The sequence below is a fragment of the Apium graveolens genome, chromosome 2 (genome assembly GCF_009905375.1).
Source record: "Apium graveolens cultivar Ventura chromosome 2, ASM990537v1, whole genome shotgun sequence".
Classification (NCBI taxonomy): domain Eukaryota; kingdom Viridiplantae; phylum Streptophyta; class Magnoliopsida; order Apiales; family Apiaceae; genus Apium; species Apium graveolens.
The window spans coordinates 318,835,601-318,907,689 of NC_133648.1; the positions used below are offsets into that span (position 1 = coordinate 318,835,601).

The 72,089-nt window shown below is 33.8% G+C and overlaps 5 protein-coding genes across 7 annotated transcripts; 2 read left to right on the forward strand and 3 right to left on the reverse strand.

The window, feature by feature from the left end:
- The first annotated feature begins 10,220 nt into the window (after positions 1-10,220).
- On the forward strand, positions 10,221-13,849 carry LOC141708954 (mitochondrial import inner membrane translocase subunit TIM14-1-like). The gene is made up of 3 exons (XM_074512816.1): positions 10,221-10,383; positions 11,787-11,965; positions 13,360-13,849. The coding sequence occupies exons 1-3, from the start codon at positions 10,381-10,383 to the stop codon at positions 13,514-13,516; spliced, it is 339 nt and encodes a 112-aa protein (XP_074368917.1). The 5' UTR covers positions 10,221-10,380; the 3' UTR covers positions 13,517-13,849.
- An 878-nt stretch (positions 13,850-14,727) lies between these two features.
- Positions 14,728-16,448, forward strand: LOC141708955 (small ribosomal subunit protein uS12). Its single transcript, XM_074512817.1, has 4 exons — positions 14,728-14,862; positions 15,692-15,847; positions 15,934-16,060; positions 16,141-16,448. The coding sequence occupies exons 1-4, from the start codon at positions 14,858-14,860 to the stop codon at positions 16,279-16,281; spliced, it is 429 nt and encodes a 142-aa protein (XP_074368918.1). The 5' UTR covers positions 14,728-14,857; the 3' UTR covers positions 16,282-16,448.
- Positions 16,449-17,628: 1,180 nt separating this feature from the next.
- Positions 17,629-23,367, reverse strand: LOC141708956 (uncharacterized). 3 transcript variants are annotated; one of them, XM_074512819.1, is made up of 9 exons: positions 23,102-23,367; positions 22,389-22,553; positions 21,852-22,016; positions 21,483-21,749; positions 19,907-19,941; positions 19,731-19,826; positions 19,286-19,430; positions 18,489-19,207; positions 17,629-18,258 (listed from the first exon to the last, which is right to left on the reverse strand). In XM_074512819.1, the coding sequence occupies exons 1-9, from the start codon at positions 23,211-23,213 to the stop codon at positions 17,722-17,724; spliced, it is 2,241 nt and encodes a 746-aa protein (XP_074368920.1). In that variant the 5' UTR covers positions 23,214-23,367; the 3' UTR covers positions 17,629-17,721. The 3 variants fall into 3 exon arrangements, with proteins under 3 accessions (XP_074368920.1, XP_074368921.1, XP_074368919.1); XM_074512820.1 differs by having other exon boundaries at positions 18,489-19,213; positions 22,446-22,553; positions 23,102-23,366; XM_074512818.1 differs by having other exon boundaries at positions 18,489-19,213; positions 23,102-23,366.
- Positions 23,368-26,381: 3,014 nt separating this feature from the next.
- Positions 26,382-37,983, reverse strand: LOC141708957 (E3 ubiquitin-protein ligase UPL4). Its single transcript, XM_074512821.1, has 18 exons — positions 37,852-37,983; positions 36,055-36,691; positions 35,832-35,942; positions 35,592-35,708; positions 35,343-35,501; positions 35,078-35,236; positions 33,493-33,645; positions 33,288-33,409; positions 32,072-33,176; positions 31,843-31,917; positions 29,333-30,556; positions 29,026-29,253; positions 28,826-28,930; positions 27,456-27,536; positions 27,301-27,369; positions 27,023-27,151; positions 26,834-26,917; positions 26,382-26,737 (listed from the first exon to the last, which is right to left on the reverse strand). The coding sequence occupies exons 2-18, from the start codon at positions 36,676-36,678 to the stop codon at positions 26,672-26,674; spliced, it is 4,611 nt and encodes a 1,536-aa protein (XP_074368922.1). The 5' UTR covers positions 36,679-36,691; positions 37,852-37,983; the 3' UTR covers positions 26,382-26,671.
- Positions 37,984-39,478: 1,495 nt separating this feature from the next.
- On the reverse strand, positions 39,479-45,018 carry LOC141708958 (nuclear transcription factor Y subunit B-1-like). Its single transcript, XM_074512822.1, has 7 exons — positions 44,860-45,018; positions 44,253-44,497; positions 42,905-43,034; positions 42,780-42,785; positions 42,599-42,676; positions 42,382-42,432; positions 39,479-39,979 (listed from the first exon to the last, which is right to left on the reverse strand). Exons 2-7 carry the CDS (start codon positions 44,489-44,491, stop codon positions 39,935-39,937), a joined length of 549 nt encoding a protein of 182 aa, XP_074368923.1. The 5' UTR covers positions 44,492-44,497; positions 44,860-45,018; the 3' UTR covers positions 39,479-39,934.
- Positions 45,019-72,089: the final 27,071 nt, after the last annotated feature.

Here is a 72,089-nt window from a genome sequence, read left to right on the forward strand (position 1 = left end):
AGAGACATCCGTTGAAGCTTTGTTTCTTATCCGTTGAAGGTCTTCAATATCCGTTGATACTTCTTCACTTATACAAAATTATAAGGCATGAAATATTTACAATTAGCCCTCCTATTTGCATATCCACTAGTAGTCAACATGACTGATAATTTCCTACAACATCTAAGAATTACAACTTGAGTCCAGAGAATGAAATGTGCTACAATACTAAACTTATTGCTAAGTAAAGCTACTCCTTCAACGGATAGCCAAGATGGTCTTATCCGTTGAGGCTACAAACACTAGATTTCTACTTAAGTGTTTTGTTTAACTTATCATCAAAGTAATACACATATTCCTAACAAGAATAATGAATGTTCTATCCTTAGAGATAATGTTCTTTTTGGACGTGGCATTTTAAATAATGGTCTGTATGTATGTGACGTAGAGCATGATTTACTTCAGATTGAACAAACTAATAAAAGAAAATGAGATGATGAAAATCTGACCTATTTATGGCACTGTAGGCTAGGTCATATTAGTGAAAATAGACTACGGACATTGCATAAGGAAGGGTTACTTGACCCCTTTGATTTTAAATTATATCCTACATGCGAGTCTTGTCTATTGGGTAAAATGACCAAATCTCCATTTAGTGGACATGGAGAGAGGGCTGCAGATTTGCTAGGATTGGTACACACAGATGTATGTGGACCAATGTCTACGCAAGCCATGGGTGGATTTCGTACTTCATTACTTTCATAGATGATAGATCTAGATTCGGATATGTTTATTTGATGAAACACAAGTCTGAAGCCTTTGAAAAGTTCAAAGAATATAAACATGAAGTGGAGAAACAAACCAAACACAGTATTATAACTCTTCGATCAGATCGAGGTGGTGAATACTTGAATGGAGAGTTTCTAGATTATCTCAAAGAAAATGGTATAGTCTCCCAGTGGACTCCTCCATATACTTCACAGTTAAATGGGGTATCTGAAAGGAGAAATCGAACTTTGTTAGACATGGTTCGGTCCATGATGAGTTATGCGAATCTTCCAGTATTCCTATGGGGTTATGCATTGGAAACCTCAGCATATTTACTGAATAAGGTGCCTTCCAAATCTGTTCCTCAAACACCATATGAGATATGGAAAGAAAGGAAACCGAGTCTTAAACACGTTAAGATTTGGGGATGTCCAACTTATGTCAAGAAAGTTGACCCAGATAAGCTGGAATCTCGATCCGTAAAATGTAATTTTGTGGGATATCCTAAAGAGACTTTGGGGTATTACTTTTACACCGATCATCGGGTGTTTGTCTCCAGACATGCTACCTTCTTGGAAAAGGAGTTTATCCTTGAAGGAAACAGTGGAAGCAAAATTGAACTTGATGAAGTTCAAGAAGCACAAACTACTACGGATCAAGTGGAAACACCTGTTCAGACTGAACAACCTTCTGTGGAACAGCCCATTCGTAGGTCAGGGAGAGTGTCTAGCCAACCTGAGAGGTATTATGGCCTTGTCATTGAGAATGACAATGAGTTGTCAATCATTGATGATGACGACCCTGTGACCTATAATGAGGCTATGAGTAGTGTTGACTCAGAGAAATGGCATAGTGCCATGAAATCCGAAATGGAATCTATGTATACCAACCAAGTATGGACTCTGGTTGAGGCGCCTGAAGGTGTTAAGCCTATTGGGTGCAAGTGGGTATACAAAAGAAAGATTGGAACAGATGGGCAGGTGGAGACCTATAAGTCCAGGCTCATGGCAAAAGGATTCAGACAAAGGTAAGGGATTGACTTTGATGAAACTTTTTTGCCTGTAGCCCTGTTAAAATCAATTCGGATTTTGCTTGCGATTGCTGCTTACTACGACTATGAGATATGGCAAATGGACGTGAAAACGGCCTTCCTCAATGGGAAACTTGAAGAGGAAGTGTATATGACACAGCCATAGGGTTTTCTTTCCAAAGGAAATGAACACCTAGTGTGTAAGATGCTGCGAACCATATATGGTTTAAAGCAAGCTTCTCGTAGATGGAACATCCGTTTTGATGAGACAATCAAAGAAGTTTGGTTTTATCAAAAACATAGATGAACCACGTGTCTACAAAAAGGTTAGCAGGAGCGCGGTAACATTTCTTGTATTATATGTGGATGACATACTTCTTATAGGAAATGATATACCGATGCTACAATCAGTCAAAGTATGGCTATCAAAGAACTTCACCATGAAGGACTTGGGAGAAGCATCCTACATTCTCGGTATGAAGATCTATAGAGATAGATCTAGAAGAATGATAGGTCTTACCCAGGGTACATACATCCAGAAAGTGCTTAAAAGGTTTAGCATGGAAACTCCAAAAGAGATCTCATACCGATGAGCCATGGAGTGTCCCTTTCCGAAAAAATATCTCCTAAGACACCTGAGGAAAGAGAGCGTATGAGTAAGATTCTTTATGCTTCAGCAATAGGATCTATCATGTATGTGATATTGTGTACAAGGCCTGATGTTGCTTATTCAATTAGTGTGATGAGCAGATATCAATCCAATCCAGATGAAGACCACTGGAAAGCAGTGAAAAACATCCTTAAGTACTTGCGAAGGACTCATGACATTTTTCTTGTTTTTGGTGGTGAATCTGAGTTGAAAATAGAGGAGATGTCAACGTCAAGAGAGTTGACACACATAACAACGTTGCAGACCCACTCACAAAGCCACTTTCTCAAAGTCACTTTGATCTTCATAAAGACAAGATGGGTATTAGATACCAGAGTGATTGGCTTTAGTACAAGTGGGAGATTGGAAGAGATGTGTCCTAAGTCCAATCATGTATGATGATTTAGGAATAACTTTTATGTAATCTGTTTTGATTTCATTGATATTAATAAAAGACTTGTTTTGGTTTTATTACGGGCTTTATCTATTTAAGTGTTTAAATAAGATATACCACAGTTTAGAGTAAAGCTTTTGATGGATTGTGATGAGATCATAATAATGAGACCTAAAAGATGATAACTCTAAACTTAAATAGTTCCTGGTCGTAGGATTACTAACTGGTAATTAGTAATCCGCAAAGATCGGTACATACTATGCTTGCTTCATTATGAAGGATGTCTGTTCTAGCTAGTATGTAGGTGCTTATTATAGAATAAGTTCACTGAACATGACTCACACAGCTGAACAACTGATGGAGTTCACTCACGTGTTAGCAGTTGTTCACATAGTGATAGTTGTACAAGTATCCTTAGACTTGAGGTCATCATAGTCATCTTGTGTACACTGAACTATGCTTTGGTTTAGTTCTTAGTCTCAAGGGACAATTATAAGGGCTCTACTGGGTATAGGAATTTGTACACAAAGATAGTGTATGATCAATAAAGGATCTACCCCTTCCAGTGTAGGAAGAGAATGTTTAATGCTGATCCACTTATGTTAGTTCAGGAATCTCTGGCCAGAGTGAATGAAATTAGAAAGGAGTTTCTAATTTACATTAAATAGAACTAAGCATAGTGAATGGGAAAGCAAGTGATTAAATAAGATAGGCTTGACACAAGTTTTATGCCTTGTATTTAATCGTGACATTACAGGGTAGAAGGAATTAATTGCACGGTAACTACTCACTGAATAGGTTCTTGGTATTCTAAGCAGTGAATTCGTATTATCCGGATAGTCGCGATATGCTGAGAAGTATCCCTCACGATGTAGAATAAATATGATTAATTAATTAATCATATTTAATGAATTAGAGAATTTATATAAATAATGATAAAATAGTTTTATTATTATTTATTTCTACTACCGGCTTAATATTGAACCTACAGGGTCACACCATAAAAGAGAATGATTTAATGGTGTAGGAATTAATTAATAATGGCTGGTAATTATTTATTTATGAAATAAATAATTAATTAGCAGATTTAATAATTGATTAAATGAGATTTAATTAATTCTTAATATTATTAATTCAGAATTTAATTTTGAAAATTAAATCAAGTGAGAGAATTATTTTTCTAAAGTGTTTAGAAAGGGGATTAATGATTAAAAGGTGTTTTAATTATTAGTTAATTGGTTAATAAGAATAATCAATTAAAGGGTTAATAATAATATTTTATGGAAAATTTTCAGCTAAAAATTTTGCCTATAAATATACTATTATAAACCCTATTTGCCTCAACCCAAATAATTAACCCTAATTCTAAAGTAGAACAAGAGGGAGGCAACTAATTCTCTCAACCTCTTCTCCTCCTTCATTACATCGTTTTCTTGGTGGATACCGGTGGAGTGCTTCACACTTGAGGAGCAGCTGCTAGGGATTTCCGTTCATCATTCTTGGATCGCTATTAAAGACCTCCATCTTTCCAGTAATGTAAAGCTTTTTAAGGTAAACATACTGAACTACGAATTAAATATTATTTTTCGCATGGATCCTGCGGAGGGTTTCGATTTTCTTTAAGATTTAAATTTACGTTTTCATTGCGTTTATGTGCTAAAAACCCTTCAATATACATCTTAAAACTAAAGAGTTAGAGTACGCGAATAACATGCTCGAATATGAATAAGTACCTCAATCTGAACAGGATGAGAGACATGTACAGGGATAGCCGCAGCGTTAGGGACTACAGTCTCATCCTACATTAGATATCAATAACTCGATCAAACTACATATAATTCGGTGTAGTAGACTACTCGAATAACTTACTCGAGTAAGTACCTGACGAGGACGTTTACTGGTTGCCTGTGTAGGTGAATCATGAGAATCAGAAGCAAACTCCTGCAATAACACGATAAGATAACGATGATACACACATTCACATTCAATATAGTAGACTGGATTTTGGAATGACATAAATGAAACGCACCTCACGTGTACGTTTATGCGGTGAAGGAGGAGCACTTAGATCAATATGCATATCCTGTGCACGTGAGGGTCTATCAAAACTGGGTCTACTGAATGCAGGACCCCTCCACTCAGTGTTGACTCGATCATAACAAATCAGAAACTCAGGAATGCACTCATAGAACCAGTCTGGGGGATCATGGCTGTGAATAGCATGCAATGTCCTCATCCCACAGTCAAGCTACACAAATCATTTACGATTAATCATCTACCTAAACACCCTATAAAAATGCAACAATGAAATAAATGAATACAGGATTCAAATATTAAACTAAACTCTAAAACATACCGCATCAACCATGTCCTGCTGAGAGTACCAGTCATGCGGCACTATCTTGCATGGATCAACACCCACAAAATGAGCAATCCTCAGCTTACTATGGGTCCTATACCAGTACATATACTGGTCAATGCTCACGTACTGCCCCTCTCCAACGGGCTCTATCTGGCCATCAAGATAAGCATACCACTCATCCCGATACTGTCTCAGAGTAGTCATATGTTGGTCCCTCTGCCAACGAGATAACCTGTCCCTCCGCAGAGAAGACATATCAATAGGATCATCTGGAATATGCTACAGCATACCGAACTGTCTCAAGACTCTGTCCGGCATGACATACTCGACAATCTCGAAGCAAATAAGTGGAATACGGCCGAGATTCATATACGAAGCATCAATCAGCTCGACATCATACTGCTCCTCAGAATAGTCCACCGCATCAAAGAATAACCGATAAGGCTCCCATGTCAGCCAACTCATCTCAAATCGGTCAAAATCCCCTCGGTACTGACCTATAAGCAAAACAATAAGGGAACATATGAAATTGGATAGTTCAAAAGCATGCAAATGTTTGGTCGAAGGAGAGTTCAAATAGTAAATATGCAAAAAAGAACAGTACATGTATGGTGGTGAGGGTTCTCCCTCCGATCAGGGTTCGTCTCAGCCCATGCCAAAGCCCTCGGCCAAACAAGTTCCACCCCAGGTGTAATCTTAGGAGCACCAGGTAACAACCTCTCGTGTGCCCACAACATCAGTAGCATCGTGCATCCATTAAGTGTTGTTGCACTCTTATGAGCAGCCTTGGTCAAACCTCTAAATAAATAGCTCAATACAGCAGCTCCCCATACATACGATTTAATCCGAGGTGAATCCTGGATGAGCTGTAAGTACCTGCGACAAAGGAAATACAGAGTAAGTAAGAATACAGGGCAAAATATGGGCATGATAATAAATGAGAATACAAGAATTATAGTGTCAAATTGAAAATAAATGAGAAAATAGGGCTTCATATACAAAATCAACAAAAAAGGACAAGTGAAGGACTAAGATGCTATAAACTACAATTTAAAAACTAAAATGCAACAAATACAAGTAAATACCTCGGATGCACGGTATATCGACTCGACGAAGGAAACAATATGCCCCCAATGATGTATAAAAGATAAGCTCGTGTGTAAACCACAAGATCCTGTTCTAGCCCCCCCTCTGGTAGCTCCGCATATCGTTCCCTTAATTTGTAAAGCTTGACCCCGTCCCTATACATATCTTTACGCCCCGCCTCATCCAATCTTGCATCCTGCCATTCCCTCATCCAATACGCCTTCGGAGCGTCAAGCTCCCTATGAGTAACTGGACGACCCTTAACAGGGAGGCCCATAATCATGTATACATCCTCGAGGGTGATGGTCAACTCACCAAATGGAAAGTGAAAGGTGTTAGTCTCTGGCCTCCACCTGCAATTGCATTCATACACAAACATCACAAACATTGCCAATGACGATTCAAATAAATGAGAAAATTGATTACAAATTAGTACCTTCCCACTAAGGCCGTTATCAAACGAATATCGTTCTGAGGAACTGAACGATTGTTCGTGAAAGCCGAGAAACCCCATTGGCTCAGCAACTCACGATGGGGATCCGAAAGTATCCACTACTGATGATTAGCTGTGTACTGCCGTACATCCAGCTTATCCCGCACACCTCCCGCCCATATGGCAGTTTAATATGATCATCTTGCATCGTCAGGAGTGATCTAATAATAGGCACGCACTCATTCTCCATATTAACTGCAAAGTGCACAATAAAAAATACTATATAATCAGGAAGCTACTTATACCCAACTTAAACACGAAACATTTATAAAACCGTTATTTTCTATTTTTTAGTCCTACCGAAAATTCGGCATGACTCATTCGTTTATAAGCTAGCCACAACCAATCAATCAATCAACAAGCATTCCATCCACTGTCTAATCACAACATATCTCAACTTACTATGCCAAACTATTACTAGTACATTTCGAACCATAAGTTATATTATTTCTTTTTTCCATGAATGGTTGTGATGGCAAAAATCTTGTTGCTGACACATAAGGCAAGCTAAATGTTAACATAATTTGATTTCAATTTTCCTTTGTACAATACCTAAATCTTTGGCTTTTTCCATTCTCTGTAGTTTCTCGAGAATTGGCTGATCATTAGAAACGATAGCCAAGCATTACTAGTGAGGTTTATATAGATGATTTTTGCCAGTATATGACAAGTAGATATCTGGATGTTTTCTAATGCAACAATATTCTTGCGTAGCTTGTGGCATGGATGTGGATTTATAAATTATGATTGTAACCCATTATTGTTATTCAAATCTGTTGAATCCACCATATCACAGGCGCTGGACACAATAAAAAAATCTGCTCCAAAGAAAAAGGGTAAAGAGAAAATGAGTTCCTCTATTTCAACATCGAGTAATCAACACCAAAACAGACACCTAGGACTCATTGTGGAAGCAGCAATGGGTCATTGCGGTAGTATGTAACTATGTGTATGTATACGTGTATGTATACGTGTGTGTAGATGATGAGAATCATACCTGAGTAGCTGAATCGCCGGAGTAGATGTTGAAATCGCTCGAAATCGTCTGAAATCACCCGCTGCCGCTGAATTAGGTTTTTGTTATTATGAAATTAGGGATTTCAGGAAGAAACGGGTTAAACCCGGGTCTCGTATGCCGCAATGACTCATTGCGGGGGTTGCAATGGGTCATTGCGGAGGCCGGGGTTGTTCTGTAATTTCGCGAATTTTAAGTAATAGTTTGTTAAAATAAAGAATTTATTAATAGAAATATATAAATACAAAATAAAAATATAACAACCAAATAATAAATATATTAGAAATTTATACATCAATTAAAATTATTTATATATTTATTATCTATTATTTGACAATTATTTAAAAATAAAACTAAATAATTTGCAGCAATGAAGCATTGCGGTAGGCGCATTGAGTCAAAGCGGATATACTTCCGCAATATAACATTGCGTGTCCCGCATTGAAGCAAAGCGGCTCTACTCCCACAATATAACAATGCGGCATGTGGTTATTAGAACCACATGTGCCTGTGGAAGGGCACCCTACTTTAAATTAGCAAATTCATTGATTTTAAGAAACAAAATTAAATTTTATTCTATAGACCACTGTTTTTCTTAAATTGGAATTATGACACTAAATTTTGAAAATTAACATAATATTTGTTTTGACAATTTATACATAGTATGTGTGATATAGTGCAGGTATGAAAATGTTAAAATAAGTAATTTATTACTTAAAATATATATAAGTTACATAAAAGTGATAAGTAGATGAAAACTTATAAGTTATATGAGTGTTTGGATGATTTGTTTATAAGTCGAAATATTTTTTTACTTAAATGAATTATAATAAATAATTTTTAAATATAATTATCTAAATTTGTGAATTTAAAATTCAAATAATATTTACGAACATATTTTTAAAACTATAATAAAAAAATAAATAACAAAAAATTAAAATATTTTAAGAAAAAGTACGTTATTACTAATATTTAACTTATAAACTTATAAGTTATAAATCTAACTTATAAATTGAGTCGACAACCATTAAAGCTAATAAGCTATCGTAATGTTTGAAAAAGTAAATTTTACATTTTGAGGTTTTAAGTTGTTCAAGGGAAATTGATCGATTTAGCTCAATATAATATTGTTGGCGGTGATTTCATTTTAAAGTTCATGTAATACATACAATAATATTAAGGGAGAATTCACACTCCTGTAATTTTAATGAAGTAAAAGACATATCGAGATTATCATTTGAAACCGGTTAAATTTGAAGTCATGTTCACTTTAATTTTGTAATGTAAAAAAAAGTTTTTTATCTTAACTATACATTTACAACATTTGCATTATATTAAATCTTGTCGGCAACATAACAAATGAAAAAATATGAAAAGACAAAATTACCCATCACATTGTTTTTTCTTTAGCTATTATTGTGTATGCACGCGGTAATTTTGTCTTTTCATGCTTTGTTTGCTCTGAAAATTAAAAATCAGCTTTGGAAATAGCATTTCCCTATGAGAAATACTCTCTCCGTTTTTTATTATATGATATTTGACTTTTGTGCACACATTTCTAAGCGTTTTGACTACATAGCTAGAATAATAATTTTTAATTTTTTTTGTAAATAAAAATATATAACTAAAACTTTAATTTACAAAAAAAAATATTATTTTATCTATGCGGTCAAAACACTTAGAAATGTGTATAAGAAATTCAAACGACATATAAACTAAAAATTATATATTAAAGTAGATTAAATCTACTTTCCGATTATGCAATTTTTTTAGTATATTCAATTATAAAATATTAATAAATTTCGATCAAAGTTTATTCAATTTGACTGACTCGGAATCAAATGTGACATTTAAAATGAGATGGAGAGAATATTAACCAAAGGTATAACATAAATTAGTTAAACCATGCATATATAAGTGAAGTGAGTTGAGTTTCATAAAGACCATCTTTTTTGTTGAATATCTTGAATATCACTTATATTTTATAACTAAAATATTGAATAAAAATATTACAAGACGTACTATTTTATGAATTATGTTCTACGAACATCATTATTTTATTCAAAATCTTTAATATCGTATTTTTATCTACATTTTAAATATTATAAAATATTTTATTCTACGAAATATGTTGAGTTTGCAGAACATTTATACATATGTTACTTATTTATTTATTTTTGTCACATACATTTTACTTATTAAATTTAAAGGATCTTCGATAATTTTAATGAATTAATGATATTCTAGAAAATATAAATCATATATTTTATAATGTTTTGATTGCATAATATATGTGTTCTCCCACTTTTCCCACATATAAGTTGATATTAAATTTTGATCAAATAAATTTAAAAAATATTCTATTTAAATTTATATATATAAATGAAAAAGGGAAAATAAAATAGAAACGGGGTTTAACAAATAATTGACCTGGAAATTTGTAAAACCTTGGCTTAGGTTGTGTAACTTTGTAACATCCTATGTACTTGTAAGAACCAGAACACCCCCTTGTACTTTCTTGTTCCCGAAGTTAAAGCGCGGCTTTAATACAAGAATATACACACAGCACACAAATACATATACATCTTCTGAGGTACAATATACATGGTAAGATTCTTTAATTGATTTGAATTTTTATTTTTGCATTTTATTTTGTTCTTGATATGTTTAATTTGAATTAGGGTTTATTTGGGTGTTTTTGTTTGTTTTTTATTAATCTTTATTTTGATTTTGAGTTGGGTTTTTTTAGATGTTCTTGTATTATGTTGTTCTTGGACATAATTTAGTAAAGATCGGATTTTTATGTAATTTGATTTGTTATTTCTTCTTGTGATTGATAATATAGTTGATTAGAGAAGATATTTACCTTGATATTAAGTTATGAAATGATTAGCTTTCGAGATCAGGAATGAAAGAATTAATTATGTTCCGTAGCTATGTGAGAATTTGGTTAAAGCTTGCTCTTTTGTGTATCTGATGTTGAGGTTAGCAAGTAAATGTATTGAATTGTCTGAAATTTTTGATTGTTTTAAAGATGGGATTTTTAATATGTGCAGCTAAACGGTTTACTCAAATATGTAATTTTGCATTTGAATTTTGTTCTTGCTATGTTTATTTGAATTAGCGTTTGTTTGGGTTTTTTAATTAATCTTTATGTTGATTTTGAGTTGGGTTTTGTTAGATGTTTGTTTATTGTGTTGTTCTTGGACATAATTCAGTAAAGATTGGATTTTTATGTATTTTGGTTTGTTATTTCTTTTAGTGATGGATTATGTATCTGATTAGAGAAGGTTTACATCTTGATTCTAGTTGAGAAATGATTAGAGGTTGTGATTAGGGATGAAAGAATTAATTGGGTTCTGTAGCTACATGAAAATTTGGTTAAAGCTTGCTCTTTTGTATTTCTGATGTTGAGGTCAGCAGATAAATGTAATAACTTGTCTGAATTTTTTGTTTGTTTTTGAAGATGGGATTTTAATATGTGTCACTAAACGGTTTACTCAAATATGTGATTTGGCGATTATGTTGAATATGAGCTAGTAGAATGTCTTTAAAAAATTTAGTATAGGGAAGCTTTTGGCTTGAAATGTGATGCATTCCTCTTCATATTTGCTCATTACAAATGGCTTTAACTACAATCACTGCGAAGAAGAGAAGACTGAGCTGCACATAAACTTGATGAAGCCACTTCTTGACGCCTTGGCACAAGCTTATCAATAAAGGAATCAACTTTTTAGTTCTTTTTGCATAAAACTTCTTTGGAGGGCGCATTAAATATCTACAGAAATGACTAACTTTGGGTTATTTTTATAATTACTTACCATTGCATCATCTAAGTTCTTTTTAAACATTATATATCATGTTTGTTTACGCATCACGGTCTCAGATATGCGACAAATGGACAGAAACATAAAATCAACTTTTCATAGAGCATCTTATGTACTTATGTTTGTTTTGTGCACCATTACTATTTTTTGAAAATCTTGTTCTTGATCTAAAACTTGCATCAGGCTACACCATTGGTAGCAGGTCTTGCAGTTGCCACTGTTGCGTATGCTGGAAAATACAGCATTCAGGCGTGGAATGCTTTTAAAGCAAGACCGCCCACAGTTAGAATGCGCAAATTTTATGAGGGAGGTTTCCAGCCTACAATGACAAGAAGAGAAGCTGCTCTTATCTTAGGAGTCAGGTACCCTCATAATATTTTAGCTGTCTTCTTCGATTTGATGTATGGAAAACTAGAACATGGTGTTACCGTGTTCCAGTGTTTTATCATATATGTTTGAATTTGGGAGGCAGAAGAATCATAGATATAGATATCTACATATTTTCTGACGCTAAACTTTGAATTTTGGAAATTGAACATAAGTTTTGTAAATGTAACATGAACCTTCTTTTTCTATCAAGTTACTTCAAATTTAACATGGTTAATTTAACGGCAATTTTGCTTATCAGAACAATCAACTACTCATATGGTATTGTTGGACACGGATATGAGGTCAAAGTTTAGTCCTTTTATCTTGTATATCCTGCGTAACTCGAATTATTTTGTAAATCATGCGTAATCCGAAGCAAGTTTTAGTTCAAGTGTGAGATTAAGTTAAGTTGTCAGCCAGTCAAGAGCCAATACTTCAAAGTAAAAGGCAGAATCAATTGTTAGAGCTTTATGTTCTCTAGATCAAAAATGACTATTTTCTGATGGTTTATGAAAAGAAAAAATATAGTTCATGTGTATATGTTAGATTGTCTAGTATATCATTAGGCTTGCTTATTGGATTGCGCGGTAAAACTCTTTTTCAGAAGTAGTTGAACACCACCATTTTTTATGGACAAAGTGTTGTCTTGTTCATCTTTCAATACATGTGGACCTGAATTCTGTTCGGTAGGTTAGTGTCTTTCAATCCTCTGGGTAATCCAAATGTCATCTAAGTTAGTAAGTCAAATTTTAACTCTGGACGGTTTAGGTGGAGAAGTTGTGCCCTGTCAGTTCAGTTGTAGCATCCTTTGAATATTGAAATAAGATCCGCAAATGTGGATAAGAGAATCGGAAGCTGATACCTTGATATTGTTACAGTTACTGGTAGATTGATAATCTTTGTCTATGTATCATAACAAAAGATAGTCATGTACAGGACTTTCTAATGTACTTTGGAGGCCCAGTTCAGAAACGAAAGAAATTTCCCCCAACTTTTTTGTAATAACTATATTATTTTTAATGTAAACAATTTGGTCTAAATAAAAGTTACGTTAACAACATAAAGAAAACATTATGTATATGCGTATTACTATATTTAGGCTTTCTTAAAAGTATTTAATGTGGGTCAGAAATTTACAAATATATATATTAGTATAACAAATCTGCCAAAATTTTGGATCCCTCTAAATTGGTGCCCTGTACAATTGCTCTACTTGCACATGTGGAAAGCCGGCACTGGTCATGTAGAACAAACAAGTGTTTCTAATATTTTTCCAGTATTCGATTCTTAAATACTTTAGCATTTCATCTTTCCCCTTGTCATATATTCTTATTTTGCTCCTTTTATTAGAGGACTTAATTATAATATTCTATGGTTGAACCGACAGAGAAAGTACTGCACTGGAAAAGGTCAGGGAAGCTCATAGAAGGGTGATGGTTGCAAATCATCCCGATGCAGGTGGTAGCCATTATCTTGCTTCTAAAATCAATGAAGCAAAAGATATGATGCTTAGAAAAACCAAGGGCGGTGGATCTGCATTTTGATGCCGGGAAGGGTGCATTAGATTATTCGGGCTTGTGTGCTGTGAAATATTATTGAAATTCTTTTTCGGGAAAAAGCTGAGTTCCAAGAGTCAGAGAGGCTGTTTAAGTCGAAGAAAATTGGCTTGAGTTGCAACAATTCGTACGGATAGTATAAAAGAAGTTCTACTTATATTTATTTTTTGAATATTCCGGAAAAAATCCTTTGGAACCCTTTTACTGTATCAACCTAAGAAGCACATTTGTTTTTTGGCTTCGGTACAAAGGGAGTGTACTCTTCTAATTACAATTATTTGCTAGCGATTTATGAATAATATATTCATTAAAGAGTTAAAAGTTATAGTTTGAGCCGCCCGACTCGAACTCGTTTAAGTTGGCTCGACTCGGCTCGTTTAGTTAAACGAGATTAAACGAACCGAGTTCGGGAAGAGGTTCAGGTTCGTTTAATTACTCGAGCCGGTTCTATTCAACTCGTGAAATTAAACGAGCCGAGTTCGGGTAGAGTTTTAGGTTCGATTAAGTGTAAAATTAAATAATTAAATGAGCCGTGTCGATTTGACTCGTGAAATTAAACGAGTCGAGTTTGGGTAGAGGTTTAGGCTCGTTTAACTAAACGAGCCGGCTCGACTCGATTAATCTCGGCTCCAATTATGTCCGGATCGCTCGGCCCGAATTACAGCCCTAATTACATCCGTGCGATTTTAGCTCGATTAATCGGACTGAGTTATGCTGAAGGATGTAACTTATTAACTAAATGGATGTTTTGATCATGAAATTTCAATCTAGTTAACATTAATGCAAATGAGGTTTCGGTTAAGAAATTCAAAAAAAAATCTATCATGGAACACCAACTTAAAGGGACTTTTACACGAATTTTATCCGAACAATTTTCTAATATGTAACACAATACAAAGGTAAAAAGGGTATTTACAGGATATTTACATGACGGAAACACATTACTGTAAAAAAAATTGCAAAGGTAAGGGAGAAGTTAACACAATATGGACACAATATTTTTTAGTATACGAAGTTGAATCCATCATTATTTGGTGAGAAAAAGGAGTTCTATTTATATAATTCCCGAAATAAATATATTTTAAAAATAGCAAATTCTCTTTCCAATTTTAACTTATCAGCCCAAAAAGCCCATTGTATATTTATCAGGCCCATTAAATATTTATCTATTACTTGCAAAATGGACCTATTTAAGCCCAAGAAGTTTCACAACCCACCTCTCTTCTCCTATATACCTTGCGTTAGGGTTTTCGTTCTGCGGCTGCATCTTCAATAACCCTAATCTCTCTCTCTCTCTCTCTCTCTCTCCCTCATCTCTCTCGCTGAATCATGGGGTAAGCGCATCTTCTCCTATACATGTTTTACATACATATATTTGTTTGTATTTACACACTGTTTCTATCTATTGCTCAAATGTCACTTTAATTGTTAATTTATATGTTAATTATGTTTATGTGTTTGTGTGTTAATTGATGTTTAATTTGCGTCATAATGATTTGTAGATCACTTGATGTAATTCTTATAGAATTGGATTAATTATCAGCTGTAATTGAATGTTTAGTTTTTTTAATTTTAGATTAATTTGTAATGTAAGTTTTATTGGAAGTTCAGCTGAAAATTTGGAACCCGCATTTCGTAACAGTTCTTTAAGAAATAAAATTACTGAACTAATATTCTGATTTTTGCAATGGGATAGAATGTTGTTGGACTAAATTATTGTGTTTATGATGAATGGTTAAGATGGCAATTAAGTTACCTGTTCCGTTTATTTGTTCTTGTATATATATTGTTTGAGTTTCACCGTTTTGATGGAAAATGTGGATATTATTTATTGTTTTATTTCACTTCGATGTTACAAATGTATCGTTGATATATTGATAGAGTATAAGGAATTAAGGATGCAAGTTAAGAACACAAATGATCATTGTTGTTGGACTTTGCACGTTTTTTTGACCGTGTTGCATTATTTTTGTAAGTAGATTTTAAAATACTTATTCGGGATCATGATAGTGACAAGTATTGATAGAGTATTAGTATGCAAGATAAGAACACACTTGATCATAGTTGTTGGACTTTGCATGTGTTTTTTTGGCCATGTTGCTTTAGTTCAGTAAGTATTGATACTTATTTGGGGTAATGATAGTTACAAGTGTTGTGTTACAGGAAGACAAGAGGAATGGGAGCTGGGCGCAAGCTCAAGTCCCACCGTAGAAGACAAAGATGGGCTGATAAGTCATATAAGAAGTCCCATCTTGGTAACGAATGGAAGAAGCCATTTGCTGGTTCTTCTCATGCTAAGGGCATTGTCCTTGAGAAAATGTGAGGATTATTCTGCGAAGAATTCTGTTATTATGTTATTATGTATTATAATAATTATTCTGATACACTACAATTGATGTATACAGTGGAATAGAAGCCAAACAGCCCAATTCTGCTATCAGAAAGTGTGCCAGAGTTCAACTCATTAAGAACGGAAAGAAGATTGCTGCCTTTGTCCCCAATGACGGTTGCTTAAACTACATTGAAGAAAATGTATGTATCCACAGGCCCTCCTAGAATCTAGTTGCTTGCTTGTCTTACCCCTAACCTTGTTTTCAAACTTCAATATACAGGACGAAGTGCTTATTGCTGGATTCGGACGTAAAGGTCATGCTGTTGGAGATATTCCCGGAGTTAGGTTCAAGGTTGTGAAGGTTTCTGGTGTTTCCCTTTTGGCTCTCTTTAAGGAGAAGAAAGAGAAACCAAGGTCTTAATTTGGCCAAGGAGTTCATCTTCTACTTGTACGGCAGTCTATTGGTTGTTTTATCAAAGTACCAGACAATGTACCTGTTTTAAGTGAATTTTTTAGTCATCTATTTATTTTCCTAGTGATTGAGCTACAATTTTGGTTACTAATATAATACATTTGATTCTAGCTTTATGTTGTTTTGCATCTTTGGACCATTAGTACTTTGTCACTTGCATTACAGTCCAACCCCCTTAGCTCGTATGAGTACGGCTGTTCGGGATCTTTTAAAAAAGGCGGAGGTTTTTAAGGGGTGATCTCGTAGTTCTTGGTCTGTGAAGAGTTAGAAATATCAACTTACCTTCTGGTTATTAGTTTTTGCCAATGTTCTAGTTTTAGGTGGATATTTTCTTACATCTGTAGATATTTACAATTGTTATGAATTAGATAGTTAGATACAGTTCTGATTAAGGTAGAAAATGGATGGTAACTTTTAACTACATGGTGTATATAGGAAGGAGTGTTAGCATAATCGGATTCTTCTGGTGTTGCTTTGTTAGCTATGGTATTGGCCTCCCAAAAAAGCTCAAGTTCTTCGATGACATTAGGACAAATTTTACAATTATGTCATTTTGAGCTGCAATCAAAGCCTAGATCATTATATCTGGTCACTATGAATATCGAATCGATTGTCTGAAAAGAGGTGTGCAGCAAGGGTGGTTCGGACAGCTAGTGGTGGATATGGTGATTGTTTCCTAGCTCTGAAGATTGCTGAGACGTTTAATCTTGGAAATACTCTTGAAGAATGTGAACTTTTTTTTGAGGGTTTGCATAATGTGAACTTAATATTGTGTAGTTTGAGTTTAACTTTTCAAGTGAGCTACTAGAAGATCCAATTACAGTTAAACCTCGATGAGTTAATAATCGATAAAGTAATAACCTCGTTAAAATAATATTTTTCTCCGTACCTAACATAATGGATATAGTGTATTTTTACTTCCGGTAAAGTAATAAACTTGCTAAAATAATATACCTAACATAATGGAAATAGTGTATTTTTACTTCCGGTAAAATAATAAATTTGCTAAAATAATATTTTTTTTTTAGTCTCGACTAGGGTTTAACTGTAAGCACTTCAGCAAAGGAAAACTGTATGCCGTGCACTTTTGCGACTACTGGTAGTAAATGTTCCTGGTGTAATACTAGTAAAGGAACCACCTGAATCTTGATTGAATCGTCCGAGTTAACCGATTTTTAGAATACTGATTATAGCACACTGGTTTGTGAGTGTGCACAGCGAAATACATGATTTTGGTCTTCCTCAGTGAAATATTTCTATTTCAACTTTTAATATTTAAATAGCTTGCAAGTTAAATTTACTTGAAAAGTGTAAGCTCACACTATCTATTTGTCCAGATTAAGTTTTATCTCTAAGTTAAATGTACAATTGTTCCTTTTAAATTAATATTCAGACCGAGGCAAAATTAAAAATAAAATCACTTGCACTAGCTGTGGCGTGTTTCGCACTTTCAGGTTTTCCAAATTTCACATCCTCGGTTTTGAGACGACAGTCTGATCCATCCTTTTCATGGTGAACTTCTGGAGAAACACCAGGAACACAATCTTGAGATTGTTTCCGAGAAGCGGAGTTCAAACCTTCAAGCTCAATGTTTGTACTAGCCACTTCAGACTGTTGCCTACCAGTTGTGTTGTTTGAACGCTTCACCTCAGAAGATATGAAGGGACTTAATGCACTCCTACGAGCAATGTGGCCATTCATAGAAGCCCTTGATGGTTCTTGAGATAATTTTGGAGAAGCGAATTTCAAAGTATCCAGCGCCGTGTTTGAACCTGCTGCTGCCTTTCTTCCAGTTGGAATCTTTTCTTCAGCTTTCTTCAAGCTCCCATCTGGGCTACGGAAAGCAGCTCCGATTTTCGGCAAACCAGTTGGTAAACACGATTGAGATTGCCGACAACCACTGGGAGTACGAACTACAGATTTGGCCTGCATAACATGAAAAACAGGTTAGCTTAATTGTGCAAGAAACCTTCCTCCAGACGGATGTTCTGCCATATAAAGATGAACTTCTATGATTTTGTGAAAGCAGTGTTTAGGTCAGAAGCTAAGCTTAAAAATGAAAAAAAAATTCTATGTTTCTTCAGTTAAAACTCTAGTAAATGATCAATAAATATTTTCAGTACTGCTCTAGAATACATAAAGCCAAGTAAACTTACTCCATCAAAGAACCCTATTTTAGGAGATGGCATCCGAAGCCCTGAGGGTTTTGCCAAAGCAGATCGAGAAGGCACACTGCTTTGCCCAGGAGTTCTCTTTGCATCCTGAGGTATCACTGGTTCATTACACTGGTGCATATTCCCATCTGACATATTTCCATTTAACTGGACATCAGAACTCAGAATAGAAGGGGTATCACTGTCCATGGATCTGTAGGTATCAAAGCTCGTCCTTGTAGAAAACCTTTTATCATCAGTGGAGCACAGAGTGTTGGTATCAATGCTTGTCCTTGACGTAAGCCTTTGATTAGCTGTAGAGGTTGATGACGATACCGAAGACCATTCACTTATAGAACTTGAAGGTGATATGCTAGAAGAGATCTTAGACGACATCAAGGAAGAGGGTGGACCAGATGTACCAGTTGGCTTTTTCCTTAATGGAACCTTTGGAGAAGCTTTAGGTATTGAAGATGAAGCTTTGGTAACAGGTTTGACTTCCGTTTTTGTTCTTAGAGAAGTCGATGGAAATTTGTGAACCTTTTTGGTAAAAGTACTGTTACAACCGTTGTTACTCGAGGAAGAAAAACTTCTTATCTCCTTAGAAGAAGCACCAGAAGAAACCGAGCTAGATGCTTCTGAAACTGAGGCAGGCTTAGGCACACTCCTCCGGGGACCAGACAACCCTGCTGCTTTGGGAACTTGTGTTCCTTTAATTCCAACTGTCACTTTTATTCAGTTCATGTCAGCACCTAATAATATCACAGTAATACATTCACTATGTTGAGAGCCAGATATACCTTTTGAGTTACTAGTTTCAATTCTAGTACCATTGACACCCAAAGAAGCCCTTTTGGTTGTAATTGCCGGCATAGTCCCCGGCTTGGTGCTGATCTTCGGTGCTTGAGAAAGTGATGATGCAGAGTTACCATTTCGCTGAGCAGGCTAAATTAGACCAAAAGATGACAATTTTGTTAGTAGAAGCCAAAAAATAACTTGCGGATTTCCTGATGCCACAACAAAAGAAAATAAAAATAAAAGCCTCTTTCAATAGTAGAAATTGGGAGCAGCACAGTTCCATGTCAAGTGACAGTTATAGCCTCAAACTTGAAGCTCCAATCTATATCATATAGATATGTGCCTGATCTGAATGGAATAATTGACTTATTCTACGGCTTGCCATATTCCCTTTGCCATAAGATAAGGCATTCTATTTTTTTTAACGACCACAGGTTCTAAATATACCTGTGTAGCTAGTGGAAAACTAGATTCCTTCTTCAAATTCCTTCCAGATCCTTGCATTCCACCAGATTGTGTCATCGAAGTCCTGTTTGTGGCAATCTGAAAGTTTGAAAGCAAATAACTTTAGTCTCCTCAGCTGAAATGCATATGGCACCTTCTACTGATGTAACTGAACTTACCCTATTTCGCGAAGTGACGTCCACTTTTTTTACAGCTGTAAACAAAGCAGTACATTAATATCATTCACAGGAACTGCAACATAAATATAATTTGAAATATTCCTAGATAATCCAACAATTTTTTTAGAACTGATCCACCTTAACCTAAATGAACATAAGGAGTAATTTAAAATTTTAATAACAAATTGCAAATTTAGGCAGAAATTTTATGATCAATCAGTATACCTGGTAAACAATGAACTTCTACTCTACCGACTACCAGCATGAAACTTCAATTAACAATGCCACACACAGGTTACTACACATCAAAATTGATCCATACAAATATAAACTTTCCCTCCTAAACAATAATTCAGTACTTACTATTTAATGGCAGTATGTCATAATTAATAAACACACAACCAAAAGTATTCCTTGCAAATGGCTGCTTATCTTTTGGTTAAATGTACAGTACTAAATGTATGCTAAAAACAAGTGTACAAGTCATGAGAAAATAAACTCCCGAAGCTCAGTTATATGATATATCTTGACGGTAATATGTAATTCCTCCGGGCAGAGTGAGTAATGCAGACTTTAACTTCAATGGACGTTATAGTTCAGAATATAAATTACAAGTTCTAAAAAAAATCTTTAGCAAATTCAAGTTTTAAACTTTGATTCAAGCCAAATCTATATATTATAAATTGCTGGATAACCCTTTCCTAAGGTTTGGTATCCATATTTTGGTTCGGATATGATTTTTAACTTTAATTTGACCCAGTGGACTATCCATTTTTAGGTTTGGTATCCATATTAGGTTCATAAATGATCCATGTACTTATTATGACTCATTTTAATTATTATGACTCATTTTAATTATAGAAACTTTACAATACAATTTTAAATATGAATTGTGTTATTTATGGTAAGTTTTTTTTTGAAAACCACTTATGGTAAGTTTTTAATAGAAATTTGAAGTAAAGTTTAAATTTTAACAGATATATTTATAGAAATTATCTCATAAATATATAATATAAAAATAACATATGTAACGGAAGTAGTTCTTAAATAAATTTATCATAATATGTAGATGTAATACACTTATTATATAGATAATTTAATCTTTCATAATCATATTATTCAATTTAAATTATAAATGTATTTATTTATTTTATTAAATAATTTTTGAGCTCACCGTGTGCAAAGCACGGGCTATAAACTAGTAAACATTATAAATAGTTTGTTGTATGTATTCTAGGTGATTTTCAGAGGATGTCATTGGGGTAAATAATAAAGCATACAAAGATTACAGAAACATAGAAAATTGATATCAGTGAATCTGGATCTTGTAAATTTTATAAGAGGCAGGCCAGGAATTTTTTGATGGTTGCGATGGTAATGGTTGTGTAATTTGTCAAAAAATCAGCTCTGAACCCAACAAACTAACATAGGTATCAACAATATGTGATGCTAAGCGGAGGTAAAGCTATCCAGAAAATAAGTAGTTTCCTTAAATAAAATTAGACTCCCCTAAGTTACTTTGCATAAACATATATAAATTCATGCCAAAAGATAATATTGACAGACAGTTACTTACAAGAACCAAGTGGTTTATCTGTATCCTTTGCTGCTGCCTTGCGGTTTGAATTTGATATGCCAGATGCCATACTAGATTTCTGGATTGAAGCTCTAATGTCCTCGAACAAATCAGCCTCGAGGCTTTTAAGTGTCAAATTCTCACTTAGTAATGTTGAGATTGACTCGGTAGATCTGCCTATATCTTCATCAATCCCAGGTAAAATATGTTTTTTACCCTTCTCAGCTCCATCAATCATGGTTGATATATCCTCAGCATCCAAAAAACCTAATTTGATCGAGAAACTCTTATAACTAAATGCTCAAACAACCACATTAAAGGAATACAAATGAAAATACATAAATACACAGTTTTGAAATCAAATGAAACCTGGACTCTCGAAGAAGGCACTGTCCCATGCCAAACTCTTGCGCAGATTATACTTGCTAGTTTTCTTCGAGCTTGGAGGTACTTCTGTTTTGAAAAGCTGTGGCAATTGTTCACCGAACCCATTACTAAGATCATTTCCATCTACTCCATTTGCACCTAAATCTCCTGTTTGCTCAATTATATTAGGCTCATTAGTAGCATCGAAATTTTTAAAGAAACTACTAAGATACTCTAAAAATATTAAATTCATCGTAATCCAACAACATACATTTGAAATTAAATGGGCTACATTGGCTATAAAGGTATGTTGAAACACAATTATTCAGAATGCCACAATTAAAACTAAATGAAAAGATTCAACGAAACAACAAATGAATTACTTGTAAAAAGGGTAAACTAAATAAGCTAGGCTACAAAGGTATGCTTGAAACACAATTATTCAGAATGCCACAATTAGAACTAAAAAAGCTCAAACAACCACATTGAAGCAATTACTAAAGTAAATACATAATACGCAGTTTTGAAATCAAAAGAAACCTGAACTCTCCAAGAAGGCACTCTCCCATGCCAAACTCTTGCGCAGATTATACTTACTAGTTTTTTTGGAGCTTGGAGGTTCTGCTGTTCCGAAAAGCTGTGGCAATTGTTCACCGAACCCATTACTAAGATCATTTCCATCTTTTCCATTTGCACCTAAATCTCCTGTTGGCTCAAATCTTTTAGGCTCACAAGTAGCATAGATAATTTGAAGAAAAAAAACTACTTAAATATGCTAAAAATATTAAATAATCCTCGTAATCCAACAACATAAATTTAAAAATTAAATGAGCTACATTGGCTATGAAGGTGTGTTGAAACACAATTATTCAATGACACTGTCGAGTACCCAGCTCATCTAAAACCTTAAAGTGTTGGGGCCTTTCTCTAACACCTTAAGGTTTTAGATGAGCCGGTTACTCAACATAAATGACAATTGAATTACTAATTAACAGAAAGCACGAAATGCATCAAATATTCACGAAAAATCAAAACATTATATATAGAAACTTATAATACACAATTTGATCCGAATAATGTACTAAACAAGTTAACAAACAGTTAAATGAATTAGTGATAAAGATATAAATCAATAGAAAAATATCGTAAAATAAGCGAAGGTAGATTTATTTGATATGACCGATTACAAGAGATCTCAAGTTCGACTTTAATATAATAGTATAGAAATAATCGAATAGCGAAGAGATTGTAACCTGAAGATTGTGGAGGGAGGGTAGAAGAGGAAATGTGATTAGTAATGGAGGTAATAAGAGAATCGTTCTCCGATGAGACATCGATCAAATTGAAGCCCTCGTTCTCTTCCATTGCAACCTAATTAGTCTTTTTGTTGAGAGAGAGAGAGATGGAGAGAGTGAGAGAGAGATGGGAGAGAGAGAGAGAGAGAGAGAGAGAGAGAGAGAGAGAGAGAGATGGAGATGAACTGTTTGCTGGTGTGGGGAGAGAGAGGAACTGTTTGCTGGGTGGAATTTAAATGGGGAGAGCGCTAACGGTCTATATTTCGAACTCATTTTGCTTTTCTTTCTCCCTTTTTTATTAAAAAAAATACGTGGCTCTCAAACGATAGACAGTAGAGTGAGCATTTCTTTGTTCGGGATCGAGAATGAACCGAATTGAACAGAAAGTTCGGTTTCGGTTGCGGGTCTTAATTAATTCGAATTCGGTTTGTTTCTCATTTTTTCTAAAATTTTGGTTTTCGGTTTGTTTCGATTCTTAACAACAGGGGTAAGCGCGGTGCGGGTGGTGCGGTTTTTTCCTCAAACCGCACATGCGGTATTTCCAAACCGCAACCGCACCGCGTACCCTCAAAAAATTCATAAACCACACCACGAAAATGCGGTGCGGTGTGGTGCGGTTCACTGCGGTTTATACTTTACACGTTCAAAAAAATTAAATAAATACAAAACTTAAATTTAATCAAATTTTCAAAAATAGTTTTAGTCGATCAGAATGCAACATCTTAGTTCACTAGTATAAATACTTGGATTTTGGTTTTCCTAGTGAAAAATACAAACAAGAAATTTTGTAGTCTCTTTTTTGTTTGTCAGAAGATCGTGTGGTCTATTTGAATTCCTTAATGAATTTAACATATAATTCTAACTCAATAAGGATGTTATGGCCATATGGTGAAATTCAATTTAACTAAGAACATAAAATGGTTGTTTACGTTACCCGATAGGAATATAAATGTTTATATATATATATATATATATAATATATTAAATATTGTGGTGCGGTGCGGTGCGATTTGAATCGCATTTTAGAAATTTAAAACCACAACCCGCACCGCACCGCACCGCGCGGTTTATTAAAAATTCAAACCGCAACCGCACCACGAAAATTAAAAACCGCATTTTGTGGTGTGGTTTGGTGCGGTGCGGGCGATTTGTGTGGTTTCTGCTCACCCCTACTTAACATCATAGAACCCGAAGAACCGAACAAAACTGAATATATTTTAAATATATTAATATTATATATTTTAATTCTTTATGATATATATATATAATATTATAATAAATTTCAAGGTAAAGATGATGTTATATTACATTATTCATTTTTCTGAGTGTACATGATATTTTTATTTTTATTACTAATATGTATTTATATTGAATTTTAGAAACTAATCCAAGGTAAAATGATATATGCCTAATAAATTATTATTTTTAACTAAATTACCCTTAGTATAATAAAAAATTATCCAATATTAAAAAGGTTAGAATACAAAATAATACACAAAATAAATAAATTTAAAATTATATAGTAATTTGGTTTGGTTCCGATTCGGTTCTTTCACTAGACGGGTCCGGTTCGATTCCTAAAATTTTCTTATTTAGGTTCTCGGTTCCTAAAGTTTCGGTTCGGTTCGGATCCGTTGCTCACCCATATTTATCGTCCTTTTTGTGGGGCTCAGATCTAAAAAGTACTCATTGTGATGCATTATATAATTAATATTATGTCATTATTTTAATATTTATTAATTAAATTTGTAATAAAAAATAAGTATGCCAATACATTCGAATATTTTTTTAATTAAAATAGTTATTTATAATCACTAGCTTAAACCCGTGCCCGTGTGAATATTTTGTCTCGATTCCAATATAGGGCGTGCATCTATAATTCGAGAGTGTGTATATATCACTTCCCATAATAAATACATTGTAATAATTATAGATTTATTGTAAAACTAATATTCCTTCTGCTCCACTCATTTTTTATAAAAAAAATTCTCATAAGATATAGTTTCATAATTTTTTTTACAAAAATTTAAATATTAAATTTTTATTTAGAATGATTTAAAAAAATAATTTAGGAAAATAAATTTTATAATATCCTTAATATGTGTGCGAAGTCTCTGTCCCCAGTGTAAAAAACCTGAAAGACTGAAAAAGCTAAAATAATTTGTTGTTTGACATGATAAGTTGTGGTTATAATTTAGGAGGATAAAATTTATAGGTAGATAAGATGACCGTGTCTAATAGTTTAGCAATCTTGTGTCCGCTAGTTTAGCAATTTAATAGTTTAATAACAAATTTTAATAACCAAAATAAGCATATAAATATATAACCAAATTATATTACATTCCAACAGTTAGAAATCGAATCACCAAAATAAATGTGACCAAAGCACTACCAAAATTTCAACATTTCTTATTCAATATAATACTAGTATATAACTCATTCGATAATCGTATAACCAAATTATATTTCATTCTAACAGTTAGAAATTGAGTTGTCAAAATAAATGCGACCAAAGTACTACCAAATTATATATTATTTGAACGTTTCTTATTCAACATATTACTAGTATATAACTCATTTGATGCACGGTTATTTTAATGAGTGTATATTATAAATTATAATTCTAATATGTTAGCCGTAGTATTCGAATCTTACACCCCTTTATACATTGTAAATTGCGATTCTATGGCATTCGAAATTTCGAACTTTACACCCCCTTATTTAAATTTTTTTTAAGATTATATCTAAAACTTCTCATTAATTTGAGACTCTTAGTTGAGTGACCAGGCGATAACTAACAAAATTTTTTTTAATGTTTCGTCTTTAATAAAAAAGTAGAGATTATTGATAAATTAATTTTATTTATGAGATAATAGCCAAAACTATAATAATTAAATATTTGGAATAATTTTGAGATTTCAAACATTTCTTAACCAGAATAACCTATCTTTAAGTTTTATTTTGCATCTGATAGCGGCCATTTTAGAAAATTTCTTTGAACAAAAGTTGTTATTGTGATACTGGCTCGTGTAGTAGTCGTCACAACTCACAGGCTCAAGTCAGTTAGCATTTTATCAAATGTGAGCATGAGACATTTCGAAAGATTGAAATGTTCACTAGCACACATTGCACAACAGAAAGTACCGCATATGTCGAATTCTTGTTCAGTTCGGTTTGGATTTACACGATTCGGCTTTTGTCTTTTTCAGTTTCATTCGAGTTTTTTGTTCACTCCTAATTAACAAGTCATTCCTTGATATGAAATAAGAATTCGGAATAAACTTACACATCTAGCTATGAAAACCCGATATCCGATAGTAACCTTCTTCTATTCCGGTTATAATTTACGAGGAAAAACCTGTACCCAGCATTATTGAAAGAGAACTAAATTATCTTGAGCCATGCAAGTTCTTTTTCTTCTGTACAATCCCTCCAACACTAAACTGCCTACTTAGCTTGTACCAATACCACCATCTAATCTGATAATTACATATTAACATATTATGTACCCGTTTCGACTTTGGAACCCTAAGAAAGGTCAAAAGATTCTTGCCCTTCTGTTATAGCATACATAACCTTTTCTTTCATTTTCTCCTGCAAAAGGGATAAAGTACATTAGATAATCTTTTATTTGACCTGTTATTACCGGGAACTTACATGGAAATGTGTGTATGGGGTGGGGAGAGCAACTTTTGAAGAGTAAGGCGGTAGCTTTAAAAAGTTGGCACAAGTCATAGCACTTGGTAGGTCGTTATCTGCAGATCCGCTACAATGCTGAGGAAAAAAAAAAGAAACGGTTATGGTAAGTTATATATGAAAGAAGAGCAGTGATAGGAGGGTTTATGGCAGAAATAATAGAGGCGAATCTCTGTTACAAACCTTCCGGACAATTGTCAATTTTGGGTTTAACGAAGCCAGACCCCCATGAGGGAGCCTCGGTGCACCTGTTACGAACCTAAGAAATGACTTCTGCTGCTGACGATCAAACTCCCGTATGATACTTAGCAACTGAACTCAAATAACATCAATATCTTTATTAGAAATAAAACAATAATATCGATACAAAAAACCACCCAACTAAGACTTATATAAGATTAGCATCTTCATGACATTTTAAGCTATAATATCAAACAAATGAATTAAAAACCCATACTGACATTCACAACAGGAGGACTGCTAGCTGTGTATCCATGATCAAACTTGATGTATTCCAAAAGCTCATTAATCTGCCAGAATAATTATATATATTACAATTTTGTATCATCAATAAACTGACTGTAAATTGAGAGAGAAAATAAAATTCAACACGTACATTCCATACTTCACATTCTCCACACAACAGATGTTCAAGTTCCTCTTCAGTAAGGATCTGCAGATACTTGATTGGGAACACCTAATGACCAAAGATTTGTCCAAAATGATTAGGAATTTATCCAGAATTCCAGATACAACTCCATACCAATCTTACTATAAATTGAAAGATTCTTCTTATATATATAGAAAAGTATGGCATGCAGAATGTTTTAGGGATAAAGTAAATTGCACAACAACCTTGAGTAAAAGACAGATAATCAACACTAAAGATTAGTACTGGATAAGCACCCTTTATGGCTATATAGTTCTAAATTAAGCACAACTAAAAAAGTCTATAATACATATTCCATGTGTTCCGCTGCATCCCTCCCCCCCCCCCCCAAACAAAAACCTCCCACTCTCTCTGTATTCACGATATAAAGATCATATCTACATTATCATCATCACTAATCAACTAGCTGCCTCTTGTTAAAAGGAAAAATGTAGAAAGTAAGAAAAATCATGCTTGATACCTCATTATTTCCAAGACTGATTCCATGAATAAATATACATGTAAAAAATTAATACTTGGACCAGTGTGGTGGACAGTATTAGTATTCTATAATATTCTCATTATATCCTTTATATATAATAAGCGTAAGGAACTTCTTATCCAAAACTTTGATCATGTACTACCAAAAGAATCTCAACTGTTGATATGATATAATTAAAAATACACTGTTGAGATTATATTTTATTAGAATAAATATATCTTAATACAATCATAAATAGAAAATGATTACATTATTGTAATACTATTTAAACACCGATTGCTATACAATGTCATAATACAATCCTAAATATAGAATATGATAAGAGATATAACCCATCATAGAAATATAAAAAAAATTCTTGGTTCTACTACTATTCAAACACCAAAGTATGATACAATAAGATAGAACATGATCAGTTACTGTACTATATATAGTATAGCTGTAATTCAACTCATCATTCGTAAATTTCTCAATATACATATTTGTTGCAACAATATTACAACATATAATCAAAAATAAAAAATAATATTGCAACGTCAGAAATAACAATATATATGTACATTAAAAAATTTTAAATATAAATTTTTAAAATTTTAAAAGGTAAATTTTAAAAAAACCGTGCATAGCAGGGGTTATAAGCTAGTACTTTAGAAGAAAAATATACTCATGAAAGAATCCCCAGTAATGAAGTTATAAAACCTAACAAGTTGAATACTTTTTGTTCCTTATTAGAAGAGGTAGATACATAAACTCTCCATGAGCCTGTACTTGAAAGATCCTGATTTGAGACATGCAATGAGAAAGCAATTCAAAGAAGTTACATAGTGGCACTAACTTGATTAAATCCCAGCTTAAAAGCTTCCACTTGTCTGGAAATTCCAGAACGTATAGTTGCATCAACGATGTATGAAACATATTCCTCCAAATTATTCAAATTAACCTACAAAAGTGAGAATGAACTAATAAACTTGCATGACCATTATTTAAAAACTTTAAAAAAGGAATGAGCAGATGTTACGATGAATAAATGACTACCATCTTCGAATTACATCCAGAAGCAACAAAATCAGGATACCCAGGAATAGAAAAATCAAGGCAGAGATCTTCAATTTTTGTATCTCGGAAGCGTGGCTTAGTTTTGCGAGCCCATTTCTTTTTACAGCTGTTTTTCATAAATTTATTTCTTTCAACAATTGCTTGGAACTCTATAAGAGTTGTCCCCAATCCAGGATCAAACGACTGGATATCATACAAGGTGAGATCCTACAAAAGGGTAGTAATTTAAGTACACAGTAAGTATGAAAAAGAATATCATTATTATGAAAAAGCGCTGATAAAATACCTGTCCAAGTATTAGCTTATAAAAAGCTTTGGAGAAGGGAAGATCCAATATCCTACCATCTTGGAGAGCTTTTGCCACCACCTGTCCTAAAAGGGTGTACTTTTTTATAACTTCAGTAAATTGTACCCCATTACTCACCTCGGAAGACCATGGACGAGGAAAAAGTCCAAAAAGAGATGATAAACCTGACGAGTTCTCCGCTTCAAAACTTTTCGAGGCAGTACATGACATATGGTCTCCTCTCCACATACCCAATCCGAATTTCTGAAACTCATAACTGACCAATGTATAAAACTCCAATGTTGGACCAAGACCAGTACCAACCTCATCTACAAATTCTGCTTCTAGAACAACCTTTTGACTAGCATGAAGGTTCATCATATGGGTTGCAGAATCAAGAATTTGATCTCGACGAACTAAAAACTTTTTACGAGGCAAGCTACTACCATTCTGCTGCCTGCTATTGGAGCCTCCTGCATTGCTTTCAGATGATACGTGAGGTTGATGATGGCGCTGACCAAATGCTGCCAACTGGAAATACCTACATCTTACTTCAAAACCAAATAAAAATGGGCATGATGACATCAATTGGCTACACCATGCAGGCATTCCACCAATGGACACAGATAGAGGATCAAGCATCTGCTGTTCTAGTTTTTCTGTCAATCTACAGTTAACAAATTCATTTTGGGGAACACAAGCTACAGAAACTTTTAAATCGTCCAACTTACTAATTCTGCCTTCCACAAAAGAGCGTACCCTTTCCTGAGATATCAGATGAAACCTAAACCTATTCATGCTTTCCAAAACTTTGAGCAATAATAAAATGTCATATGCTGGAGTTGACTTTTCAACGTCAGAAGTAAGATCAGAAGCAAACATGTTTGAGAAAAATGGAGTGTACTGGGGATATGCTAAATTTTTCTCTGATGCTTGTAAACAAGGAGCCTGTTGGTGTTGTAAACAGCCTTGTTTACTTTTCACAACTCTTTTATAAGTCAATTTATATGTCCGGCTCCACAATGATGCACTTGTAACATTTTCCTGTTCAGCTTTTGTAAGGTGTTGCAGAATAGCCTGGTATAGTGTCAACTTATGGTCGAGATGATGGTCATTTAGGTATAAAATCAAGTTTGACGAAGCATCTCCGCAGTTAGAACATATTGAAATCAGGTTACTGTCTTCTTGAACAAAAGAATTTTGTTGTTTTTGCTCCCCAGAATCCTGAAAAGCACATAACTTAACTGGTAGGGAAAAAGCAGTTACAAACATGAAAATTATAACTGAAGAAAAAATAAGCATTCGGAACCTAGCACATAAGTCATGAAAGTGGACCAAATAAGATAAAGTAAAAAATTAAAATGATGTTGAAATTATATATCTATAAACCTGCTGGAAAGTTCTTACAATAGATAGCTCTCCACTCAGACACGGTTATGCCTCCGGCCAAACAGTAAATATTTCATAATATTTCTTGTCACAAAACTACTAGCTTACAAGGGGCCAGCACAAAATTTATTGTATGCGCAACATGGCATGAGTTGACAAACTATTAATAATCCTCCATGACTGTGATGGCATTCCCGGTCGATCACATTAACATCAGTTCAATATGTAGACTACATCTGAATAATTTACAAGTACACATGTACAGGTAACTGAGGCAAATGGAGTCGTCTAATGGTGGTAGCATTTCCCAAAGATCATATTATATCAGTTAAATATGTAGAGTAAACCTGCATAAAATTCTAGTAAATACATGCAAGTCACCGAGGTAAACGGGGTCAACTATTATGGTGTACAGAGTTGTAGATATTGGTCAATATTTCCAAATGTTAAATACTAGGCTGAGTATGGTTAGGGACGTAATTTGAATGAACAGAGGCTCAAACTTTAATCAAAATGGGCTCGATAAGGCTCGAACACGATTTCAAGCTCAAGTCTACACAAGAATTTGGGCTCCGAGGGAATCCGAGTATTTCACAAGCTCGACTCGTTAGGCTCGAACTCAATTATATGTTCCTATATAAAATGATAAAATAAGCATGATAATATAGTGTTAGTCTGTTTAGAGGGTAAAAGATGTATTTTAGAATTTTGCATAGCTCGAGTTTAACTCAGGGTCAAAAGGTTGTTAACAGCCTCAAAATCGATTTAATTTATACAAGAGTTGGATTCAAACAGAATTTAAAGGCTCAATAAATTTTAAGCTAGACTCCATAAAAAAAAGGTCCCGACAACCAAATACTTGGCTCTGCTCGAATTACAGTCCTGATTATGGTCAACAGTTGAAATACATGCAGTCTAAGTTCAAATTTAGATATATTTCGATTTAAACATATTAAAAGGTCAGTGAGGTCAACTGCCCCCGTGGCCACAATGGTTCAGGCAATAACCAAGATACCAACTGTAAGTCCATCTTAGTGAGGCTTAATATTGACTTCATCCCCCTTTCCTAACAACCACTGCTTCTGAGTGTGTACTTAATGACTTCAGAATAATAAACTTACAGGATGGACTTCACAAGTCTGCCTTAACATCACATATTCTCCGGATTCTGCTTGCTTTAATTTAGGTTTGTCTTCCTGCAAGTAAAAATCATATGTAGAGTGAACCAAATTTTCTTAAACCACGTACGTAAATAAAAGATTGATAAAAAAAGAAGTACCGAAGTTAGAAGAATGAAAAACGAAAGCTTCAAATAGAATAACAAATTACTGAAGAAACAAGAGGTTAAACCTGCATCTCTTGTAAATCCTGAGACATGCTTTCAGAATCTATGAATTCTGGGCTTCCCCTCTGAGGAGAACCAGATGCTGATGGAGATATTGCAGAATTTGTGCCCCTGGCTCTTTTTCCAGTAACTTTAGGCCACAAGTATCCTACTATTGCATCCAAAGGTGAGAAGGGATCAACAGAAAGAACTTGTCCAGAATAATCATTGAGGTCTGACTCTCCCTCTCCCCTCACAAACTGTACTTTCAAGCATGGATGAGAGTTAGAGCGACCATATGGAACAGCAGCATAGTGTTTCCTCTGCTTTGACCCGTGGTTCAGCATAACAGGTAAATTTTCCACAGAGGATAATGCACTTTGTAATTTATGAATAAGTTCATTTAAATAAGGGTCCACCGCCAGGTCCGAAGATGGCAAAAGAAGTCGCCCAAGCACCTCAACTCTTTTTTCAACAGTGAAAACATCATGGCTAGATGCACCATTTTTATCTGATCTACAACCCACCGACAAATAACTGAGTAACGATTTTACGATACCACTCCCTAAGAACTCAAAAGTTGAAATGGGATCCTTTCCATTAAGCTGCGACATTATTTTATGCAGTATACCATCAAAGTCTGGTTCCTTAAGATTTGAAGCCTCGCCATTGATGGACAAGTTCACCATATCTGTCAAAGACACTGATATTTCTTTAAGATTTTGGAAAATATCGCTTGTTCCTTCATTGCAGTTTGACAACTCAATGGCAAAGTGATTACTCCTTATATGCTCAGCAAGAGTATAAACAGAATCTTTTTCCAACTTGCAAGTCCGTGCTTCTGAAGTTGGAGAAGGAATAGTTGCAAATGCATAGCATAAGCAATTTTGTACATTCTTTGCAGCAGATCTCTGATGTTGATCGTTTGATAATTGGATACCATTAAACATCTGAAACAGGTACTGTGAACGCCTATTTGGTGAGACGAGTGTATCCACCGCATAAAGCACACCTTCCTTTACAAAGGAACTTAAAAAAACATTTGAATGCTTCTGCAAGATATTATCAACAATCTGAAGTGCCAACATCAGCACATGATGATCCTTCCGAGTAAATACACCAGCCAAGAAACTGCGAAAAATCCCAGAAAATCACGGGCTTCCACTTGATATATACATTATCACTATGAGAAACAAACACAATATGCAAAGAAAAAAAGAGGAAATTACAAGGCTTGTTCACCTTGAAATGTTGGTCGACTTGAGCAAATTAAGAAGCAGGTCTGAATTACTAATATAAACCAACTTGTTGACAACAGATAGACAACAATAACAACCATATAAATTACCACCTGAATTAACCACCTGCCAGAGGAGGGGGAATCAGTACAGATATGGAGAAGACGTAGGTAAGGTTCATCTACTACATACATTGTTGGGAGACTAACCTGAACTAGGACAGGCAGTAAATCGGTAGAAAATTTCTCTAGAAGATCTGGTTGATTTAGCAAAAAGATTTCTTTGTCTCTGTTTATGTTTGAGTCTTGATCTTGGGATATAGAAGGGAGAAGCTCATTTATTAGCTTGAACACTTCATGAACCTGAAGAAGGTAATCTCGAAGTGGTGATTATAGTTCACAAACTCAAGTGTCCTTGCCAGTAAAAAGTCAAAACAGGAAAGAAAAAAAACTAGAACAAACAATTGCTTTTAGGAGAGGAAGAATCCACCCATCAGTGTGCATTTAAAACAGCTATTATTTAATTTGGATGCTTACACAAGTCCACTTCAAAGACAAACGTGACAATCATTTTCGACTGAACTAGAATGCCTCACCAATTCCAAGGATATTTCAAACAGAAACTCGGGATGAGGGGAATGGAAGTGAAGAATTTATGTATATTTATGTGGGGCTAGTAATTTATAATAAGCCCAAGTGTTTATGCAGCTTATCCCAATTCCCACTGGGTTAATTGCTACGGTATTATATTCTATATAAGACATAAGTGATGCAATCCCCAACATCATCTTAGATTGGTTAATATACAATAATTTTAATATCAATATTGCTCTTTCATGGGTTGTGATCTACAACTTTTCTCCCTTTTGTGGTTGGGAAATCTTTGGGTTAGTGGGTTTTCTGCGGTTAATTAACCTAAGCTTATCTTTCTATTGTTTTAATATCATATATCCTTCTTTCTACAACTGTCCTGCATCACAAGATGCTTATTAATATTAAATAAGAAATGCTCAATGATAGAACTACCATTAGTTATATGGTTGTAAACCTACAGAATACTCGATCAAATATAATGTTTTCGCTCAATTACAATGACCTAATCATTTATATGTTAATTTTCATCTTGAGAACTAATAGATTTTGTAAGGCATGGTAAATCATTATTTTAACTCTTTCCAGAGAACATTTATCAGGCCAAGCAAGTTCACCACAGAAGATCAAACATGATGGAGTACCAAGTAAATATATGTATATAATATAATGACCTGCTTAATTTAAATCACTAGTTCAGAAAAAATACAATTGTGTATAAAGAGAGAAATGAGTGCGCACTTACCCATCTATATTATCACCCTAAAAGGTACCCACATAGTCAGTAGACATAAACTAAGCAACTAGGCAGGACAAAGGCTATCCCGCTAGAGTAGAAGAGGATCTTTTAACTAAGCCGTCTGTTACCCCGAACATCAGAATACAACTGTTTATAGAAGGTCCTGCTAAGAACTGATTATATTTTACTTATATTTCACTATCTCACCATTTCTGAGAATGCAATGAGTCATTGACCATCAACGTAAATGCATTGAGCATAATGTTACATTAGGAATCATTGAGTAACCATCAAGCCCTTTTGACAAGACGGGCAACCTAAAATTGCAAGGGCTATATATATAAAGCAGTCAAAAGAGTTCCATAACTACATACATAAGCATACTGCATGCAAATATACAGAGAGAGAGAGAGAGAGAGAGAGAGAGAGAGAGAGAGAGAGAGAGAGAGAGAGAGCAAACTGGACCTCACAGGTGCTATCGACCATAATAAGAGAAGGTGTTCCGTGTGAACGGCCATAAGCAGAGAGAATGTCCTTCAGTATGTTGCTTATATTAAGCTCGAACAAAGTTCTGAAAGCTACAATAGAACCTGAAGCAAGTTTGACAAGTATTCCCATCAAACCCTACAGATCAATAAGAGAAAAAATCAGAAATTTTTTAACCGGTGGTAGAACAGGTAGAATCATAGAACTGATACCCAAAACATAACATATACAAAGATCTACATACACTCTGGACTGGTGCGGATAGAGTAGTTTGACTACTCAAGTCAATAAGATGTGTGGCTTGATGAATTAGACCATGCTTACAAAGCTCATCCAACTTCTCAGAAGAGTGGCAAACTTGCTTGGCTATTTTTATCAAACAAATAGCTACATTTTCAACAAGCTGAAAGGATAAGGAGAAGTATTAGTCCAAAACGTCAAGAGAGAAAACAACTTTGATCATAGACTTATGCCTAAAGAAACAAGACCCTACCTGCCTATCTTCATACTGCAGAAGGTTACACAACAATGGAACTGCTTCCATCAAAGATGGAGGACATTCAGGTGGAAGTACCTTACATACGTTTACTGCAGTATTAAGTGCGACCCTCTTCATCATTAAAGTTATGCACAGAAAGACATAGATATTAGTCCTCAAATAACTGGTAATGTGTTAACAAGCTAAATCATAAATCTGATCAGTTCTAAATAATAAAACGAACATTAATCTTACCTGCACACTTGTTGAGAAAAAATCAATGTATTTTAGAACAGCCAATATTGCCCCAGATTGCAAGCAAGGAAGCGGTTTCTCGTGTGATATTTTCTCTAATGCTTGCAAACACTACACGGCGAAAAAATGCATCCATAAATGTTACTTATCACACAACTAAAAAGACTTTGATATATCATACAATATCTTATAGGAAAATGTAAGCAATTAAGTTTATTTATACTTGTTCAGCTACATCCAAGTACTCAATGGTCAGTAGTCGTTGACAAATTGCAGGTACTGCGTCATATTTGACAAGATAATTGCAGGCTCGTGAGTGGACATCGCATAAATAAGTTATAGCTCTGATTGAAAGAAGCATTACATCTGGATTGCTCTCATATTTAGATAATTTTACGACAATCGGCGATAATGACTGGACCATCACACTAGATAACGAATCCTCTGTACAGAAAGGCAATAACTCGCAGAGCTCCGTAAGTGCAGCTAATAAAGCAGATTCTTCAACCTCATTGCTCAAACTTAATAAAACTCCCTTTAGTCTTGAGTGATCATCTGATAATCTTCGCTGCTGATAACCACGATAAATCTCCTGCCTCTGGTCCATGTCAGCCATCTCATCTGAATCACAAGACCCATAAGCCGAGTCCTTTTCTTCATCTGAATGGTGAGACTCAGAGTCTGATGAAGACGTGTCCATATCCTCCTGTGATAAATTAGTAGAATTCACCGGAGTTTGTGCAGATGTGCCAGACGTACTTGCTCTGTTATCCAGTGAACTACATGGTCGCTTGTCAGCCGGCAATCCATCATCCGTCTCTGCTCTTTTCTGGCCTCGATTCCCCATTTAAAAATGCAACCTTTTTTCGTAAAAAAATCAACAAAACAAAATCGTATCAGAAACTACACATTCAAGAACCGAAAAACATAATCACAAACTAAAGAACCAATCTTTGCAACATAAAAAACACAACACACTCACGTATCCACACAATCCTAGAAATACGGTCAATGTTGATCATCCATCAAACACACTCGCAACATCAACAAACAACTCAAAATAAGATACCATATTCGACATCAATACACATAAAAATCCAAAAACACAATCACAATCTAAAGAAACAATCTTTACAACATAAACCACAACACACTCAGCATAATCCCACACAGACGATCAATGTGATCATCCATCAACTAACTACACAACTTCAACAAACATTTCAGAATCACACACCATATTCCACATCTATACAAATATATATACACACGTATAAAAATCAATCACTAACAATTGCGCACATGAAAAAAAAAACTACATAATTTTATTTTTTTTAAAGCAAACGTTTCGTTAAATATTCAACAAAACTAAATGACACGAGAAACTACACATCCAAAAACCAAAAACATAATCACAAACTAAAGAACCAATCTTTACGACATAAACCACAACACACTAACTGTATTCACACAATCCGACACATACGATCAATACATGAGTAAACACATAAAAACTGATCAGTAAACACTAACAATTCACCACATAAAAAAAGTCAAAACTACATAATTAAAAAAACGCAACCTTTTTCCGTAAAATTCAACAAAACCAAAAACCTACACATCAAAAACCCGAAAACACAACCACAACTAAAGAACCAATCTTTACGCCATAAAACCACAACACACTAACTCTATCCACACAATCCAATACATACGATCATTATCGCGATATCGATGATCCATCAAACACACTCAACAACACCAACTAACACTTCAAAAGCATCAATACATATACACAAAGTATAATCACTTACAATCAATGTCAAAATCACATAATTACATGATCACATCAACATATACTTACAATCAAACAGATACACACACTTAAAAACTGATGAAAACAATGATCAAGAACAATAAATTTAAAAAAAATAAGTAATTATATATAATTAAACAGTAATTAAATAGAATTAATGAAAAAATAATTAAAAAGGTAATAAAGTTATGATTTTTAATGAACCTGTTTGATGCTGTGAATTGCAGTGAGGAAGCTAGGGTTTTTGTATGTATATTGTGTGTATATAATGAAGATGAAGCAAAAGAAAATGGATATATATACACATACAGTGTCGTGTGATGATGCAACAGAGAAATTAATAAGTTTTGTTTTCATTTAATTTGTTTATTTTTTAATTGATTGTTTTTAATTTTGGTTTATTGTTTTTTAAGCAGTAGGGTAGTGGACTTTTAAGGGTTCAATTATTGGCTTAAGTATAATTATCATGGTGTTAATTTATGGGTTTCATATCAAATTATCCACCGAACTCGTTAGAATGTATCAAGTAGCTAATCAATTTCCACGGCGACTCATTTAAATCATTAAAATACTAGTATATATCACTCTGTTAGATTTTTTTAATTTTTTAACAAAAGTGTTGTGTTTGCCGTGTATTTCTTTAATTATCATGATTTATCAGCAAACTTAAGTGCCTCTTTCTCATCTGTATATCTGTTTAATTGGTCTTAAAATAATCGTTATCTTCACGAGTAAAATAAAAGCTGGGTGGTCTGCAATTACGGTATTAATTTAAATAAAATTCAACAGAGAGATGAAAATAATATGTACTTTCAATTAGAAATCTCGTTGTTTATCTCAATTTATATGTGTCTTGAAGTTTAACAAAAATATACGACTACAAATTTTTAAAGTTAACGTTTTTTGTTAAAAAATCTTAAAAAAACTATCAGAGTGATATATAATAGTATTTTAGTGGTTTAAATGAGTCGTCATGGAGATTGAATAGTTACTTGATACATTTTAACAAGTTTGGTGGGCAATTTGATATAAAACCCGTTAATTTATTATCATGAGTTTTATATTTATGTAATTTTTTGTTAGATTTTATGTTCAACCTTTTTTTGCAACTATAATTGTAAGTGTCACAAAACAATGCTCTTTTACTTCTTATCTTATTATTAATTATTGAACAATAATCATACATAAAGGGAAGGGGAAGGAAAAATAAGATGGTGTATTGAACTACAATTTTAATAAATTTATCAAACCTTGGGGTACTTGACTCGGATTAATATGTTCGGTTTTGATATGTTCCGTTGATGGAAATCCATGGATTTGGATTAGCTAACTGTGTGGAATAAGAACTTATTCCCCCTATGGTTAAATCAAGCTAATCGTACCAAAATTTCATTTCATTCTTATTCTAATTAACCCCGTATCCGTCATTTTCATTCTCTTAACTGCATCCATACAACTACTCGTTACCGAAGTTATTAAAAATACTAGATTTTTTTGAGAGAGAAGAGAAGAAAAAAGAAGAGAATAGAAATAGTAGAAAAAAATGAAATCAATCATGTGCTCACGAGTTTGTGTAAAAAGAAGAAAAAATGATTAAAAAGAAGAAGGTAGTGTGAGAGAATCTTTCCGATCTTCCCATTTTTTGGAAAGCAAGTTTTAGGGGTAAATTATAGAAAATTTTCTCTCCCATCATTTCTCTTCTCTTCTCTTCTCTTCTCTTCTCTCGCCAAAAAACTTGAAAAAACGTCTCGGAAGGAAAATATTAAAATTATCTTTTCTGTTCTTTTCTCTTCCCTTCTCTCCATTTTCAAAGCACAAGTAGGCGGAAAACTAAAGGCAAACAACAAATGTAACCACCACACATTTTAGCTACAACCATGTAAAGATCTATAAAGTTATCAATTACTTTCAAACGAAGAAACAGCAGTTAAAATCCCGCTAACAGAAAGCAGCTGTGCTCAGCAGTCCCATTGGCCTGGAATTTCTTACTTCATCCACCAACACCAAAGGGTGTAAACGAGTTTTACTTTCTAGCAAGAGTGAAGATTCTTACTCTGGCCTTCGTTCAAATAAACATAGAACTCTGCCTTAACGAAAAACACTCGGTACACATACTTGGCGGATTATTGTCTAGCGGCTTCAGGGAGTAACACACTAATAATACTAGAATATCACAGGCAATTAATAGAAGAAAATAAAAACATGTGCTGGTGAGCTTGAACGACGTTTGATCTCCAAATAGAATGGACATTGAAAGATGAAGTTGATCAAAGATTAGCACGGATCTCTATTGTGGCCCTTGCATGGGAACCATCATATGTTGAGCTTGCTGCTGAAAAAAATTCAATACAGAGATAAAATTTGTAAGCAATCGGTAACATAAGTTTCGCAATCAATAGTACAGGTTTCTACTAGAGCTGATCAACATAACCGTGAAGTAACATAAATGGTTTCATTTGGACTGTACAAAATACATCTGATAAACTACTATAATAGTCTTTTCAAGAATTATTTTGCAAACAAACTAAAAGATGAAAGCAAAAAATATAAGATAAATTCAACCAGAACTAATAAATAAACATTAGGTCCTGCAGTAAAACTACTCCATACATCTTTTTTCTCCTTTCACAAACTATGTCATACATATATCCGTTGAAACTACACCAGCTTCATCCAAGATCATGGTTTTAATGTTTTAACATCAAAGTGTCACATTTCCATCCCCTGAATCAAACACGCCTGAATGCTCAGTAATCAGGTTTTGACCAAAATCAAATTTTGACCCCTATAATCAAATACATGTCCCCATACTTCGTAAACAGTATATATAATAGCAGTTTTACATTGTAATCCAGGTGCAGACATTCGAATACTATGGGGTTCATCCACACTAAATTTTAGCTATGAAAACTTTAAGGCATGCTACATCTAAGAAGCTTTACACGACCAGAATATGTCCTAGCCCTCGTAAATTCTAAATTTATATTATCATCCAATCAAAGGGTATTTAATGTTCAAAATATTCCAAAACGTAATACAGTAGAACCTATATTACTCTATATAGTAATACTCTATGTAGTAATAACCCCCATATTGTAATAAAAAATTACGGTTCCAATTTGGGCTAGTTATAATTAAGAATAACCTCTATATAGTAATATTCTATACTTTTTCCAAGTCCATCCTTTATTAATTTTCCTCTATATAAAAATAAAAATTCTTAAACTATATATACACACACACATGTGTGTGTGTGAGAGAGAGATAGATGTATATCCAATAATATACAGTGTTCTTACAACGTTTAGCTTTCGCGTCCATGATCACTAGTCAGCACGGTCATCTTCTTATTAATTAGTTTCAAATTCATGCATTTGATATTATGTTACGTAATTTGTTTTAAAAAGTTATGATATATCTTTTAAATTCATGTATTCAAGATATATAATAAATAATTTTTAATTAATTTTTAAAATTTAAAATTTATGTCAACCTCTACTAAAGAATAACCTCTTTATAATAATATTTTGTATCGGTCCCAACGATGTTACTGTATAGAGATTTTACTGTAGTAATATAGCTAAACAAATGGTCACCTACACATCTACACTTATAATTACAGATATAATTCAATTTAGATCTTTAGATTATAATTAGCCAGATTTCTTTTTTAACTCAGCTTGTCCATAATGCTTCCACAAAACTGTTTGATTGCAAAGTATGTCACTGTTTTAAAGGAAAATCTTATCTAACGTGAATAATTAATCATGCATGGTAAAAAGACAATCAGCTAATTTGAAACTAGCTGCACAAAGTAAACAATGTTTCCTAAAAAATTCTAAGAAAAAACCTAATTTAGCATGAATCAAGTTTTGGGACCAAAGATCAATAGCAACTTGAAAGCCTAATCTAGCTCATTAATCGCTAAGCTAAACCATTAACTTCCAAGCCATAAGAAAGTAAACTTCCACACACTCCTTTTACGACCTCTAAGTAAACTAGTTCAAAAAAATGGCGTTAAAATTTATTACAGTTGATAAGGTCTTGTATGTCCATGAAGCAATTACATCTAATGAAGATATAATTAGTTTATAATTTTTAATAAATGAATTGCAGAATAGCCTTGGAGCAAGTCCGATTCAAAAGAGATGCTTTTCTATAATATAGCAGCAAGCCATCAACTATTGAACACACCCTTCCAGTCAATGTCAAACTTAGTTGTAAAATAGGAAAATTCTTACTTGGTTCCAGATATAGAACCAAGTACAGGTGTTGCTAATTGCTTGCCATGTAAGCAAACAAGTGGGACAGGAGAAAAATGGATAATTCAAATTAGAAATTAGAATACATTTTTATAACAAAGATAGGATGCAATTTGGTACAATTTAGAATTATTTGGTATCATTCTATAAACATCCATTGAACAACGAATTCTATTTTAATATCAACAGCCACTTATTAGCTTTATAATATAGCAATAGCTATATGTATTTTAACACCAGCACTGAACATGCTCTTGCAATACATTGCTAGTAAGATCTTACTTAAAACTGGAAATAAGCAACAAACTGAATTACTGTACAAGAAAATGAACTTTTCAATTTCATTATCAATAGAATTTCAAGGGTACTTGTGACATGTTCTATAAGTAGCAGTATATCACAGTGAAGGTGCCTGCTAATTGCAAAGACTAACACAATATAATTAAAGAGAATAAGAAAAGGAGAAGTGTACCTGAGAGTTACCATAGATCACCCCCTGTGGATAGGAACCTTGGTGAACGAGCTGTACCAACAAACATTTGAGCAGAATTAACAACTTCATTCTAGAAAGAACAAATAAATTCAGCTCCCAAGAACACAAGAAGTTATAACTCCTAGTTAAAAAAATTATTCTTCCCATGGCTAGCCTTATCCCAAATAATTTAAGCCTTACAAGATGAAATATATACCTGTCCCTGATGAATAGGTTGTGCCCCTTCTTTTCTACTAGATCCTTCGGCACCTTTCGCTGACCCTTTAGTGTCGCCCTACATATCAAAGCTCGTCAATTCGTATGTAAAAAGAATTATAGTACTAAGAGCAATTGAGCAACAAACATAAATTATAAAACAAATGAGAATACTTGCATACCTCCATCTGCCACAGTCCATTAAAATCCAGAACATACCAACAATGAAAAAACCACAGAAGACATCAGTTAAAACAGTGTTCTTATGAGCTATTACTACAAAATTAGGCAAAGATTAATATTTTACCTCTCTATATCTTGCCAGGTAAACCTTTAGAGGCTCAATATAATCTTCAAATCCAAGAGTGGCCATAGCCCACAATAAATCATCACCATTTATTGTCTTCCTCTTCTCTCTTTGACACTTATCACTTGCCCTTCATGTTCAACAGAGATAACATTAATTGCTTCCCATTCATCATTCATGTACAGTAACACAAAAAGATCATATCCAGAGCTCAATGGAAACCAGCAATAGTACCACCAAAATTCTAATCATCACATAATGAGAAAGAAAAATCGCAATAATCATCACATAATGAGAAAGAAAAATCGCAACTAATACTAGTAGCTCAACATTAAGAGTAAATTATTCAGTTGTAGTTTACACACTGAGTGGCAAAAAATTAGCTGGATTTTCAAATTCTCAAAATAATAGCCAAACTTTTCTCCACCTTAAGTAGATGGCTCCAGTTAACTTCTAACGGCAGTGATGAAGGGAGGGACAAAGTTGGGTTTTTTAATTTTAAATATAAAGTACATGATATCATAAACAATTTAATATCAGGATTCAGGAGCAGAATAAGGAACTGCAAATGACTCTATCTTGCATTTAACATACCAATACCAAACCACCCTCACCTCTCCCAAACCCATATCCAAAATACTCATTTACTGCCGTCATTGGCCCAGCTTTGTAGTTTCTGTCGTACTCTACATCAGTAACTTTAAAATCAGAACTTTTTAAAGACCCACCAAATATAACAATACCAAGTACCGACGACATTATCTTATCCACCCATATTACGGGAAAATAACAGTCACGCCTGTTTACGGAAAATGAAATTACTCAGTAACTCCGTTTTTTATATGGAAGGTTTTGAATGCGGGACAAAAGTTTGGACATTCTACGAATTTGAGAATCCCGCCACTTCTTTGCCACGTGGTATGCCACAACTATGTAATTACTCCAACATTATTTAAAACAGAAAATCAACTATCTTCAAGTCATTTGTAAAGAAAGCTGAAAATGAAAGCATACTTAAGTACATTTAATCAGCTCAGCCAAACATATCATTTATAACTCAACAACACCACTAAAAGTAGCCAAATTAGAAACATACAGTTACTTTATGTTTCTATTTTGGCTAAATTAGAAACATAAAGTTAATTAGAACTCAAGGCATACTTGCTTGCGACGAACATTACCTCTAGCTCAAAAATAGTCAAAACAAAATCAAGCAAGTCACTTGTCAACCGTCTTTATCGAGAACAAACACAGCAATCACAATTCACAATTCAAGACAATTACACACAGATATATAAACAAAATTTACTAAAACACTAGAAATGAGTTTCGGAAAAGAGAGGCATACTCGCTAGTAATAAAACTAATGAACTCGGAGACACACTCCTGAACAGTCTCTTTCGCGTCTTTCGCAATTTTTCCATTAGCCGGGAGTCCTTTCTTCATAATCCTACTAATATTCGCAATCGGTAAAAACCTATCCTGCTCACGAAACGACCTAGGGCTCTGATCTCCTCCGCTTTCGTGTCGAAGCTCGCCTCCGCTCTCCGGACTCGCTACACACGGACTCGCCGGCGCCTCCGCCATCAAACCCTAGCTCAATCACAACATCAAACATCTAATTAACAATAAACAAACTCCAATTAAAACACGTGTCTATTTTCATCAAACCCTAGCTCAATCACAACATCAAAAATAAACACTCTAATCAAAAAACACGTGTCTGTACGCATCAGTTATTAAGTCCTCATATCCTGAATTCGATTCTCGCTTACGTTTTCGAGTTTTCGAGTTTCCGAGATATGTTTATGTTAAATATGCACAGATAAATAACAATAAATAAACTGTAACTAATAAAACACGTGTAAGTGTGTGTTAGTTAATAAATACTAATTGTGTTATATCGAGCAGGTTCTGAGTTCGATTCTCGGCCGAGATTTACGAAAAGGACTTACTGGTGGAATGGAATTAAAAAGAGGCGGGAGGGGGGACAGATCGGACGACGGAGAGAGAGATTGAGGAAACGACTGGGATGAATTGAGGGGGGGGAGGTTATAATATCGCCACCGTTGGTTTGGTTTAGTCTCGATTCCGGCCGTTTGTTATGGATAGGTTTGTATATTTATCGCCTGATTACACCACGTGTTTTGTTGTCAACCGCACAACTCATCTAACTTCTAAACGACGTCGTGTAGGTATTGGGAAAAAAATATAATAATATTCTGTTTCATGGTCCATGATGGAGAACTTGAGAAGTATTATATTTTTAAAAAGATTTATGTAAATGTACTTCTATTTAAAAAAAATCGTTTGAATATTTATTTTATTTTTATTAGTAGAAATACGTTTCTTCAATATTTATTTGCAAGAATATGATTTTCCCTGAAACTTTATGCAACTAGATTTAACGTTAATGGATTTTCTGCAATTAAAATCAATTTCGAATGTAACCAAAAACAAACTCGGATAAAATCAAAAAATAAATTCAACCTCGAATGTAATCTTCTTTGGATCTTTTTCAACATTTTTTAAACGTGTTGATTATATTTTATGGTCTCGGAATTTGAATCCAAAAAAGATATCACGTACGGTGTTTCTTTTCAAAATTTGATTCTGTGAAATGTTCATAGATGATATATAAAAAACCACAACTCCAATGGACACACAGTATATTTTTAGATGTCAAATAAGCACGTCAGATTTGTTTTGTTGATTGCAAAACCATCATCTATAATTATTCCACATCATTTTCCTCTAAAAAACTCTATGTTGAGCTTTATTTCCCTCTAAAATGAATAATTCTTAAACTTTAACGTAGGGCAGATATTGATGTATATATACTTGTTTATCACACACATATATATATTATTTTAATTTTATATACTGTGAAGTATGAAATTATTTTATGAAAAACTATATTTTTTTCCATTGTTAACCAAATTTATTAAATACTTATGTAAAAAAATTAATATATATTTTATATTTTTAAAATTATTATTAAACTAATATAATAATAAAATTATTTAAATATTTTATAATATATATACATAATGTTTTTAACTAATTCTTCTGATGTTTATATTATAAGAATAATATCCTTAAATTTGTTTTAATTAATTTAATATTTTAGTTTCGCTTGTATTCACTAAAAAAATAATTAGTTTGTTATTAATAATTTCTTCACAACTATATATGTTAAAACAATCATTTAATATAATTTTTGAAATTTGAAAATAAAAATAAAAACTCTTTTCAAATATAGCTAATCATTTTATCTAATACCGTTGAAGTACAGTTGCTTACAGGTTCAACAAATTTTACATAATATCTATTTTGTATTATTTTAACTAATGAATATAGCTAATAGACTTGGAGATGCTCTTAGACCATCAAATTTAACTTTCAAGCTCGGCAAAAAAAAATCGCTAGAGATTATATGCCTATAGTCTCGAAAATTCTGCATAAAGCTTCACAGCATTAGATTCCTTTTTCATTAGGAAAATGTCGGTGATACTAAATTGATTTCTAAAAAAATTATAAATCGAGTTCGAATTATACTTGGAGAAGTTTGTGGGAAGCTAGGGAAGTAGTTAGTGCGGGGTGTGTTCGACAATTGGTTCAGGAGAATCAGTAGAAATTTCAAGTCAACCATGACTTGCTGATATTGATAATCCACATGTCACAACGGTGTCTGAATCATTTCAGAATAATAAAGTGAAAGCTCTAATACGTAATGATAGCAAGGTTTGGGATCACGAGGTCAACACGGATTTGTTTACTCTCGGAGATCAAAAATGCATACATGAGACTCCAATCTATGAGCACGATAGTGCAGACACCATTTTTTGGCAACATGATTTTTCAGGCTTTTATACGGTTAAAAGTATGTACAGGTTAACTCAGCGAAGGAATGGCAACTATAGTTCTAAGAAGAGGTCGAAAGTTTTAATGCAATTTTGGAAAATCAAGACTCCACCTCGAATTCTCCATTTAGCCTAGAGGGCTTTATTAGGGTGCCTACCAACCTTCTTGCAATTACATCAGAAATGAGTCGAGATAAATACTAAATGTCATGTCTGCTTAGGAGATGAAGAATCGATTTTTCATAGCATGGTGTCTTGTCCGTTCACAATGAGTTGCTGGAATAGGTCATTTCTAGGAAGTCAGTCGATTCAGACACAGGCTCGAGGTATAGCTGGAGGCGATGTTTGAAAAATATACTCCCTCTGTCCCTCTCAATTGTTATCGTTTATGGGAAAGTGTCTGACACGCATTTTAAGATGAATAAAAAGTATAGTTCTACAACTTTTTTTAAATAAATTTTTTTTTCTGAATAAAAATAGAATGATTAAACTTTTATTCAGAAAAATATTTTTTTAAAAAAAAGTTAAAGAACTATATTTTTTGTTCATCTTAAAATACGTGTCGGACACTCTCCTAAAATCGATAACAATTGGGAGGGAGTAGTAGGAATAAATACGCAGACATAGTGACCTTGAGCTGGCCGCTATGGAGGGCCAGAAATGATGTAGTGTGGGAGAAGAAATGCTTGAGAGTAAATAGAGTCATAGCTTCAGCAAAACAGTATATTTTACAATGGAAATGTGCCTAGGTTACTGTTAGTGTTTGTGTCATAGAGACAACACAATTATGTTTATATAATGAAATATTTGGATTATTAATTATGATTCTATGGATTATTCTTTAGTAATTTATTATATTTTTATTTTCTGCGATAAAATGTTAGATTAATAAATGTCTTTGGAATATGATATGTAATTTTATATCTCTAAGTACGTGACTTAGAAATAAGATTATGAGAATAATATTGATATTTCTAAAGGTCCCTAGTCAAGTATTATTGTTAAGGGACGATAATAAATACGTTGAGACTAGTGTGTTTGTTGACTGATGGTCACATCTCATTGATCATATGTATGGTGATATTAAAGTCAAAACACAGGCACATGTATTAAATACATGGTGCTGGATTGACCCGTTGTGAGATACTACATGTTTAATGTGTCATAAGTTAATCTCGCAGTGATAATGATGTATTGGTCCTTAGACCAGAAATCATTATATTTCTATACGAGAATTAATATACTTTGATACTATTGAAAGTTTCCTTAATCGGGTAATCATAAAAGTAGACATTGGGTATATTATGAATCGCATGAGAAATATAAATGATCTAGATGAGATTTAGCCCTCCTTTATTTTAAAGGAGTGATATTATTAGTCTCTTGATTGAGTAAGACTATAAAATGCATGGTCGTGCTCAAATAGTGATTTGTTTAATAGTTTACTCATTGATCAAGGAAAGAAGGATTAAAAGTTTGTAGAGGATGACACAATGCATGCCTCGAGTTTGATCTATAATATAAGGCTAAAGTGATTATATTACATTGTACATTATTCACGAAAGGTTTAATTGAATCACCAATTATTATTATTACTTGGGAGCAATTATGTATACTAGATGCCACTCATTGTTTATAATTTTATTATTAGAAAATAAAATTATTGACAACGTAATAATAACCTAAAGGGTCACACACAAAGAACGTTTAAACGGAGTATTATTTAAATTAAGAATTTAAATATTTTATTATTAATAATCAAATTTAATTATTAAATTAATTAAGTGAGACTTGATTAATTGTATATATATATATATTAGAATTCGAATTTAATAATAATATAAACCCAAAAATCAAAATGGGTCTTTTAGAAACCCATTAAGTTTAGGGTTATGCCTTAATCCTCTCTCTCCTCTATATATGCACTAAGATGTATAATTTTAGGTTGGTTGTTGTATCACGTTTTTGGAGAAAAACCATAGCAGCTCTACATCTTAGAGAGGCTAGAGAGAGAGAGAGAGAGAGACGAAGGAAACCAAATCAGTTAGTACCGGCTACGGTGATTGTTGGACGATCGTATGTTCGTGTGGATACCTTTGGAGAGCAGATCTTCGCAAGGAGGGATGTTTTGGTTCATCAAGATCATAATGTTCATCATATTCAGAAGGAAAGCTTTATTAAGGTACATGATCCTATTCTCCGTAATCATCTGTTCATTATGCATAGATCCTGAGGTAGGGATTCGAAATTTTTGATTTTCCACTGCGTTTATATGCCTGAATCCCTAACAGTTACTTATTCTAGTGCTCTGTGCAGGTTTGTTGTTGAGGAGGACGAAGCTATTACGTGGGTAAGTCCTACAGGGAACTCAGTAAAGGTAACAGTTGATACTGCTCTATTTGTAGAAAGAAGGGAATATGGTCTGGGAATAGTGGCTCGAGATGCTGATGGGCTATTGGTGGAAGCAAAAACAAAGTGTCATTCAGGGATGGTGAAAGCTGAGTATGTTGAGGTGCTAGCAATCACAAAAGCATTGTCCTGGATTAAATACAAAGGATGGTAGGAGGTGAAGTTAGAGTCAGATTGTTTAGCAGTTGTGCAAGCAATTCGAAGTAATGTGGAGATCCAGTCAAGCTTTGGCCAAGTGGTGGCTGATTGCCGTCGTGAGCTCCGGGATTCAAACAGTATTTCTCTATTATTTATTAAAATATCTGTTAATGTGGTCGCTCGTTGTTTTGCAAGAGCGTCATATAGATACCCTGATCGTACTTTTGATAGGAGGTATGTTCCTATTAAATTTCAAGATTGTGATCAGATGCAGTATATTTATATAAAAACTCTAAGCTTTTGTAAAAAAAAATTATATAATGCTGTCAAACTTTTATTGGATAAATAAAAATGGATCCCCCTCATTTACATCAAAAGCATCAATTAAATTATTTAAAACTTCCACATCAGTCATGACACATAATTTTATAACATTTTTGTACAATTTTTTTGTATCTCTGGCATTACTATTTCCTTAAATACGGAAAAAAATTATATGTGATGAAAATTTTAAAGATGGTTAGGAGATTATAAGAATTATTATCAGATATTCTGCGGGACAAGTTATGAATGATTTGGGTTATTCTGTTCAAACTGCGTTTCTTTTTTATTGAAAATATTGTTATTCGTGAAGTTTGTTTAATCATCGCTTTAAGTGATACTTGTTCAATCATCTCGGTGTTCTGTTACTGTAGAAACTAATTGCTTTAGGTAAAAAAAACATGTATAATTCCATCCTAGACAAGGATGTAGCAACTGGGAATTTCGCGACGTGATTAAGTGAATAAAGTATAGTTTTGTGCTGTAATTGTGAATTGATGTGAATAAATAAAAGGTTAAATAATTTTGTGGTTAATTGTCATTGTTGTATAATAGTAACCGGGAACGTAAAGTGACTCGTTCCCGTTTGATGAGTCAGCTGAGGAATTAAGTTGTGTTGTCAGGCCGTCTAGTCTAACGAAACCCGTAATAAAAAGGGATTTAAAGTGTTTAAGAACATGAGTATGAAAAATATTGTATGATCTTGTGTGTTGCATGTTATTTGATGTATGCGTGTTCAAATTTGCGCTCGGTGATATTTTAAATATCTTTTAAAATGATTTATAAGGATTTTATTGGTCTTTAAACATTTTTTTAAAAATTATAGAAATGTGATCAAGGTGCGAGATTTGTTTATTGTCTTTAAAATAGTCCAAGGGACTTTTTAAAAATAGAAGTTGGATTTATTTTTATGTTTTGATATTTTAAAATGAGTTTATGAGGATTAATTCTATTATTTGGGTTTTATTTGTAAACTCCATAACAAATAATTTATTCGATCAAAAATTTATTTTAAGATATGGGGAGAGTTTTAATTTTATGCTCTTTATTTTAAAAATGAGATTGAGTATATTTTCTAATTTTACAAGGATGTTCTATATTTTAATAAAGAGAGGTTTATAGGTTTTTAAAAGAAAAAGAAAAGAAAATTTTAGAGATTGGCAAAGGACCATTTTACCCCTATCCATCCATTACATATACCCCACCCCCTTTTTCCTTTTCTTTCTTCTCCCTACCGATTCTCTCTTTTTTCCCTCACTATCGGATTCTATTTCTCTTTCGATACACTCTCCCTCTTCAATCTCTCTCCCATTTCTCATCCATTATTGATTCTAAAACCATATATATGTAAGATTCTGCTTCTTGTATGCATATATGTGGATGCATGTGATTGTATTTAAGTTTTGGAGAAACCCCAAGTTGGGTTATTTGATTCTCTGATTCGGTTTTAGAGAAATCAATAAGGGGTTTGATTTTTATCATGGTTTTGATGGTGATTCTATGATTGCATGCTTCTTTTAGTGTCAAAAAATGGTTCAAGGTGGAATTACGGTTGGAAACCCCGAAATGGGGCACCACCGTATTTTGCCACCGTCGGCAGTGAACCTATGGTGAGCCGACGGGGATGATGATGTACATGGGTCCGATAACATATCTAAACTTTTGTTTTTAAACTTGTTTCCTTACATGCATGTACAGTTTTAGTATGATCAACTTGTATTTAGTTTCCGTTTTGAAAGAAAATGGTTTAAATGATTAGAATATGGGTTAAATCGAGATGGATTCGTGATTTGTAGCCTTGAATATAGAGTTTATTGGTTGCATGTTGATTTCTAAGATTTCATTCGGTTTTGGCATTTGCTAGGTTCAAATTTTTGATAAAAATTGTGTGGGAAATGATTTTTAGAGATAGTTGATGTTTAGTAGTATGCTTGTTAATTCTAAATGGTTGCCTGTGATTTTGTCATAAAGTCTGGGGTTCGAATTTTTATTAATAAGGGGAAAATGGTTGCTTATCAAATGTAATTGATGTTTAATTGGTATAAGAATTAATTGATTTTATTATGTGATTTTGGTTCGAATTTTTGGATTAAAAAGAAAGGAATTAGTTGTTTTGTTGTCGAGTTATACGAATTACGATTATTTGCTATAGTATAGATCTTTAAGTATAAAAATATATTGTGTTGTGTGAGTATATTGTGATTATACTCGAGTATACAAGTTAAGTGTTATCACGAATTTGGGTAATCGTTAGGCGTTCTAAGAAATGTCGAGTGTTGAGTAAATTGCTAATTAGGGCTTCTGTTTTGAATTGTAGATTCGGTTAGCAGAGGCATTCAGGCTATTAAAGGGAAGGATATCTTAGATGGCAGTAGCTCAGTACTCGTTAAACAGAAAAGCAATTTAAGGCAAGTAACTCTGCCTTCTCTTATGATTTGATTATAGAGAGTATATTATCAATGTCATGATAAAGTAGTGAATCCTTATAAAGTTTATGATAAGCCTATTATTGATTTTTGAGAAACCCTAATATTGATAATTGTGACAATTTGTTATCAATCCCGGTTCGATCCTTTATAGTAACCCTATTGATCCTGACACTTATTACCTCACTCTATTACTTTGTTATCTTTTGATCTCGTGAACCTAAAAGAACCTTTATGAACCTCCTTGCATAATGTTTTGATTGACCTAGATTCTTCGATAACCCGTATACCTTGATTTGTATTGATCTTTGGAACTATTCTGATCCCGAACTAGTATACCCTCTATATCCTTTGATCGAGATCTTTAGTATTGATCCATGTTTACTTTCGATTCATTCACTTTCCTTGAAATCTTGAATTGAAGTTAAGAATGACTTTCGACTTGAATGAATCTGAATGATTCCGCATTATTGGTAATGATAAAATGAACTTAGTCAACTTTTCCTACTTCCAACACAAAGGTTTTCCTAACGAATTCCTGATGGATTGGATAGAGAAGTATAAGACTAGTGGGATTAGTCCAGTCACATAAGAGGATCGCGGGGCTAGTCCAATATAAGGCTGAAATAATGTCATATGTACCATAACGACCAAATGGAGGTCGGCTGATCACCCGTATTATATTTAATAGATGGATATTCCAATTAAGGGTTCATTTATGTTTTATTAAAGAAGAAATTAATATAATCTCTAAAGCAATTTGCCTTTTTAAATGAAATGAAATGATTTGTATCTTCGTTAAAGATGTGAAACTTGAGAACCCTGTCATCTTGATTAGTTGTTGAATATTGAAGCTTGACTAATCGCTTCTTTCAATTTAGAAACTCTTTCAGAGTCCTGCTAATGATTTGTGATGGATGTCGGCTTTCTCCCAATCTTGAGCCTTGAATCCTGAAAGCCCGAAATATTTCTCATAACCTTTACTTAGCCAATAAACTGCCACCTAGAGATGAAAGTAGAATGCCTCAAAGTTGGATATTAAAATCATTGTTGCATGATAGAACTGTTAATATAGTTACTTGCTGAGCTTCTGTGCTCATTTATTTTACTTTGATCTAACCATGACAGTTAAGCAAGAAGATGACCAGATTTAGGCGCACCGTTAGTAAGAGCGTTCCTGGCGGTCCCTACCGTGTTGTAGATTTCCAGATGCCAGAGCAGGTAGTTGTTGTATGTGTGAGCAAGCGTGTTAGTTGGAAGAGCTATTCTAGTTAGTTCAGATACAATGGGTTATCTGTCGGTTCCATGTCGGAATCGAATAAATTTGAATTTAATTATATTTTGGGTTGTAATATATTTATCTTAGCATAGTTATAATCTTGTCTCAAACATAATACTGTTTAGGTCTTGTTATTATTTAATCGGGATTTATTATATATGTTGTTGTTATATTAGTTTAATGATGTGTGGGTCCTCATTTTCAAACCCCAAGACTGAGGGCGTCACAAAGGCCATCAATAAAATTCAAGGATGCAAATCAAAGTTTTATTCGGGCATGAAAATTTTCATCAAATCTGTACTTCAAGCTAGAGGCGGATCCTCTAAGGGGCAAACGGAGTCATCCGACCCCCTTAAAATTTGAGTTTAGTTAAATATGTATATTCAAATTATACAAAAACTAAAAATGATCCTCCTTAATTTTTGTAAAAAAAAAAGATTGCCCTACTTCAAGTTTTTTGATGCCAAAAGTCTTTTCACAGGGGCAACATTTACAAGTGAAAATTATACAACTTTTTTTAAAAAAAATTTATGAGTTAAAAGTTAAAGTAGAAATTAGGAATATATGACAAAAAAGATAGAATTAGATATTGAACGAGTATTTCGAGTTAAACTACATTAACACCATTAATTTTAATTTTGATAGAATTATAATGAAGTTAATATGAAGTTGATTTATTGCCTATCATGCCTTAAACCACATAATTCTTTATCAGTTTTTGATTAAAATCATTTATCCTTCATAATTTGATCAAATACGTCTTCTAATCACTTGAAGATCAACTTTTTAACTATATAGTTGACACAAGTCTAAACCTCTTTAGTTAAACGAGTCTAAACGAGTCGAGTCGACTCGTTTAGTTAAACAAGTCTAAACCTCTGTCCGAACCCGGCTTGTTAATTTTCACGAGTCGAGTCAAGCCAACTCATTTAACTAACTGAATCGATTTTAACGAGCTGGGCGAGCCGGCTCGTTCAATTTTACACTAAATTGAGCCTAAAACGCTACCCAAATTTGACTCGTTTAATTTCACGAAACGAGTTGAGCCAACTATTTTAATTAAACGGGCCAAAACCTCTACCCAGACTCGAGCTCATTTACGAAATGAGCCGAGCCGAGTCCAGTAAAATGAGTTCGATCCGGGCGAGCTCGCGCGAGCTGCCCGGATCGTATTACAGCCTTACACAAGGATATTGAATATCCTTGGATATTGATTCTAGCGGTTGCAACTGCAATAATTAAGAGAGGATTTTCAGCCGAAAATATTTTCAATAATCTAGAATATAAGATCGTATTTTTGATTTTTTTTCGAGCCGAGACCGAGTTTATTTCGAGCCGAACTTGAGCACAACATGCCAATGCTCGGCTCGAGCTCGTTAAAACATTTTCCGACCCCCTTATATTCGAAGCTGGATCTGCCACTGCTACAAGCTTTGTCATCATATGTCATGTAGTGTTTTTACTTGTCAAAAAAATTATATGACTCTTTTGACAGCAATTCGCAGATTCTGGTGGTGTGGGGATGTTTCAAGAAAGTGTGTTTATTGAAAAAACTGAGATTCCCTTGTAGAATCGAAGGAAGACGACATATTAGGTTTTGAGACTTAACCTCTTTCAACTTGAATCTCCCGGAAAAACAATGTTGGCGTGTAACAATGTAGTTGTCTTCTTTTTGGGCAAAAGTTATTAAAGGTGTTTACTTCTCTCATGAGAGTTTTCTCATTGCCAAATGAAGGAAGTAATGTGTCTTGGTTATGGGTTGTTGGATTTTAAACGCAGCGGGGGCATGGCAAAACACTTTTACACATATAAAATCCAAATAATAGCATACATATCATGAATAAAAATTCGAGGGATCGAATCTAACCTTTAAAAATAATTCGGAGACAACGATCAGAGATCCTTAGCAGTTACTCCTCAAGTGTGAAGCACTCCACCGGTATCCACCAAGAAAACGATGTTAAGGAGAAGGAAGGAGGTGGAGAGAATTGGGTTTTCCAAACTTTTTGGGTTTTGTGTGGGTTAGAATATAATTAGGGTCTATAATAGTGTATTTATAGGCAATATTTTCAGCTGAATTTGTCCCATAAATATTATTATTATTATCTCATTTATTATTCTCATTAATAATTAAAACACCTTTTAATTATTAATCCTTTTTCTAAACACTTTAGAAATAATTCTCTCTCTTGATTTAATTTCCAAAAATTAAATCCTTAATTAATAATATTAAGAACTTTTCTTAATTAATTTATAATCAATTAAATCTCATTTAATTAATTATTAAATTTGCCAATTAATTATTTATTTCACAAATAAATAATTATTAGTCATTATTAATTAATTCCTCCACCATTAAATCATTCTCTTTTTATGGTGTGACCCTGTAGGTTCAATATTAAGCCGGTAGTAAAAATAAATAATAATAAAACTATTTTATCATTATTTATATAAATTCTCTAATTTATTAAATATGATTAATTAATTAATCACATTTATTCTACATCGTGAGGGATACTTCTCAGCATATCGCGACTATCCGGATAATATGAATTCACTACTTAGAATACCAAGAACCTATTCAGTGAATAGTTACCGTACAATAAACTCCTTCTACCCTACAATGTCCCGATTAAATACAAGGCATGGATCTCGTGTCAAGCCTATCTAATTCAATCACTTGCTTACCATTTACTATGCGTAGTTCTATGCAAATTAGAAACTCCTTTCTAATTTCATTTACTCTGGCCAGAGATTCCTGAACTAGCATAAGTGGATCAGCCTTGAATATTCGCTTCCTTCACTGGAAGGGGTAGATCCTTTATTGATCATACACTATCTTCGTGTACAAATTCCTATACCCAGAAGAGCCCTAATAATTGTCCCTGGAGACTAAGAACTAAACCAAAGCATAGTTCAGTATACACAAGATGACTATGATGACCTCAAGTCTAAGGATACTTGTACAACTATCACTATGTGAACAACTGCTGACACGTGAGTGAACTCCATCAGTTGTTCAGCTGTGCGAGTCATGTTCTAGCTATTCTATAATAAGCACCTACATACTAGCTATAGTGTCACCACACAAATGTCTATGAGAACAGACATCTTTCATAATGAAGCAAGCATAGTATGTACTGATCTTTGCGGATTATTAATTACCAGTTAGTAATCCTATGACCAGGAACTATTTAAGTTTAGAGTTATCATCTTTTTAGGTCTCACTATTATGATCTCATCATAATCCATAAAAAGCTTTACTCTAAACTATGGTATATCTTATATAAACACTTAAATAGATAGACCCCGTAATAAAAACAAAACAAGTCTTTTATTAATATCAATGAAATCAAAACAGATTACATAAAAGTTATTCCTAAATCCTAATACCTGATTGGACTTAGGACATATTTCTTTCATGGGTATCATTGATGTTAAGGAGTATAAGTTCCTGTTCGGACATTCTTCTACCACCTTAAGTTTTTAGCGCGATTGGTTACTTAACATGGTTGGGGATGGCAGAAAAATCTGATCCGATGAATACCCGACCCGTTTCGACCCGATTGGATTTTACCGAACCCGATATTTTGGATTTGGATTTGGATATTAGGTATTCCGAACCGAAACCCGATCTGAAATCCAAACCCGATCCAAACTGGATCCAAACCCGAAACCCGAAAAAAATCCAATATATACATAATATTGTATATAAATAATATATATGTATTTGGATTACTAAGGTAAGTAATATATATTTTTAATCCATTAGTCCAGGGGTAGGCACGTGTAGGGTAGATGGTGTATCAGTATTATGTGTATCCCTAATTCCCTATCACATATCTATTATTCAAAACACTGCCGCTGTGACCATTAGTGCTGCTCGTGTTCGCCGAGCTGCAAAGGAAAAGATTCATCATTCATCTAAGGACAATCTTTCGACTTTCAATCAACACTCATAGGTAATTTACTAATTACTAATTTATATTTTCAAATCGATTATGTGCAAACCCTAGATTCTTTAATTCCTTGTTTCGAATCTTTAATCCTAGATTAATAGATTTCGTGTTCAATACTTTTTAGTTGTTAGTTACGACTTACAACTTACTTTATTTGGATCTTTGTTATTTACTATCTTGTATTCATTAGAAACCTTAAAATGTTGTATTTTTGTTAAATATCATTCCGTATATAGTTATTCTGTATGAACTAATTATGATTCCATTGTTGTTACTTGTTAGTTCGTAGTTGTTCTTTTTTCCGGTATTTAATATCATAATATGAGTCTGTGTGTGACAAATCCATATCTTTTCTATATTGTGCAGCCATGTCTTCACAATCAATTCCTAATTCCCAGTTTGTATCCGATGAAAATTCTCAACCTTCGTCAAATGAGTTGCAATCTGCCAACAAAGACAGTAACTATACCCCTGATCCATAAGTTATATTAACCGACAATAATGATGCTACTGTCGAGTGTAAAAAAATTGTAGAAGGAGGTTCAGGAAGGGAAAAGAGTAATGTTTGGAACCACTTTACTAAGCAGGTAATTGACGGTAGTTTGAAAGCTATTTGTAAATATTGTAAGAAGCAAATGAAAGGTGATTCGGGTAGCGGGACATCGCATCTGAATAATCACTATGTCAAGAAACATAACAGGATGCCTCAAGAGAGTATAAGGCAAAAGCTTTTGGCAAGCAATTTCAATAAAGATCATCCGGAATTAGCTGCATATAGCTTCAATCATGACGCAGCAAAACAAGAGCTTGCAAAGATGATTATCATGCATGAATATCCTCTATGCATCTTTGATCACATTGGATTCAAAAGATATTCAGCACGGCTTCAACCACTCTTCAAAGTGCCTAGTAGAAATACAATAAAAAACGAGATTTTTCAGATTTATGAATAAGAAAAGGTGAAGACCTCGAGTTTGTTGGACAATATTTTGAGTCGAGTAGCAATTACAACTGACATGTGGACTGCGAGTAATCAAAAAAAGGGATATATGGCGGTCACATCATATTTTATTGATAATTCCTGGACTTTACAAAGTCACATAATGAGGTATATAATATTATATATAATATAATGTAGTACTTAAGTTTAGAGTTATCATCTTTTTAGGTCTCACTATTATGATCTCATCATAATCCATAAAAGCTTTACTCTAAACTATGGTATATCTTATTTAAACACTTAAATAGATAGATCCCGTAATAAAAACAAAACAAGTCTTTTATTAATATCAATGAAATCAAAACATATTACATAAAAGTTATTCCTAAATCCTAATACCTGATTGGACTTAGGACATATTCCTTTCAATCTCCCACTTGTACTAAAGTCAATCACTCTGGTATCTAATACCCATCATAGTCTTTATGACGATCAAAGTGACTTTCAGAAAGTAGCTTTGTGAGTGGGTCTGTTATGTTGTTATGTGTGTCAACTCTATTTCAATACAATACAAGAAATGTTACCGCGCTCCCACTAACCCTTTTGTAGACGCATGGTTCATCTACGTTTTTTGATAAAATCAAAGTCTTTGATTGTCTCATCAAAACGAATGTTCCATCTTTCGAGAAGTTTGCTTTAAACCACATATGGTTCGTGCAGCTTACACACTAGGTTTTTATTTCCCTTGGAAAGAAAACCATCTGGCTATTTGCCAGATCACATAGTCGTAGTAAGCAGCATTCGCAAGCAAAATCCGAACTGATTTTAACAGGGCTACAGGTAAAAGGTTTCATCAAAGTCATTCCATTGCCTTTGTTTGAATCCTTTTCCCAAAAGCCTGTCCTTAAAGGTCTCCACCTGGTCATCTGCTATAATCTATCTTTTGTATACCGTATACATAGATTCCATTCTGGATTTCATGGCACTATGCCATTTCTCTGAGTCAACACTACTCATAGCCTCATTATAGGTCACAGGGTCGTCATCATTAATGATCGACAACTCATTGTCATTCTCAATGACAAGGCCATATTACCTCTCAGGTTGGAGAGACACTCTCCCTGACCTATGAATGGGCTGTTCCACAAAAGGTTGTTCAGTCAGAACAGGTGTTTCCACTCGATCTATAGTAGTTTGTGCTTCTTGAACTTCATCAAGTTCAATTTTGCTCCCACTGTTTCCTTCAAGGATAAACTCCTTTTCCAAGAAGGTAGCATGTCTGGAGACAAACACCCGATGATCGGTGCAAAAGTAATACCCTAAAGTCTCTTTAGGATATCCCACAAAACTACATTTTCCGGATCGATATTCCAGCTTATCTGGGTCAACTTTCTTGACATAAGCTGGACATCCCCAAATCTTAACGTGTTTAAGACTCGGTTTCCTTTCTTTCCATATCTCATATGAAGTTTGAGGAACAGATTTTGGAAGGCACCTTATTCAGTAAATATGCTGAGGTTTCCAATGCATAACCCCATAGGAATACTGGAAGATTTGCATAGCTCATCATGGACCGAACTATGTCTAACAAAGTTCGATTTCTCCTTTCAGATACTAATCTGGAGGAGTCCACTGGGAGACTATACCATTTACTTTGAGATAATCCAGAAACTCTCCGTTCAAGTATTCACCACCTCGATCTAATCGAAGAGTTATAATACTATGTTTGGTTATTTCTCCACTTCATACTTATATTCTTTGAACTTTTCAAAGGCCTCAGACTTGTGTTTCATCAAACACATATCCGAATCCAGATCTATCATCTATGAAAGTAATGAAGTATGAAAATCCACCCATGGCTTGCGTAGACATTGGTCCACATACATTTGTGTGTACCATTCCTAGCAAATTTGCAGCCCTCTCTCCATGTCTACTAAATGGAGACTGCAATGCCACTATAAAGTGAGATTTTCATCATCCCTTTTCTTTTATTAGTTTGTTCAATCTGAAATAAATTATGTCACATACATACAGACCATTATTTAAAGCACCACGTCCATAAAGAATATTATCTCTAAGAATAGAACATTCATTATTCTCAATAATAAATGAAAATCCAGCCAAGTCTAACATGGGAATAATATTCCTCACAATCGAGGGAACAAAATAATAATTATTTCAAACAATAGTCTTGCCCGTAGGCCTATGTAAATGAAATGATTCTACATCTTCAGCAGCAACTCTTGCTCCATTTCCATCAGTAGAATCACCTCCTCTTCCTCAAGAGTCCTACTTCTCCTTGGTCCCTACAACAAATTGCAGATTTGAGAACCACAAGCGGTATCTAATACCCAAGTAGAAATTTGATTTAATGACATATTCATTTCTATCATGAACATACCTGAATCAGAAGCGGTAGTCTCACTACCCTTCTTCTTCTTCAATTCTGCAAGGTAAACCTTGCAGTTCCTCTTCCAGTGCCCCACCTTGTTACAGTGAAAGCAAACAACTTTGCTCTTGGGGTCTTCAGCTTTTGGTGGAATCGGCGTTTTCTCACCTACTTTCTTCTTCTTGGAAGGGTTCCTCTTCATTTTCTTAGGATTGGAACCTTCACCAATTAGAAGAACAGAACTCTTCTTAGGGGGGAAATTCGATTCCGCAGTCTTCAACATGTTGTGGAGTTCAGGCAGGCTGACATCCAACTTATTCATGTGAAAGTTCACAACAAACTGCGAGAACGAACTCGGAAGCGATTGCAAGACCAGGTCTTGGCTCAGCTCCCCATCCATGACAATACCAAGTTGTCCAAGACGTTCAATCAAATTGATCATCTTAAGTACATGGTCATTCACAGATGATCCCTCAGACATCCTACAACCGAACAGCTCCTTCGATATCTCATATCGAGCTGTCCTCCCCGCCACATCATACAACTCTTGTAGATGCATGAGGATAGTGTGAGCATCCATATGCTCATGTTGCTTCTGTAGCTCAATGTTCATGGAAGCTAGCATGATGCATTGAGCAACATTTGCATCATCTATCCACTTACGATACACAACATATTCATCATTATGTGCATCACTAGCAGGTTCAGTAGGCTTAGGTGAGTCAATCACGTATTCCAGCTTCTCAATCCTGAGAACAATTCTCAAGTTTCGAAGCCAGTCAACATAATTAGGACCAGTCAATTTGTGAGCATCTAGTATGCTCCTGAGTGATAGTGCAGAAGACATAATTTATATTGTAAATCTGTAAATGATAAACACATAACAACACTTAGCAAATATTCGATTTCATTTTAAAACACTACATGAATCGGGTCTTTATTCATAAGTGGATCCCACTAGTTTATCTAATTTATTCAACCCCCTACGTGAAAAATTAAGCATTCATAATGCTAGTGGGAATAGGATCCTACATTCCATTACAAAACTCCGACTGTGGCACGAAACGCCATGTAATGTTCAATAGGCAGACAACTCTTGTCAATTACATCTAATGTTATTCCCTAATCAAACTTTAGCCTCTTGAATAATTGAGTCACGGCTGTGGCACGACAAACTCAATATTCTAAGTCAAGTCTAACCCAACATTCCGTACAATTGAATCAGTCCCCAAAGGCCCACAGCTGTGGCACGCAACGACCTTTAGATTCTTATTCAATGTACACATCTCTATGTAATAGACAAGTATTTCTTATTTCGAAATCAAAGCCCTCGGCTGTGGCACGAAACGACAATGATTCAAAAATAACAACTACTTTCTACCATGTTGGAAGGCTATGACCGACACAAGCCCGTTGTGTCATTGCCCATTACTACTTGATATTATTTAATTTTAGAGGGATTATATTACATTACAATCATAATCATATTATAAAGAGATTCTTCCTTTTAAATTAAATATTTCAAATCAATAATCAATAATCAGATGATTCCCAGATCGGGTGGAGCATTGTCAAGAGGCGTCACTAAATAACCCTTTCTTACAGATAGAAATCTGTTGTTGACAGAATCATCCTTTCTCTCATATCGAAAATTCATATTCAATTACGTGTTTCATAAACACAAGAATCTCATAATTGTATTCATAATATTGTTATTAAGGTTATGAAACAATTTCACTATACTAGGTTGTCTAACAAACGCCTTATGTTTATTTAAGTTCACCTAAATCTATCATCGCATGATAAACTAAGCATATATCACATATATCAACATGAATAAACATCAAGGTAGGCATGTTACATCATCTAGCACATTAGAACAAGCAATATACATCTCTATGTATCACACGAAGTATTTAAAATCAATTCAAACGATCAAAAACAGCTTTAAAACTCTTCATGGAATATAAACAGTTTAAAACTTTTATATAAACTAAAATTGATCACTCCATTAGATCCGTCTCGGAAAAACGAATCCAACGGTATATTGCACGCCCAAAACGGAGTTACAAAACTCCCAGAAAATCAATTTTAAAATCAACAGACGGGCTGTAACGCATTACAGGAACGCGTTACAAGCCCTGTAACGCATTCCGGTGATGCGTTACACACCTTTTAAGCCATTTAAGGGTGTAACGCATTCCGTGAATGCGTCACAGGTGTGTAACGCATTCCCAGAATGCGTGACACCCCTATTTTTTTTTTCTGCAGCAGCCGTCACTTCTTCCTCGATCTGCGTGCCGCCGTACTAACAGTCCTTCTCCGTGCCAACAGCATCAACAGTCAACATACAGATGTTGTACATATATATATACATACTTATAAACAATTTATATATATATATATATAATTTATTTAATTACGAATTTTAATTACAATAACTTCAAAAATTCATAATAAAAAATCTATACATCATAAAATTATGAAAAAAATACCCAGACGATCTACAACACTTGTAGAACCCAGATCAACATTCAAAATTATTCTGAGAAACGATTTCTCATCAGAAAAAATTAATCCATGACATAACTTGTAAAAATCATAATTAATTCATACAAGCACATAAAATTCTGAATTTTTTACCACAGATCTATATGCATACAACATGTGCTCTGATACCATTGTTGGATTTTAAACGCAGCGGGGGCATGGAAAAACACTTTTACACATATAAAATCCAAATAAAAGCATACAGATCATGAATAAAAATTCGAGGGATCGAATCTAACCTTTAAAAATAATTCGGAGACAACGATCAGAGATCCTTAGTAGTTGCTCCTCAAGTGTGAAGCACTCCACCGGTATCCACCAAGAAAACGATGTTAAGGAGGAGGAAGGAGGTGGAAAGAATTGGGTTTTCCAAACTTTTTAGGTTTTGTGTGGGTTAGAATAAAATTAGGGTCTATAATAGTGTATTTATAGGCAAAATTTTCAGCTGAAATTTTTCCATAAATATTATTATTATTATCCCATTTATTATTCTCATTAATAATTAAAACACCTTTTAATTATTAATCCTTTTTCTAAACACTTTAGAAATAATTCTCTCTCTTGATTTAATTTTCAAAAATTAAATCCTTAATTAATAATATTAAGAACTTTTCTTAATTAATTTATAATCAATTAAATCTTATTTAATTAATTATTAAATTTGCCAATTAATTATTTATTTCACAAATAAATAATTATTAGTCATTATTAATTAATTCCTCCACCATTAAATCATTCTCTTTTTATGGTGTGACCCTGTAGGTTCAATATTAAGCCGGTAGTAGAAATAAATAATAATAAAACTATTTTATCATTATTTATATAAATTCTCTAATTTATTAAATATGATTAATTAATTAATCACATTTATTTTACATCGTGAGCGATACTTCTCAGCATATCGCGACTATCCGGATAATATGAATTCACTGCTTAGAATACCAAGAACCTATTCAGTGAATAGTTACCGTACAATAAACTCCTTCTACCCTATAATGTCCCGATTAAATACAAGGCACGGATCTCGTGTCAAGCCTATCGAATTCAATCACTTGCTTACCATTTACTATGCGTAGTTCTATGCAAATTAGAAACTCCTTTCTAATTTCATTTATTCTGGCCAGAGATTCCTGAACTAGCATAAGTGGATCAGCCTTGAACATTCGCTTCCTTCACTGGAAGGGGTAGATCCTTTATTGATCATACACTATCTTCGTGTACAAATTCCTATACCCAGAAGAGCCCTAATAATTGTCCCTGGAGACTAAGAACTAAACCAAAGCATAGTTCAGTGTACACAAGATGACTATGATGACCTCAAGTCTAAGGATACTTGTACAACTATCACTATGTGAACAACTGCTGACACGTGAGTGAACTCCATCAGTTGTTCAGCTGTGCGAGTCATGTTCAGTGAACTTATTCTATAATAAGCACCTACATACTAGCTATAGTGTCACCACACAAATGTCTATGAGAACAGACATCCTTCATAATGAAGCAAGCATAGTATGTACCGATCTTTGTGGATTATTAATTACCAGTTATTAATCCTATGACCAGGAACTATTTAAGTTTAGAGTTATCATCTTTTTAGGTCTCACTATTATGATCTCATCATAATCCATAAAAAGCTTTACTCTAAACTATGGTATATCTTATTTAAACACTTAAATAGATAGACCCCGTAATAAAAACAAAACAAGTCTTTTATTAATATCAATGAAATCAAAACAGATTACATAAAAGTTATTCCTAAATCCTAATACCTGATTGGACTTAGGACATATTCCTTTCATGGGTATCATTGATGTTAAGGAGTATAAGTTCCTGTTCGGACATTCCTCTACCACCTTAAGTTTTTAGCGCGATTGGTTACTTAACATGGTTAGGGATGGCAGAAAAATCTGATCCGATGAATACCCGACCCGTTTCGACCCGATTGGATTTTACCGAACCCGATATTTTGGATTTGGATTTGGATTCATTTTTTAAACCCGAATGAGTTTGGATTTGGATTTGGATATTAGGTATTCCGAACCGAAACCCGATCCGAAATCCAAACCCGATCCAAACTGGATCCAAACCCGAAACCCGAAAAAAATCCAATATATACATAATATTGTATATAAATAATATATATGTATTTGGATTACTAAGGTAAGTAATATATATTTTTAATCCATTAGTCCAGGGGTAGGCACGTGTAGGGTAGATGGTGTATCAGTATTATGTGTATCCCTAATTCCCTATCACATATCTATTATTCAAAACACCGCCGCTGTGACCATTAGTGCTGCTCGTGTTCGCCGAGCTGCAAAGGAAAAGATTCATCATTCATCTAAGGACAATCTTTCGACTTTCAATCAACACTCATAGGTAATTTACTAATTACTAATTTATATTTTCAAATCGATTATGTGCAAACCCTAGATTCTTTAATTCCTTGTTTCGAATCTTTAATCCTAGATTAATAGATTTCGTGTTCAATACTTTTTAGTTGTTAGTTACGACTTACAACTTACTTTATTTGGATCTTTGTTATTTACTATCTTGTATTCATTAGAAACCTTAAAATGTTGTATTTTTGTTAAATATCATTTCGTATATAGTTATTCTGTATGAACTAATTATGATTCCATTGTTGTTACTTGTTAGTTCGTAGTTGTTCTTTTTTCCGGTATTTAATATCATAATGTGAGTCTGTGTGTGACAAATCCATATCTTTTCTATATTGTGCAGCCATGTCTTCACAATCAATTCCTAATTCCCAGTTTGTATCCGATGAAAATTCTCAACCTTCGTCAAATGAGTTGCAATCTGCCAACAAAGACAGTAACTATACCCCTGATCCATAAGTTATATTAACCGACAATAATGATGCTACTGCCGAGTGTAAAAAAATTGTAGAAGGAGGTTCAGGAAGGGAAAAGAGTAATGTTTGGAACCACTTTACTAAGCAGGTAATTGACGGTAGTTTGAAAGCTATTTGTAAATATTGTAAGAAGCAAATGAAAGGTGATTCGGGTAGCGGGACATCGCATCTGAATAATCACTATGTCAAGAAACATAACAGGAAGCCTCAAGAGAGTATAAGGCAAAAGCTTTTGGCAAGCAATTTCAATAAAGATCATCCGGAATTAGCTGCATATAGCTTCAATCATGACGCAGCAAAACAAGAGCTTGCAAAGATGATTATCATGCATGAATATCCTCTATGCATCTTTGATCACATTGGATTCAAAAGATATTCAGCACGGCTTCAACCACTCTTCAAAGTGCCTAGTAGAAATACAATAAAAAACGAGATTTTTCAGATTTATGAATAAGAAAAGGTGAAGACCTCGAGTTTGTTGGACAATATTTTGAGTCGAGTAGCAATTACAACTGACATGTGGACTGCGAGTAATCAAAAAAAGGGATATATGGCGGTCACATCATATTTTATTGATAATTCCTGGACTTTACAAAGTCACATAATGAGGTATATAATATTATATATAATATAATGTAGTACTTTGCTTCACATAAAATTGATATATGGCTGAGTTTGCTAAGACACATTTTATTTTATTTTTTAGGTTTATATATGTGCCTTGTCCTCATACTAAAGAAGTTTTGCGTGATCAATTATTGGAGTGCTTGATGGATTGGAATATGGATACCAAAATTTCTGCTCTCACTGTAGATAATTGTTCCACAAATGATGCCATGGTTGACACTTTATTGGAGAAGCTGGATAGTTCATCCCTAATTGCAGGTGGTAGTTTATTTCATATGCGATGTTCAACTCACATTCTGAATTTGATTGTTAAAGACGGATTAGATGTCATAAAAATTGGAGTTGAAAAAATACGAGATTCAGTAGCTTATTGGACAGCAACTCCAAAAAGGGAGGAGAAATTTGAAGAAGCAGCCTGACAATTACGCAATACAATTACAAAGAAACTAGGACTCGATTGTGCTACAAGGTGGAACTCAACGTATTTGATGCTCGAAACAGCTTTGGGTTATAAGGATGTTTTTGGTCGATTAGGTCAACGGGAGTCTTAATACAAATCTATGCCTTCAAGAGAAGAGTGGGAATTTGCTCAGAGTGTGTGTAACAGGCTGAAATGTTTTTATATGGCGACCGAAGTTTTTTCTGGGACAAAATATCCAACTGCTAATCTGTGTTTTATAAACATTTGTGAGATTCATCTAGCAATTACAGGATGGCGTAGAAGTTCAGAATTCGTGATTAAGACTATGGCAGAAAAAATGTTGATTAAATTTGACAAGTATTGGCATGTAATGCATGATGTTGTTGGAGTTGCAGCAGTGCTAGATCCAAGATACATGATGGAGGTATTAGAATTTTATTTTGAGAAAATTTATGGAGAACGATCTAGTAATAAGGTTGAAGCTGTTCGTGATCTTTGCTATTCTTTGTTGAAAGAGTACCATGAGAGACGAGTTGCAAGTAAGGAGGGAAATGGCGAGTCCAATTCAATAATATATGATTCTACTTCTGAAAAAGTGTCTAAATATGATGTGTTCATCAGCAAAAAGAAGCGTAAAAGAGTCGATTTTATAAAATCTGAATTGGATCATTACTTGGACGAGGATGTCTTGCCCAAAACCGAAGGTTTCGATGTCTTAACATGGTGGAATGCAAACGCACCTAAATATCCAACCTTGCAACACATGGCTCGCGATTTCCTAGCAATTCCGGCATCTACCGTCGCATCTGAGTCAGCATTTAGTTCTAGTGGCAGGTTATTGAGTCCACATCGTAATAGGCTACACCCCAAAACAATAGAAGCACTAATGTGTGCTCAGAGTTGGCTATGGGCTGCTGAAATGAAAGGTATAAGCTTTAAATTCTGTAATTTATATCATATTATGCATTCAATAATTTTATAATAATTGTTTAACGTATAGGTGAGTCATACGTGAGATATGCAACTATATACAACGACATGAAAGTAGAAGATTCTTGTCTGACTCGACAGGTATATTTTAGTTTTTGTTTCTAAATTAATGAGGACTGCATAAACTGACTGACTGACTTGTTATTAGTTTTCATGATTTCATGTAGTTCTGATCATATGATGATCTGATCAATGTAGGCTTTATACTCTGTTCCCAGAATCCCAGGTGACTAGACCTGCAGCTTGGAGCAATTCCCACGTGATCACGTCCCCCTTTAAGCATGGCAGATTTTTAGTTTTTTATTAATTTTGAATTTGAGATGGTTATAAATCTCATTGTCTAAACTACTTGTAATTTCATATTGTGAACTACATACTAGTGTTTACAAGTCCAGCTGGTGATTTACTATGTTTTGAAGTGTTAAACTAATGTGTCATATTGGTTGGATTTAATTTTTTTAATTAAAATGCTAGCATCATGTTTACAAGTTAAACTAACAGTGGTATTGAGATGATATCATGGAGTACGAGCAGGTTGACTAGATTTTCGGGTTTGGATAAACCCGAACTCGGTCCAAAATTCGTGGATCGGATTTGGATTTTGGATTTTGAAAATCCAATTGGGTTTGGATCGGGTTCGGGTTTGGTAGAAAAATTTGGGTTTGGATTTGGATATCTTAAAAATCCAACCCGATCCAACCCGTTGACATCCCTAAACATGGTATCAGATATCGGTTTAAGGAGGGACTCAAGTTCGAGTCATCACACCCTCATTTTTTTAATTTAAATATTTGTTATTGATATGAGTATTGGTATTTGTTATATTTGTTGTTGTCAAGCGTAACGAAACATATAGTACGATTGAGGGGGAGTGTTAAAGAGTAAAAGATTTTGTTCGGACCTTTCTGTATTACCTTAAATGACTGGTTACTTAACATGATATCAGAACTCGATTTAGGAAGGGACTCAGGTTCGACACTGCCAACCCCATTTATTTAATTTAAATATTTATCATTGATATGATTATTGGTATTAGTTGTATTTGTTGTTGACAATCGTAACGAAGCGTATCGTACGATTAAGGGGAAGTGCTAAAGAGTATAATATCATATTTGAGTCTTCCTTTATCACCTTAAGATTTCAGTGCGACTGGTTACTTAACAATTAATTCAGATATTATGCTATTGTGAAATCAGATTGTAAGCTAGCAATTTCGTTATTTATGATATTCGCAAAGTAGTTTCCACCTTCAACTTATCTTTCTCGTTTATTCATCGTTCGTGTAACAAAGTATCTGATTGGATTGCTAACGAGGTTAAGTCTCACTGTTTGAGATTGCTGTTAAAAATTGCTGTTAAAAATTGCTGTGCTGTTAGAAAAAATGCTGCTGGAAAAAGTGCTGTTGTAAAAATCAGATGACTGTTTGGTAATTTTTTTGATTCGTATATGTTTTGATGTCAAAAATTAAAAATAATGATGCTCTTGGTAAGGTTTGATGGTGAAATCAGCATTTGTTTCCCGTAACAGCTGAAAATCAGCTTTTTCTAAAAGCATTGGGGGACCTGCTTTCTCTAACAGCAGCTTTTAAGCCAAATGCACTTTTTAGAAAAGCAGCTTTTAAATTTTACCAAATAATTCTGTTTTTCAGCGAAAAACTGCTGTTGCTGTCTGCAACAGCAATACCAAACACACCCATAGACTTTCTTGTAACCGGATCAATGATCCTCCCATATCTCGTCTCTTTGTTCAGACGTGATGTGTTTATTTAGTTATGCTGCTATGCAGCGTTTTCTGTTAAAAACAAATTGCAACGGTTATTGTGCAATTAAATTCAGATCTTAATTATAGCTGGAATTGTGTTTTTTAGTTGATAATAATATAGTGATAACAATGTTCATCATTTTAACATGTACCAGCTTAAATCCCGTGCGATGCACGAGTTCCGTTAATATTTAAATTTTTTATTTTTTTTGTGATATTATAATTTTAAAAATATTTATATAAATATATAATAATAATAATAATAATAAATTTATAAAAAATAAAAATAAAATAACATATGATCGTAATTTAGTTGGATAAGGATACTATATTAAGTAGATTATCTGTATAGTAGTTTAATATTTTAGTAGTTTACGGGCATTGATCTCTTGTATTTGTTTCGGAAATCGATTTGTCAACTCTCCTTTATGTCAAAAATTTCGGGAACAAGTTAGAAAAAATAAACAAGTATATTTTTTTATTTCTCTCCCAATTTAAAGTCAATACACTTAAATCGTCCATGATCTCTTATTCTCTCCATTTCATCGATAAGTTGTTTAGAAACTATTTTCTTTAACCAATTTGATTATCCCTAAGATTTTTCAAAAATTATTACTCCCTCTGTTTTTTTATTACATGACGTTTAACTTTTGTGCACATAAGTGCTTTGACCGAATAGTTAGAATAATAATTTTTTTTTTCTAATTTTGAATAAAAATATAAAACTAAAACTTTAATTTACAAAAAAAAATTAAAAAAATATTATTTTATCTACGTGGTCAAAGAACTTAGAATTGTGTGCTCTGTTATAGAAATCGGCCGATTTTTAAAAATTCTCCGATAAATTCCTCAAAAATATTTGTCCGATTTGACTGATTTCCGATAAATCGCCGATAAATCACCCGATTTTTTAAAAATTGTCCGATAAATCGTAAATCGGTACCTCAACCGAATAATTCCGATTTCCGAAATCTGTAACATCAATTGTGTGCAAGAAAGTGAAATAGCGTATAAAAAAATAGTGGAAGTAATTTTGCAAAATGCAGGAGCATAATTGACTCGTTCATTTTGGATGAGGACGATTCTTGTTTGTTACGTGGCAATTAAATTTTTGAAACTTGTCATCATGTTTTTAAAGCTGACAAAACAACAGTGCAAAAATGATGTCTCTTGTGACTGCGATCCCACATCCTTTCACTTTTTAGGCCCTGCATGTAATAGTGCCTCACCCATTTCACTGCTGGATCACTGTTACATTTTAAATCTCCTTAATTTATTCATCTTTTTTTTGTCCAATCCGTTTCATGTTTAACGTTACTTTGATGCAGCCCAGGATATTGCCTTTTTGATTTATAAATGTCGGTCTGTTGAATTACACACAGTGCATAACACATCACAATTATAGAGACTATCCTATGGCCTCTGGGTTTAGCTCTAAGAAGTAAGGATACGGGTGCGGCGACGTGAGTGCGTAGTACGGAGATACATGGATTCGACAAAAATAATAAAATGGGGATTCGGGTGCGGCGATACGGCATATATACTAATATTAGAAAAAATATAATTTCTACTAAGAATAATGAAATTTCCTAACAAAATTAGTAAATTTTATGCAAATTAGATCAAATACATGATATAAGTATCTAAAACACGAGAATTTAAACTAAAATCACTTTTGTTAATAGTACAAATATTAAAAAAGAAATTTTAGTTGAGATTTTTGAGCATCCGAGTATCCCAAAAATCCAAATATTATATACGGGGGTGCTTGGAGATCCGGGGATTTATTGGATGACCAAAGAATCTTGGATTTCTAGGTTTAGCTTATCTTTTTCGTTTTTCGTTTATCGGATGTCGAGTGTTCGAATTAATGCCCGAAAGATGGGCGCCAGTAATCCACTCTTCGACCCATAAATGGGCTTTCGAGTGAGGGGGAGCGATAAATATATAATCATATTGGGGTCTTCAGGTGTTAGAGGAAGGCCCGAATAGGATTATAAGAACTTGAACCGACGTAAGGAGATTATTAACAAACATGTAACTATATAACAAAATAACAATCGATGAAAACAAACGATTGTTACAACCATCTATCCGCATAATTTGTTGCGTATAGGTTTTTACATTGAATATATTTGCCATTGCGGGGTCACGTCATCTTTGTGCGTTTTATTTGATCATTTATTGGCTTTTTACATGTTTGCCGAAAATCATAGCAAGTAGATGGTTACTAAAAA

Excerpts from the sequence above, each read along its gene's own strand:
- LOC141708954 (XM_074512816.1), top strand. Across the intron at positions 11,966-13,359 it reads GCTCTTATCTTAGGAGTCAG|AGAAAGTACTGCACTGGAAA; the intron begins GTACCCTCATAA and ends TTGAACCGACAG.
- LOC141708955 (XM_074512817.1), top strand. Across the intron at positions 15,848-15,933 it reads GGCATTGTCCTTGAGAAAAT|TGGAATAGAAGCCAAACAGC; the intron begins GTGAGGATTATT and ends TGATGTATACAG. Across the intron at positions 16,061-16,140 it reads TAAACTACATTGAAGAAAAT|GACGAAGTGCTTATTGCTGG; the intron begins GTATGTATCCAC and ends TTCAATATACAG.
- LOC141708956 (XM_074512818.1), bottom strand. The coding sequence starts at position 23,213 with ATGGAAGAGAACGAGGGCTTCAATTTGATCGATGTCTCATCGGAGAAC. Across the intron at positions 19,942-21,482 it reads AGATAAACCACTTGGTTCTT|CTGTAAAAAAAGTGGACGTC; the intron begins GTAAGTAACTGT and ends CTTTGTTTACAG. Across the intron at positions 19,431-19,730 it reads GTTTTCCACTAGCTACACAG|CCTGCTCAGCGAAATGGTAA; the intron begins GTATATTTAGAA and ends GGTCTAATTTAG.
- LOC141708957 (XM_074512821.1), bottom strand. The coding sequence starts at position 36,678 with ATGGGGAATCGAGGCCAGAAAAGAGCAGAGACGGATGATGGATTGCCG. Across the intron at positions 35,237-35,342 it reads TATCCGCACCAGTCCAGAGT|GGTTTGATGGGAATACTTGT; the intron begins GTATGTAGATCT and ends ATTGATCTGTAG. Across the intron at positions 27,152-27,300 it reads GCAGTCCTCCTGTTGTGAAT|TTGCTAAGTATCATACGGGA; the intron begins GTCAGTATGGGT and ends ATTTGAGTTCAG.
- LOC141708958 (XM_074512822.1), bottom strand. The coding sequence starts at position 44,491 with ATGGCGGAGGCGCCGGCGAGTCCGTGTGTAGCGAGTCCGGAGAGCGGA. Across the intron at positions 43,035-44,252 it reads ATTAGTTTTATTACTAGCGA|GGCAAGTGATAAGTGTCAAA; the intron begins GTATGCCTCTCT and ends TTGAACATGAAG. Across the intron at positions 42,433-42,598 it reads AACCTATTCATCAGGGACAG|CTCGTTCACCAAGGTTCCTA; the intron begins GTATATATTTCA and ends TTGTTGGTACAG.